The sequence below is a fragment of the Hydra vulgaris genome, chromosome 13 (assembly GCF_038396675.1).
Source record: "Hydra vulgaris chromosome 13, alternate assembly HydraT2T_AEP".
Lineage (NCBI taxonomy): Eukaryota > Metazoa > Cnidaria > Hydrozoa > Anthoathecata > Hydridae > Hydra > Hydra vulgaris.
Window position 1 is genome coordinate 22315199 of NC_088932.1, and position 64654 is coordinate 22379852.

At 28.2% G+C, this 64654-nt stretch overlaps 2 protein-coding genes across 4 annotated transcripts; both read right to left on the reverse strand.

The window, feature by feature from the left end:
• Window positions 1–24601: 24601 nt before the first annotated feature.
• LOC136071631 (endosomal/lysosomal proton channel TMEM175-like) lies at window positions 24602–26533 on the reverse strand. 2 transcript variants are annotated; one of them, XM_065815282.1, is made up of 2 exons: window positions 25836–26533; window positions 24602–25658 (listed from the first exon to the last, which is right to left on the reverse strand). In XM_065815282.1, exons 1-2 carry the CDS (start codon window positions 26320–26322, stop codon window positions 24709–24711), a joined length of 1437 nt encoding a protein of 478 aa, XP_065671354.1. In that variant the 5' UTR covers window positions 26323–26533; the 3' UTR covers window positions 24602–24708. The 2 variants fall into 2 exon arrangements, with proteins under 2 accessions (XP_065671354.1, XP_065671355.1); XM_065815283.1 differs by having other exon boundaries at window positions 24602–25214; window positions 25316–26532.
• A 1468-nt stretch (window positions 26534–28001) lies between these two features.
• Window positions 28002–46289, reverse strand: LOC124815485 (endosomal/lysosomal proton channel TMEM175-like). 2 transcript variants are annotated; one of them, XM_065815284.1, is made up of 2 exons: window positions 46153–46289; window positions 28002–29762 (listed from the first exon to the last, which is right to left on the reverse strand). In XM_065815284.1, exons 1-2 carry the CDS (start codon window positions 46209–46211, stop codon window positions 28169–28171), a joined length of 1653 nt encoding a protein of 550 aa, XP_065671356.1. In that variant the 5' UTR covers window positions 46212–46289; the 3' UTR covers window positions 28002–28168. The 2 variants fall into 2 exon arrangements, with proteins under 2 accessions (XP_065671356.1, XP_065671357.1); XM_065815285.1 differs by lacking the exon at window positions 46153–46289 and adding an exon at window positions 30193–30467.
• Window positions 46290–64654: the final 18365 nt, after the last annotated feature.

The following is a 64654-nucleotide window of genomic DNA, read 5'->3' on the forward strand; positions in this document are numbered from 1 at the left end:
AAAAAGAAAAAGAAAAAAGAAAAATGAAACAAAAACTTATCCGTCCTTTAACAAACAAACACACAAAAATTCGTTTATTGATTAATTTTTTATTGGTAATTTTGCACATTTGTATGGTGGCACATCGTTGCCTTAAGAAAAAAAAATTCCAGAAAAATTCTACGTGGCCTATTAATGCCAATGCCATACGGCTTTACTTGTTTGCAAATGCCGTGAAAAAAAATAGCGACTAACATGCTAAAACAACGCTTGGTTAAAAGACATATATGAGATGGAAACTACATACATGTTAAAAGACATACATGCGATGGAAAGCCTAAAATGCTACATAAAAAAAAATCTTTTAAGTAAAGAAATTTTAGACTTTATAAAAGTTAACTAAGCACCACGTGCACGCGGTGCGCACTACCTGGATATTGGATTTCAAAATCTATTTTATATGGAATCAATTTTTAAATTTTGAAATTGCCTAAGAATTCTTTTAAAATTTTAAAATTGTTAAATTTTAAAATCGTTTTAATTTTTGATGCATAACTCGATATCCATGGATATCGAGTTATGCATCAAAAATTAGAACGATTTTAAAATTTACTTGTACCAAGGGCTTTTGTTTAAGCAGCCGTGTTCTCAGAAGATCAAACCGCACTTGAAAACAGAAAACCTTGCTTTAAAAAGAAGAAAGCGAAGGACAGCTATGTATCAGAAAGTTTAAATGTATAGAGTTAATACATTAGAAAATCTTTTGAAAGTATATTTGATAAAAGATTAATTTACTGCATTACTAATACTATTTTAGTATTTTGTATTCTCATGTTTAAAAAAAAGAAGATAAAACGAACACATTTAGAGACTTCTATTGTATTTCACTAACTTATGTCTAATAAAGTTTTTTTTTAGCAAGAAGGAAAAAAAACTTAGTAACAAACCATATAAAATAATGTAAACTATATTGTATTTAATATATAATTCAATATTTAACTTCACTATTGTCTTTGAAGTCTTTCGATTAAAGGTATCATATACTTTATACAGGTAATAAGTCCCTCAAAAGATAAGCAAGAAACAAAATACATTAAACGATCAATAAAATTGCATTTTTAGCTATAAACACACTTTTAAGTCTTTCAAAAAAATTGAAATCTTCATCTGAGCCATGATTGTATGACATTTTTCTTTTATTGTTAAAGAAATAACCAAAATCTTTTATTAAAAGCACAGATGCTTCTGCAGCCTCTTCAATTTTTTGCCAGAAACCAGCATATTAAGGGCCTGCGTATCGTTTTTATTTTGAAACGATATTGTAACGATACGATAACTGGGTTTTGAAAAAATACCGACAACAATACGATTAGGGTCTTTGGAAATGCAAACGATAACATAACGATAAAATATCGTTATAAATCTATAATATCGTATGAATTTTCAACTTAAAAAAACCATATCGTTACTACACTGTTTTCCAAATTGACCGCGAGGTTGAAACTCTCCCCACTCCTGATTTTTTTACATTTAATCAGTCATATGAATTAGTAAGCACATTATATGTTGTCAAAAAATCTTAACTAAGTGCTAAATATGTATATTTTCAAAATTAAAACGCATAATTTTTGGCTTTTTTTCTTCCAAAGTTTTAATAAAGCCAGCCATTATGGTTGTCAAAATAACCCATTTATATTTATTTAAACCATGATATAAATACACTTGTATCACAAATGATATTAACGCTTGTTTAAATTAAAATTTACTACAGCAGATGTTTCTTTTACAGTTCATACAAGTTTTTTTAAATTTGTTACGAACATGTTCACCACATCGTTCTGCATAGTTACCTAGGCTAATATTATTGTGTTCTACTAAGAAGAGAAAGCGACACACTAAAATATGTATTTTCCATGAAACTGTCAAGTCATAGCCAAATACATCTTTTGTCTTTGAAAATGAACTTTTGAAATCTTCAATTTTAACAGAAACATCTGTACTCATTTTCAAACCAAGCGCAGCTGATTTCACTAATGAAAACTTACGCAAACAATTAATTATTGGCAAAATATTGATTGTTGCAGTTAAGGTAACATCCCTCTCCAAATTATCGAACAGGGACATAAATCTATTAGCATTGTTTCCATCTAAACCTACACCATGGTACCCTCTCATTAATATGTAATGTGTTTTCAACCAGCTTTGAAAAGCTGACCAAACATATAAAAGCAAAGTACAGAGTTTATCCACAACTCCCATCATAATGTGAAGCTCAGGATGAGGAACAATGAGTTCAAGAAAAAGTTTTTTGATCTTCTTTTAAGTAAACTATATGAGGATTTATTACATTTTTGTATTACTGCATTTTTAATCTTTTTTTTCCACCATATACATATTGATGATAACGAAAGTCAATGGAGCCCAACGTTCTTAGTTTCCCTGCTTCAAGGGAGCATTCTCCTTCATAATACAGACAGGCATATTTGCCCGAGTGACTTGAAAGTCCGAAAACACTGTTTGCGCACTTTAGATCAAATGCCATACTGAATTTCACTTCTTCAAGTTGAAAAGGTACCAATAATTTTCGAAAACATTAACAATAACTTTTAAGAAGTTTTGACCACCATCTTAAGATATTTAGAGTTTCCTGCCATTCAGTCATTTTAACATTAATGCTTGATTCTGCAGCACTTGTTAGATTCATGCGTAAAGTAGAACATAATTTTTTGGTTTTATTTTTAGACAGTTCTAATACATTTGATAGCTCCATAACAGTTTGGAATAAGATATGATTTTCTTTCTTTTCGACTTAATTTCATTCACTCCAACTGTAACAGAGAAGATTTCCAATTGTAGACATCTTGAACTGCTCTCCACTTACAATGCTTTCATGTTCCATTTTACACTTTAACAACCCTGATGCTACTTTTTCTGCATGTTTATCTCCAAGTGATTCACTAATATCTATGATATTCCTTACAGCTTTACTTTTGCAACAATCATGAGAAATTCCTCTATCTAAAATTAATAGTAAGAATTTTATAACAATTTTTGAAATAAGTAAAAACAATAAAAAATCTATTGAATCGAACTGTAAAATAACATAAAGAGAAAAAATGTTTTAACTAAACTTATTTTAATCTTATTCATAAATTATAAAATCATAAACAATCCATACTTAGATTTAAATTGATGAGTCTACAGATTTTTGCAGCTATATTTAAAGTTTTCGACTCTGGCTCAACATTTGTCTGGATACATACTTTTAATCTGAAAAGCAGCCGTAAATGGGTTATTTTAATTACCATAATGGCTGACTATTAAAACTTTTGAAGAAAAAAAGCCAAAAATTATGCGTTTTAATTTTGAAAATACATACTCAGCACTAGATTTTTCTGACAACATATATTGTGTTTACTAAGGGATATGATTGATTAAATGGAAAAAAATCAGGAGTGGGGAGAGTTTCACCCTGGTGGTTAATTTGGAGAACAGTGACTAGCTTTTTCAAACGAGAATAACCGATAAATACCAATATGAAACAATATGAAAAGATACATTGTTCTATTTCGTAATTTATTTAACTTAAGGAAATATACATTCATAAAAAAATTCCGAATTTTTGCTTCAGTCTAAAGTTCCAAACTAATCATTTTCTTAAACTACCAGATCAACCACATTTGGAGTACTGGCACGAGAGGTAGCAGGAGACGGTAAGGGAGGTCCTTCAAGGCAGCAGCTTCATAAGCTTGTTTTTCAGCAGAAGTGATTTCAACCATTTCTTGATCTTGACTTTACCATAGTTTTGCTGGATATACAGGAGTTTTTCTACTTGTTCTGGTTGCAACTTGGTTTGTTTGTAGGAGACAATAGCACCTCCAGCACTGAAAGCTCTTTCTGACGAAGCACTAGATGCAGGCACACAAAGCCATTTTCTTGCAGATTCTGCCAACGGAAACTTGTGCTTGTTGGTACTCCAGAAGTCCAAGACAACCAGTCCAGAGACTGCAGGTAGCTTGAGGTACATTTCCCATTTAATAATAATGGAAGACTGATCAGTTGTGGCAAAGGTAACTCTAAAGAGGATGTCACTAGCCAAATCAAAAAAAAAGTAGTCACCGGGCTAGAAACCTTGAGATCTTGTCTTTTCTAGTTGCCTGGCTTCCATCTCTTGTTTTTCCTGGATCCATTTTTGATGATTCTGAGATTTTGTAATAAGAGCGTCATAGGCCTCATCAAATCCACCAATCTTTTTTCAAAGCCTGACCCTTGTACAGAGGATTCAGCACGTTTGCGACTGAATAGTGCAAGTTGGTTGCTCCAGATTCTGAAAACCGGAAATCAATGGCTTTAACTAGTTTTCGGTAAAACATCTTAGCAGTAGGAGACAGGCCATCACAAATAGCTTTCAGAAGTCGGTATTTCAATCCATACAGATGAGAGATAACTCTGTGAATGGAGACTTTCTTGTCAGCAGAAAAGCTTTCCGAAATGTCGAAGATTTTCCTTAAAATTGGCAAAATTTTAACTCATTCTCACTGGGAATAGCGGGTGCAAGTTTGTTAGGGTCAGAACCTGCATTATCCAAACTTGCTTTTGGGGATGGTTGCCTTCATGTTGGAAGCTGAGTCATGACACAAACAACATAGCTGTGTCCGGCATATCCGGGAATCATTTCTAAAAATAAAAAAAAATTAATAAGTATAAATATTATACAAATTAAAATTTACATATAACAATTTAATACCTTTAGTTATAATATTATATTATAAAATTATAACTAAAGGCATAAAAATATTATATGTAACGGGTAATATCCCTAATATGTTAAACTGTATAAAAATTTGGTTCAACAAATCAACAAATACTACGTAATTAGCTTCCTTAGTAATAGTAAGTTAAAGTATTAGTGTAAGTACTATTATACTAAGTTAAAAAAACTTTTATAAAAGTTTACTTACTAATCCAGTCTGTTTGCAATAGCTTCTGCAGTATAGCTTCCAGAAAAGGGTGATACACCAATAACAAACATCCGGTGGTTGAAGTCTTCATAGATGAAGTGGAGGGTGATGGCTTGATACGCGTCATTATTCCGACTTTGCTACATGTCAGAAGAAATGGCAAATCCAGGACTTTTTGGCAACTCTTTCTCCAGAACTTGATCCACTGCTACTTTCACGTTTTTCAAAACTAATGTCAACCTAAAAGAAGAAAAAACAAATAAAAAACTGTTGTTTATACTAATTTATAGTTATTTAAAAAAACTAACAAAAAACAATTGGCTTCTTAGTAAGTTAGTACCTCCTTTTTAATTTTAAAAAATGATTTTAAAATTAAAAAGGAGGTACTAACTTACTAAGAAACAACAATAATGCAATAATGGCGTCATGGGACTTATGGCGTCATTTTCATTGCAATTAAGACTAAGGGGTATGGGATTTTAAGTTTGATTTAAAACTTATACAAATTATTTAAAGCTGTTTCCCTTTTAAACCAAATGAAACCATCCCAAAATTGTTTACTTAACCAAAAGTACAATAAATTATATACCTTACTTAAAACGTGAGTATCTTGTTGCAGCCTTGATCAGCATCTTTGGGTTGAAATAAGCAATCAGATCCTGGAAGCCTTCATGCTCAACAAGGCTAAATAGTAAGTTGCATCTAGCTAAGAACTTTGCAATTTCCAAATCACCTTGAAGTTGATCTCTGTCTTGTGGTTTGTATTTTAACCAAGCATCAATCTTTTTATTCTGATTGGCCTTAAATGGACTGCCCAGTTTTCTTGACTTTACTTTTCTGTCCATGACCAGAGGAACCTTGTCTCCATGATCTTTTTCATTGGAATCATCCTCGTCGTATATCTGTAAAGTTAAAAAAAAGTTGTAAAATTTTTACATTACAATGTACACGCTGTAAAGCGGATAAAGCCTGTAATACATTGTAGTATTTAAATTTTGAACATACTAAATATAGAAATAGTCAATTTAAAACTTTTTTCTCACAACTGTCGTGTTGTAGCTCATTAAAAGCAACATCAGCTTCTTCTCTGACTTGTCATGTTTAATCTGGGCAAATTCAACTGAACGCTTTCTAAAAAGATGGGATCTCATCCCAGAAATGTTATGATCTGCAACCTTGACAACTGCCGGACAGAGCTTGCACTTTGCTTTGATGACTCTTTCACCAGTTGCACTTTGAGTCACCTCTTCTTCAAAGAAGTTCCAGATTACCGTTCTTGGACGCGGCATGATGTTTACAATTAACTTATAAGATCAAACTTCTAAACTAAATAAGAAAAAGAATCTCTTACTTTATAAAAAAAAAATTAAATCTGGACAATAATTCTGTCCAACTAGTCACTTTGACTCCCTCTCGAAAACTAGCCTTTTCCCAAAAAATGACAATTTTTTTACTATAAAATTTCTATCAGGCATTTCAAATAACTGATATTTCAAATTTGACAACAATATCAAGTCATTAACATAATATTTCAAAAATTTATCTTTTCTTTTACTACTTTGAACAACCTGGAGCAATAATAATTTTTGCTATCAAAGTTTAACTATATTTCACTTAAAAAGTTTAATAACAAATTAAAAATAGACATTTCGTACATACTATTATATTGTAACAAATAAAATAAAACAAAGTTTATCATATCTTACCTTCAAAATTGATCATATCTTACCTTCAAAATTGATCATATCTTACCTTCAAAATTGATCATATCTTACCTTCAAAATTGATCATATCTTACCTTCAAAATTGATCATATCTTACCTTCAAAATTGATTAAATTTGATTATTTTTACAAAACTTTTGCTTTCTTTTTCAATGTTTTTTTGTGTGTTTTTTTTTTGTGGAATTATTTAGATTTTCCCTGAGACACCAAAGAGTCACTGTTTTCTTTTTGAACTTGATATTTTTTTCCCTATCTGACTGCGAATCATATAAACTACAATTCTTTTTTATATAGTTTTACAACCGCGTTATTTTGACACATTAAATACATTTAGATCTTGCCCAGTAAACACACAAACGTCTACTAAACGTCAAAACAACGTTTCAACAAAACGTTCAGATTTGGTCAATTATCCGTTTAGAATGAAATCCAGATTAACGTTTAGAACAAACGTCCATAAAACGTCTATATTCAAACGTATTTTAGACGTCTATAGGATTATTATACGTATATAAAGCGTTTAGATTTTGTCTAATTTACATTTAAATCTAGTCTAATTAACGTATATAAAGCGTTTAGATTTAGTCTAAGTAAACGTATATTAAACTTGTCTATTAGTTTCTTTGATTTAGTTAACGTAAATTTAATTTATTTAAGCTTTAAAACTAATATAAGTTAAAATTACGTTGTAACTTTTTAACTTTATATAAGTATATAGGTATAGAGCTATATAGGTCATGAAATTTATAAATAGGATATAGTTGTTAAAAGTAATAAAATTTATAAATAAGATATAGTTATAAAAGACCTGGTCTTATTATTTATATTTTTTATAACTATTATAATATGTTTATAAACTTTTATACCATACTACTTATACTATACTTTTATTTTATAAAACTATGTATAAAGTATAACCTTATATAAAAAATTTTTATATAGTGGGGGTTTAGAGAAAAAATGTTTGTGCACTGTGCTTGTTTATGTTTCGATAATTAAAAAAAATTAAATGATCAAGCTTTTGGCAGTGGAAATATTATATTAAAAAATTTCTATCAAATATTTTTTAAATATCATCTCAGGAGAAAATAAAAGTTTACATTAATATTAAGATTATTTATAAAATTAATATACTCATAAACAAATATTTTCGATCACTAGTTTATGTATTATCAAAAATCTTCCTAGAATACCGTCTACCACTTGTTTATCATGCACCTGTTTGTGCAACATCATCTTCTACATTCTTATCCTGATCGTCTTATTTCGTAACCTGATTTGTAACCGCAAAAAACTATTTTAATTAAAATAATTTTAATGTACATTCATAAAATAAAATTAGAATTACACAGAACAACTTTACATATAGAGGATTTTCTGAATGGAAGTTTCCAAAATTTCCTGCACCATCCATGTTTATTTTTGACAAAAATAAAAATTGGAAAATTTCGAAAGTCGCGCCATATCATATGCAGTGGCTTTTACCAGCTCTGTTCAACCAATTTTCTTTAGCAAATGTAACTAAATTAAGCGAATATGCATCTAAATTTAAAAAATTAAAAAATTTATTTATTAAACCTCTTAATTAATGCAAAGATGAATACCTACTGCTACACTATCCAACTAACGCTTACAAAATGAATTTAAACTGTTTATAAAACTTACGAAAAAAGTTCTTGCAGCAGGACTTTCATAACGAGAGACCAGCAACTCATATTTTCTAACTGTGTCAATGTTGCAATCAATAATTTCTAAAACATCTGAGTCCATTAAGTTGTTGGCATTTAGGAAGGTAGATTGTCGTGATAAGAGATTTTTAACTTTTTAGCTTCCGACACTCGTTTATTATTTATTAATCAGTCGTTTTGCTTTCAGTTGTTGTAAGGAAGTGAATCTTGTAAACGCATTTAAATTAATTATTTAGCCAATAAAAAGTAATTTTTTAATAATTTTTTTTATTTCGTTTTAATTATGCCTATTTAAACCGCGTGACTTAAGCTGTTATGTGAGTCTTCTGACCAATGGCTATATTGCTATATTATAATATAATAAACGTTTATTAAACGTCGATCAAACGTTCAGAATAACAACTTATATTAGTCAATATTGTAAACGTTTGATTGACGTTTAATAAACGTATAAATTAAAAAATTTAAAGCGTAGATTTTAAATCTTTAAATGTTTACGTTTAATTAAGGTCAATTAAAGGTTTACAATATTGACTAATGTAAGTCGATATTCTAAACGTTAAATCGACGTTTAGTAAACGTATATATAAAAAAGTTTGAAATATACATTTCAAATCAAGCGTCAATTTTTAGTCAATAATAGGTCGCTAAACGTTTTATCTATTTTTCGACCGATTTTGATTAAATATTGACCAATTCTAAACCAATCTGTGTTTACTGGGTGTATGCGTTAACACCTACATACATTAACACCGACACACATTATTACCCTACATACATTAACACGCTAATTGCATCTTGAAGACTTTTATTAATCAACAAAGTTTTCAGCTGACATCCTATTTAATGGGTCTGAAAGGATCAATTAATTAGATGTCAAACTTGCGCTTCCGCAGTGAAGCAAATTTTTTGCCAGCCAGGTTTGTTTTGCCAGCCTAAAATGACGCAATGATAAATCAAAGCAAAACAAAAATGAAGTATCGTCAGTTTAAATAAAATGGCTACCGGCATTAAAAACTTTATAATCTTACTTCACTTTTTCTTACGGAACTTTTGTCAAGTTAGACATCTAGATAATATATACAATTGGAAAGGATTAACTTGTAAAACCGGTAAAGATAGGCAAAAAGACGTCTTGACTCGACTTGAAGATTTATAATATATTTGAACTAAAATTTGGCATTTTTTAAAAAAATAATTGGGATATTGTAAAATATATCATTATTTTATATTTCATTATTCATCGGTATCTCTAGTTACTTTTATGTATTCCGAACACCGATAAAAAAAGCCGATATTATCGTTTCAATCGATAAATTTTCAGTCAGTTATCGATTCAAACGATAAGTTATCGTTTCATAGATAAATTCATATTATTTGATATCGTTATTGTTTCATATAGTTATCGTTTCAAAATATCGGTTCATACTAATATACCGATAACGATACGCAGACCCTTAGTCTCCTCATGTTACCGGCCACCTGAAGATGATTTATTAAAATTTTCAAATCATTTAAAACAAATTTTTATAAAAAATAACAGTGTAAAAAAAAAAAATTCTGTATTGGAGACATAATCATAGATTGTTTACAATATGATAAACATGCTAATAATAAACTTTTGACGAAATGTTACAACATTACATCTTCCCAATTATTAATAAACCATGGCCTACTTTATTTATACGGCCGGATATTTTGCATTTTGAAGAAAAAAATAGAAGGCCAGTTTTCTCGAAAAGTGTTTTTTAAAGAAGCAGCTTTGAAAGTTCAAAAAGATGGTTAACAAATGTTGCGTTGTAAATTGTTGTTCAAATTATCATAATTATGGTGAAGTATCTACAGTTGTATTTTCGTTTCCAAAAAATGAAGAGTTAAAAAAAAATTGGATTAAATTTGTAAATAGAAAAGATTGGACACCTGCTAATTCTTCCGTTATATGCATCAAACACTTTGAAAAAAAATATTTTCAGAAAGGTAACAGGAATCAACGTTTTAGATTAATAAAAAAACTAAAGCCTATTCCAACTATTTTTGATTGCACAAATTTGACTGAAGAAGGTTCATCACAACTTATAAAATCTTCTAATTCGTTAAGAAAATCACCAACTAAAAGATTATTTCAGCCAGATCAATATGAACAGTTTTTATTGAATGATTTGATTAGTAGCTTTGACGATATTACTGAAAGTCTTGCTCTAGATGGTTTTTCATTCATGAAGTATCATGATCATGTAATTTTTTATAAATTGAGTCATAGTACTTTATCTATTCCAGAAGTTACAGAGTGCATTCGTGTAAACAATGAGATGCATGTTAAATTATTTTACAAAGGTTCACCTCTGTCATTGCCTCAGTGGTTTCGTCAAGGAAGAGATTGTCGTTTATCTTGTAAAAGTATGCTTCATAATTTTTCTACCTACATTAAATCAAAAGCCGAACAATTTTCATCTGTATTGACTGAATTACAGCAAAATAAATATATGAAAAAACCTATTTATTCAGCCAATATTATAAAATATTCACTGATATTACGATATACTTCTATGCAGTCATACCAACTTTTGTGCGAAGAATTACCTTTACCATCATTATCATTACTTAAAAAAATAACTAGTGGAAATATTGATGCTCTAAGTTGTGTAAAACGTTTAAAATTAGAAAGTAAGATATCTCAAGGCATTTGCTTGATTTTTGATGAAATGTACTTGCAAAAATGTGAGGAGTATTTTGCTGGAGAGATGATTGGTAGTGATGAGTCTGGAGAAACGTATAAGGGAATAGTTTGTTTTATGATAGTTGGCCTGAAACAAAACATTCCATATGTGATTAAAACGTCTCCTGAAAAAAAAATCAATGCTGAATGGTTGAAAGAAGAAATTTTTTCGTAAAAGAAGAAATGTCTTCGTATTTTAACTGAATGTGAATTTAATGTTAGAGTTATTGTGTGTGACAACCATTCCTCTAATGTTTCTTGTTTTAAAAAAATTCTTTGTGCATCGAATCAACAAGCCGAAGATTTGTTTTTTATTGACAATCTAAAAAAAATTTACCTTTGTTTTGATGTTGTACATCTTATTAAAAACATCAGAAATAATTTGTTAAATTGCAAAAGATTTTTATTTCCAGATTTTAACTTTAATTGATTTAAAGATCCTATAATTGTATGTGGGGGAGAAATTAAATGGAGCACGTTCTATAATATTTATGAAAAAGACATCGCTCTTGATGCTGGCTTGCGTAAAGCACCAAAAATAACAATGAAAGTATTACATCTTGGCAATTTTAAACAAAATGTTTCTTTAGCACTTGCAATTTTTGATGAAACTACATCTGCAGCGATTCACTCATATTTTCCTGATCTTAAAAGTAGTGCAGATTTTCTTACATTATTTAACAAGTGGTGGGTTTTATCAAATTCTAAATGTCAATATTCAACATGTAATATTCTAGGTAATGCAGTCGTTTCTGGTGATAAAAAACCTGAATTTCTTAGGGAAATGGCACATTGGATAAAAGCTTCGCAATAAAAAAAAAAACCAAACTGTGAGAAGTTTACTTTAAGTGTTCAGACAGCTGCAGCACTAATAAGAACACTTAATAGTCATGCCTTATTGATCGAGGACTTACTTAATGATGGATATCACTTTGTTTTAACTGCAAGATTTCAAAGTGAACCATTAGAAAGGAGATTTGGACAATATAGACAAATGAGCGGTGGAAGATTTTTGGTGGGTTTAAAAGATGTCCTTATTTCTGAAAAAATATTAAAAATCAAAAGTATAGTCAAAGAAAATATTAACTTTGATGATAGTTTGAAAATGCCTCTTGAGTAAGAAAATAATTTAACAGATTTGAAAAACTTTCTTCTTGATATTGATAAAGCTGAGTGTACTCCAGAAATCATGACACTTGCACCAGAAAGTAGGGAAGTAGGTGCTCATATTGCTGGATATATAGCAAAGAAACTTAAAAAACGTTTTGGTACGTGTAAAGAATTTTTATGTTGTGTCAATATTGATGAAAGCAATCCTGATCATACTTATTTAACAATTATTTCTGGGGTGGTCTCACTATTCCTTCACCATCACTTTTGGATTATGTTTGCACATCCTTTGCTATGATTGACTACTCTTATAACAAAATAAAGAAATTTAGTTTACATGCACGACAAGCTTTAGAATATTTTTTAAACCACTTTTATGACTCTTTTCAGACTTTTTCTTCTCCCATGCATGAGAAAATTGGGATAAAACTTGCTGGAAGAACTGTTATCAACATTTTTCTTAATAATAAAAAAATTATCTCTACCAGTGAAGTAGCTGTTGATCATGTAAAATCTTTTAAAGAGAAAAAATTTGAGAATGTTTAATAAATTATTTATAATATAATTATTTTATTTTTTAATGAAAAAAAAAAAATATTTTAATATTTTGTATAACTGTTCTTATTTCTTACATTGTTTTTACTAATTCTAAATTTTAAAATAAAGACTCTTTTTATTTATTTATTTCTTAATAAATGTTCGTTTAATATCTAAAATTATGAATATATACAACTTTAGTGGACTTTTTAAATTTAGAAAGTAAAATAATTTTGAAAATGTTCAAAATGTATTAAGTTTTTGAAACATTACGATTTTAAAAACTGGCCTTCTATTTTTTTCTTCAAAATGCAAAATATCCGGCCGTATAAATAAAGTAGGCCATGAATAAACCAACCCGAGTATTAATTTTCTTCTTTCCATACTCTTTTTGGTTGATTTTTTATTTTTATTTTGAATCCGAAGTGTGTCTTTTTTGATTGAACCTATAATTGTTTTTGTTCCAAAAGACAATTTCATTTTATCAAAAAGTCGTACACGTCCAGATATACCATCATTAAAACTTATTATTGCAGATGCAACTCCAATTTCTACAGTGGTTTTTGAAACAAAAGTTTCTTTTGGACATCTTTTCCACACAATTTGATTCAGAGCCTCATTTGGGTTTTGAGTGGATCCATCTCTAAAGAGCGACTCAAAAGATCTTCACTACGTAAATCCTTAAAAATTGGATAGATTGCAGTTTTCACTGCAATTGGTAAATTAACTGATGGTTTGTACCGCTTGATATTTTTCAAGTAATTACACCAACTATCATTAGTAGCGGGGACAAAACTGGTGACGAACTCCAGGATCTTTAATACCTGTACAGTGCGACAATACTGCCAGTACTCCTTTTTTCATCATATACAAAGCAGTACTTTTTCCAACTTGAAAGAGAGTTTTGGTGAATAGCCATGCCAAAATAGTTCTGCATTTTGTTAACAATATTATCAGTTAATCTTTCCTTCCCGCTAAGTCCTTTGTCATCTGATAAGGTTTTACCTTTCATGCTAACACGAAGTTTGCGGAGCCGTGTGCCAAGTCTCTTTTGAACATGGCCAACACATTCAGATTTTATAGGTTCCAAATCTTCACCATATGGTTTTGATTCTTTAACTTTTTTAAAGGATTCAGTATCGCCATCGCCAATGTAATGGGAGTACCGAATATTATATTTTTCGATAGATAAAGAAAATATTTTAAAAACTTTTAAAACAAAATTTTAACCATACCCTAAAAAACCTTGTTTTTTTAAACAAAAAATAAAAAAAATACAATGACAATATATATTTTTGAAACCTATGATAAATTTTGAATACAAAACAGTTAAAAAAAAAAATTCTAATTTTTCGTGTTTTTTTACCAGCTTACCAATCGATAAGTTTTTTACCAGCTTACCAAACGATAAGTTATCGTTTCATAGATAAATTCATATTATTTGATATCGTTATTGTTTCATATAGTTATCGTTTCAAAATATCGGTTCATACTAATATACCGATAACGATACGCAGACCCTTAGTTTCCTCATGTTACCGGCCACCTGAAGATGATTTATTAAAATTTTCAAATCATTTAAAACAAATTTTTATAAAAAATAACAGTGTAAAAAAAAAAAATTCTGTATTGGAGACATAATCATAGATTGTTTACAATATGATAAACATGCTAATAATAAACTTTTGACGAAATGTTTCAACATTACATCTTCCCAACTATTAATAAACCAACCCGAGTAACTCCAACTTCAGTCACTGCAATAGACAATATATTAACTAATTCAATCTTTGATATTTCTCTGAAGCCAGGAACAATAAAGACAGATATATCTGATCATTTTCTTATTTTCTTCTCCTTAACACAAGGTGTGAAATCTATTAATAGTTGTAAAATTAAAACTTATAAAAAGAAAATCAATAAATTTGCTATTCAACAATATAAAGACTCATTGTCGGCAGGAGAGTGGGACAAAGTACACCATGAATGCAACCTTGGGCACACTAACTCTGCTTATGATAACTTTGAAAAAATTTTCCTAAAAAACTATAATATGCACTTCCCAATTAAAGTAAAATTAACAAAAGAAAAATATTTAAAATGTCCCTGGATTATCAAAGGTATTAAAAAATCCTTAAAAAAGAAACAAACATTTTATATTAAACACTTAAAAAATGGAAATGAGGCAAACCTAAATGTTTACAAACAGTATTCAAACTTGTTTGAAAATATAAAAAAATAAAAAAAATAAAAAAACGCAAAGAAAAACTATTACTCAAATAATATAAAAAACACAAATGATGATATTAAAAAAACTTGGGATATCATGAAAGAAATAGTTGGGATAAAAACCTGCAAAATAAATAGTTTACTTTCTCAGATTGTCATAGATATTAAAGAGTATGATTGTAATAATGCAATTTCAGAAAAATTTAACAGTTTTTTTATCAACATAGGCCCAAATCTAGCTTCAAAATTTTATTGTCTAAATGAATCATTTGAAACTTATCTAACTTGCGTTATCTTAAACTTGTGTTGTCTTAAACTTGTGCAGCCTTAAACTTGTGCTATCTTAAACTTGTGTTAACAACGAATAAATATCTAAAGAACTAAAAATTGAGGGAATCGAAAATGCATTAAACTCTCATAAAATAAACAAGTCTCCTGATATAGATGACATTTGCAGTAATATTGTTGTTAATGTATTTTCGGAGATTTTCGAAGTATTTAAATCATCAATTAAAACTGGAACTGTACCAGATAAAATAAAAGCAGCTAAAATTGTACTTATTTTTAAAGCCGGAGAAAGGTTTCTAATTAATAATTACAGACCAATCTCAATACTTCCAAACTTTCTAAAATACTTAAAACGAATACAAATCTAGAATAGATTATATGAATGCCTAATTGAACACAAATTCCTAAACAAAAAACAATTCAGCTTTTAAGCACAGCACTCAACAGAACATGCAAATTTATATTTAGTTAATAGCATAAGTGATTCTTATAAAAAAAGGCAATTTGTATCACGAACTTTTATAGACCTATCCAAAGCATTTGACACAATTAATCATGATATCTTACTAAAAAAGACTTTGATATCTTACTAAAAAATCTTAGATCGGTTTAAAAGTTATCTGTGCAACAGGCAATGATGTATTATTTCGAACGAAAATAAATGTTCAAATTCACTAAAAATAAAATGCGGAGTTTCTCAAGGTTCCATTCTTGGTCCTTTTATATTAACAATCTTCCACAATCCCTAAAAAACTTGATGCAATAATGTTTGCTGATGACACAAATTTGTTTTATTTATCAGCTTCAATTGAAAATCTCTTTGAATATGTGAACAATGAACTTAAGAATCTAAACATTTGATTTAAAGTCAATTTATCTTTAAATACAGAAAAAACAAATTACATCTTGTTTCATTTCAGCCAGCAAAAAAAAAACAACCAAGCATGCTACCGTCACTAAATATTGATAACATAAACATCGAAAGAACTGAAACCATTAAATTTCCTGGGATAATTGTTGACGAAAAGATTTCTTGGAAAACCCATATAAAAACAAGAAATACAAAAATTTTAAAAAATATCGGCATACTTTACAAAGTCAAACCTATACTTTCCCAGTAGAATCTAAAAATTTTTTACTTTTCTTATATACAAAGTTATCTAGCATATGCTAATATTGTCTGGGTAAATACAAATAAATTTAAACTCAAATCCCAATATATACACTAAAAACACGTATCAAGATTGATTTATAATAAAAATAAACTCAACTCATACCAATCTCTTACTTAATGCTTCAAATATCTATCAAACTAACGTCTACCAAAATATTTTATTTAAGCTCAAATATAAGCTCAAACTTGTCCCAACTCATTTTCAATTGTATACCGTGGCCTCTATTTATACAAAAAAATATCTCAAAATATAGAACTTACTAAATTGGATAATCTTATTGACCTGAAGAAAAGACAATAATATCTCATTATTAACAAAAATAATTTTATCGATATGTATTAAATCTAAAAGAACAATTAATATAATAAAATATAATAAGAACAGTTTAAATTAAAGAATAAATAAATAGTAATAAAAATATAAGGAAAAAAAAAACATAAAACAAATAAATAAATATAGTTAGCAACTATACATTGTAAAATATTACTGAACAGTAGACCTCAAAAAGTTAACGTGTGTTTCATAAATTTACTTCTTAAATTTTTTAGTTTATTTTGTATTTTAAAGGTTCTGAATGAGAAGACTTCTCTTAGTCTTCTGCAAGTTTCCTTACAACTACATTGTATTATTATAATATATTGATAAGTATTTTCAACGACAACCACAAGCAAGTCCCTAGTGGCTCTGTGCTGCGACGGACTTGCGTATATTTTTTAAATACATTGATTAATAGCCAGCTTATTTAACCAGTTGATTAACAGCATTTTTAATGCTTAGATATTGTAAATACGTGTGGTGGACATTTATATAAACTGGAGACATGTAAATTTTATTTGTTTTTGAAATATGTAATTATGATGGTTGTAAAAAAGAAAAAAAAAAAAAAAAAAAGAGAAAAGTTTTTTTTTACCTATTTGGCGTTATAAGGTTATAAGCATTGATTATCATTTTATAATGAATAACATTATTTAATTTTATCCAAATATTTATATTGTTAACTTCAGAGGTTTAAAAAGAAATGAAAAAAATTTAATTTGTTTTTGTAAGAAAGTTTACCTGACTTTTAGAGACCATCTTTAGGGATATAAATAAGTTTTCATTAAATTTTTTTGTTTTTATTAACAGACGATTAACACATATAAGAAATTAAAAAAAAAAAAAAATGAACCATCTTAGGTAACAAATGCTTTGAATAGAGGATCATTTAACAAAAAATCTTGACCCAGCTCATTTTGATGATCTATAAGTTTTGAATGCAGCTCTTTGATCATCTGATTTTTTTAAATATTTATCAACCGCATAAAGATCAACAATTTTTGTTCTTTAAAATTTAAAAATTATCTATTGCATACATGCTATCTATTGCATACATGCTATCTATTCAATACATGCTATCTTAAAATTTAAAAATTATCTACTGCATACATGCTATCTTAAAATTTAAAAATGATCTATTGCATACACGCTATCTTAAAATTTAAAAATTATCTATTGCATACATGCTATCTTAAAATTTAAAAATGATCTATTGCATACACGCTATCTTAAAATTTAAAAATTATCTACTGCATACATGCTATCTTAAAATTTAAAAATGATCTATTGCATACACGCTATCTTAAAATTTAAAAATTATCTATTGCATACATGCTATCTTAAAATTTAAAAATGATCTATTGCATACACGCTATCTTAAAATTTAAAAATTATCTATTGCATACATGCTATCTTAAAATTTAAAAATGATCTATTGCATACACGCTATCTTAAAATTTAAAAATTATCTATTGCATGTATGTATGTATATGTTTGTTTAAGCAAGCAGCTTTTTTCTTTTTTTAGCAGATAGTTGCACCTGTGTTATTACCTAATCAGGATTCTTCCTGATGAACCTACTGATGGAGAAACACTGTTTAGAAGAAAGAAAAAATTAGATAAATGTTTTTACTAATTTATTATTGCTCTGTTCTTTAAGAACATTGAGCACTCTGTTTGTGGAATACAGTAACATAATTTATATAACGGGTGATGCGGAAGTCATCGGACAAAATAAAAACGTCAATAACTTATTTATAAATAAAAAAACAAACTACTATTATATTTTTTTTAAATAAAGCATTTATCTTTTAATAAAAATATATTATTTTTTATATGAAAAAACACCACCATCTGCAATTGATCTCAATTTTGCTCTGACGCCTTTCATATGCGACTGTAAAAAGTTTAAATCAATTTCTTGTAGTTTTAGTTTAATGCGATCAATCAAAACTTGCTCTGTTGAAGCTTGCCAATCTCCCTCGTAAACCTTCTGTGCCAAATGTCCTCAAAAATGTTCAATTGGTCGTGTTTGAGGTACATTTGGGGGATTGGATTCTTTATCAACGTAATAGACATATTGGTCCATCCAATTTAGAGAATCTTTAGAATAATGAGAACTTGCTAAATCTGGCCAAAATAAATAAAGTCTCCATGATACTTGTGAATAAATGGAAGAAGTCGTTTTTCTAAACATTCATTAATATAGATTGATGAATTGATCGCTACAGCCTTTAAAGTGCGAAACAATGGCACGGACATACCACGGTCAGATATGGCTACCACATTATTGATTTTTTTGAAAATTTCTTTTTTCCTATAAAACGAACACTTTCTGGGCATGTCTTTTTGTTGTTTGTGTAGTATCCAGAATTTCCAGGCATGTTGTCCCCTGAAAAACAAAAGTATTTTTCGGCATCGATGACTAGAAGCGATTTTGTGTTATAGAGTTAGTTAACTAGTTTCCTGCTTCTTTTCTTTGCCTTTATTTGTTGTTCTATAGTGTATTTTGGAGTCTTTTCACGTTTTCTATATTTAATATTTTTTTTTTTTTAACTGACGACCAATTGTCGATTGATTAACACCGAATTTAATACCTATTTTTCTCTGACTGACCCCTTTTCAATTGTTGACAAGTCTCGCTTTCTTTTCTCTAGTCCAGGATGTTGGTCGACCAGGGTGCTTTCTATCAGAAAACGATTGAACAGTTTCAACTCTTTTTAGGTTATCATATATTGTACTTCGAGCAAATCTTTTCTTTTCAAAATAATTTACGATTTTTTTTTTTTTATATTAGGTTTATTTACAAAAAACATTTTTAGTCGCTTTCGAAAAGATTCTCGTTCAGCTGCATTTAACCTCATTTTAAATAATTGTGTTTCAAATAATAAAGTTTATATTTTATAGAACGTTTATGCCTACGCATAAAACCACAAAAACTAATTATTATGCTCAAATAATGAAATTAGGATTTGTCCGATAACTTCCGCATCACCCGTTTATATATATATATATATATATATATATATAATATATATATATATATATATATATATATATATATATATATATATATATATATATATATATATATATATATATATATATATATATATATAAATAGTGAATTTTTTTTTTTTGCGCTGTGTTGTTTTAATCTGCAACTATTGTACAAAGAATTTTTTGTTATACTTTGATTTTACTTCAATCAAACTGAAATAGCTGATTATTTAAAAAAATTATATTCAAGGTCCCTTCTGAAGACAGGGCATATATTCGTGACCAGAGAAACAAGATTGGACCAAAAAAAAAACACTAAGTTATTATTAGGAATAGTTATTATTAGGAATAATTAATAAATAATAATTAATAATTAATAAGTTATTATTAGGAATAATTAATCGTTCTGCAAAAACTTGGCGTTGACTTCAAATACTTAGATACCGTTGCTATAGATGCATTAATATTCCTTTCAACGAGAATATTTATCAACGATGCTAAAGTATGAGATGGATTATGCTCAATTAACAATCAAGATTTAAGTGTCTCGTTATAAGAGCTGCACCTTCCTTTTTTTACTAATGCAATTTCATCATCACCAAGTCCTTTAATGATTTTATCGGAAATAGAACTTGTCGCAAAGAATGATATTTCAACTTCTTCCGCAAATTCTTTTAACTTCATTTCTTTAAGAATTGACTTTCTTATGGTTCTTACAATATCCTTTGTAATAAGTGTTCTTTGTTTTCTTTCTTTATCATTTTCCATTTATTGATTAAAACAACAAAAATAAAGTTTGAATATATTTTAATTATAAGCATGATTAATTGTAAGGCATGTGTATCGCATTTAAATAGTTTTCTCTGGATAAAAAAAAGCATTTATTTAATATGGATATAGCAATTTTTCTATTTTTCATTGTACTTAATATAAATTTAAAATTAGAACGAACATTACAGGCCTGTAGCAACCGGGGGGCAGCAGGGGCATTAAAAGTTTACACCCCCCGCTTTTTGAAGGGGTTGAAAAATTCGCATGGTTATAACTTTTGTAATTTGCAATATTTTTCTACGAAATTTAAAGTCTGTCAAAAGCTTATATTTAGTTTACGATAGTAGAGTTGAAAATTTTACTACATCAGTGCCCTCACGTTTGGGGGAGGGGAGAGGGGGAGGGCGAACGTGAGGGCACTGATGTAGTAAAATTTCTAGCAACTCCAGTTTCTAAAAACTAGGTAGACAAATTTATATTTTAATGAACAGTTTGTTTATTTAAAGATGGGTTTTGCCATTTAATATGGACTGCTTCTTTAATTTTCAATTTGTTTTTGTTATGAGCAGTGTCCAAAATTTTAAAATAATTATAGTTACTTAGATTTTTACAATTAACAGATGAAATTAAATACTTATAAACATTAGATTGTTTGTCACTTGTAAGATGATAATGAACCCTTGTTGTTAAGTGTCTGGAGGTTTCTCCAATATAACTGGCATTACATCAAGCACAAGAAAATTCGTAAACAACATTGTATTTGAGCAGATTTGTCTTCAAATTTTGATTTTATATTTATATCCAGAGTTTTATATTGTAATTATATCTTTTAAAAATGTAGTATGTTAACAACTAAACATGTCAAAATTAAAAATTATCATGTTTTTCTTTAAAATATGTTCATATATATATATATATATGAATATATATATATATATATATATATATATATATATATATATATATATGTAAAATATGTTAGTGTATTTTTTTTTCTAATTTATATATATATATATATATTTTTAATTATATTTTATAATTTAATATTTTAGAAAACAATTTAAACAGGCAAATTAAGAAAAAAAGGATTTCACTATGTTTATATATTTATCGTAAATATTTATGTGAAAGTGTGCTTCGATGCCCTCCAAACTAGCACTTTCTCTAAATTAGGGCTTACAGCTAATAAAATCTTTGGTAAGAGACAAGAAATCAATAAAATACTTAAAATGTTTCATTTTCAAAATGTATTTATGGTACGTCGATCCAGAGCATGCCCCTTTCACATTTTATGATATTTATATATACAATTTTATACATGTTGTTGTATGTATAAAAAATTATAATATGATTTTAAAATACAGTATTTTTAAATAATTTAAAATATGATTAAAATATCTGTTCATTTGTAAATAATAAAACTGTTGTATATTGTATGTTTATATTTTTTTTCTCTAACTAAAAACGAAATGAAAAAGATTTTTAAAAAATCATTTAAATAATTCATTAGCTTTTATTAGTTAAATGCTTTTATAAATAAGCATTTAACAAGTCAGTAATTGCAATAAATTAAAATTAATTAATGAAATCTATTAAATTTAGGATTGCTCAGCAAGATTGTTTAAATTTAATTTAATTCCAACAATAATTTACATATTTTCAACAAATATGGTTTTATAGGGGAATTCAACCAATTTCTAACATATAAAATGTAATTTTTAAAAATATTTTTATGTAAAATTATTTCAAAAAAGTATAGGCTGCAGCTAAAGAATGGAGAATAAAATTAAGATCTAGTTATTGAGACCCTAATTATATTTCTAGGGTAAGTCATTTTCATTTTACAAATAAAAATGTGTATGCGTGTGTGTCTGCTTGCGAGTGTATGTGTGTGTAAATATGTGTGTGTGTGTGTGTGTGTGTGTATATGTGTGGGAGTGTATGTGTGTGTTGCGTGTGTGTGTTGTATTTGTTGATAAACATCAAAATGTATTACTTAAACAAATAAATTATTGAACATATGAATGAGGCAAATTTTTAGTTTGTAAAATCAATTTTTATAAGTATAAAAAGAAAGAGTTGCTGTAAAAAGACCATAAAACTTATGTTTTGTTGTACGGTTTTATTTTACCAGAATATTAATTCCTGAATTTATATCTGTTGTAAGAATACACGACTAGCCGACGAGGGAAGGAACGGTAGAGGGGGGGGGGGGAGAGTGAAATTACGCCATCCCTCCCTTATCATCCCGTAAAATTGCCTCTGGTTGAAATAGAGGTCTGTAGAAGTTTTAATTAAAAACTAATTAAAACGTCTCATTAAAAACTCGTATAAGAGTCTAAAAAACTTCTTAAAAACGTCTCTGTACTTACACCATTAAAAAGTCTCGTTAAGACGTCTATAAAAGGTGCATTCAACATTTTTTGTATTACATACCAAATTGACTAATAAACTTGAGCATAACCCGACTCAACACTTAAGTTAAATTTCAAGTTTTTAGATTTTTTTTTAATCTTGTTTAAATTGCTATCCTTTGAAAAAATTTTCTTGTATTTTAAATATTGCAATTTTTTTCACTTATACAGATTTCAGTATTTACTCTTGCTGATAAACCTTAGAAATTAATGTATCAAGCTGAATAAACTTAGAAGGAATTAGGTTGATTTTGATTGAAGATGTTAATTAGAAGAAATCTTTCTTTATTTAGGACGAGCAATAGAATGTCCCGTATTTTATATATCAATTTATCTACTATTAAGAGCATTAACAAATTAAAACAACTTGTAGCATCAAAGACAAATCATTTCATGAATGTTCGCAAAAATAGTTCAAATTATAGCTTTTAAAATAATCATAAAAAATAAAATAAACAATAAGCTGCAGCATAAAAAAGTTATTGGTTTATAAGCTTGAACAAGTTGAAGTTTTTTTGTTTAAAAATGCGTTGCTATGCATTGCTACGGAGTTCATTTGCCATGGCAAAAAAAACAGCACAATTTTACATACTTCGTATATACGTTTATTTATTAAAAAAAATAAATATCATAAATGTGTTCTATAAAAAATTTGGAATTAAAAAAATCAATTTTCAAAAAAAATGATTTTTTCGAAAAATTTTGAAATTAATGGGGATAAACCACTTTAAAAAAAATGTACCAAATCTCGGAAATGTTAAACAACATTAAACTAAATAAAATATTTTTTCCAAACATTAACACAATGCAAGAAAAAATAATTTCGAAATCAGAAGAGAAATTGTAAAAATGTGCAATCTTTGTTACCACTTTTTTACAAACAGAGTCGCCTTAAGTTAAATAAACACCAGATTTCATCATTTAAAGAGGAAGAATTTAAACTTGTTTAGAGCATCGATAAATATTTAGGCTGTTGTAATTGTAATTTGCAAAGTACTTAATTAACCTAGAAAAACTTACAATGTATACACTAGGGATGTGACTTTTTGATACCTCCAGTTTCCAATATAAAAATTGAACTTTGGTTTGAAAGTAACTAAAAAGTTATTGGTTTTAATTTTTGAAAAAGGTCACTCTCCGTGACCCTTGATTACACACTGGCTCCCATATATCAGTGAAGTTTTTTTTTCAAAAGTATATCAACCTGGCTCTCAAAAGAACCAGAATTTCATAGAGATTTCAGAAATAATAATAATAATTGCTTAAATTACAAAAAACATCAATTTTTCGCTAAAAATTGAAATGATTGTTTTTTATGACAATTTGTTTGCAATATTTTATAAAAAAATGTTTGAAATCACTATAAAATTCTGATTTTTTTGAGACCCAGGTTAATATACTTTTAAAGAAAAAAAAATTCACTAATATATGGGAGCCAGTGTGTAATCAAGGGTCATGGAGGGTTACTTTTTTCGAAAATTAAATAAAACCAATGACTTTTCAATTATATTCAAACCAAAGTTCATCTGTTTTTTATATTGGAAACTGGAGATACCAAAATTTACTAAAAAGTCACATCCCTAGTATACACTGTCAAAGTTAAATTAATTACCAATAATTTCACTCCCACTTTTAAAACTACTTCAGCTTACTATTATAATATATTTATAAAAAAAATTAAAATTAATAAAACTGCGTGGGAAAAAACTTTACTTCTTTTAATATGATATGTTTTATGAATCTTATTATTTTTAATGACGTAGTTTTCTAATTAAAGTTCTCGTTTCTAATGACGTAGTTATCTAATTAAAGTTCTCGTTCCTAATGACGTAATTATCAAGGTGTTCAGTGAAAAAAGACACTTGTCGCAAATTTATTTCTTTACTCGCGTAACTTTCTTTATATTCTTTAACAAGGTAATTTTGACGTAAAAAGTATGTTGCTATTTTACTGATGTAATTCATAAAAATGAATTTAAAAGCAAAAAATGAAAAAGATGCACCAAAGGAAGTTACGTATAATACATAAATTGCTGAAGAAGATGATCCGAAACTTCCTAAAAAGCAAAATATTGACCAAAATGGTAAATTTAAAACTTTAGCCAAAGTGTAAAAATGTTCACGTTTGTTTTTCTTGAAATGCTTAATTGAAGCCCATTCGTGAAAGTATTTCTCTCCGGTAAGCAAACCATATACAACAATAAAGAAGTTTGAAATACTTGAAAAAAAAATAATTCCAGCTGAATAACGGATAGCAATATTGGTTTCATTATCATCTTTATTTGCAATAATTAATACCATATTCCCAGCTAAAGGACAAAGGCAGCAAAATAAAAGAAATACTTTTTGAAGGTATAATATAATACTATTAACAGTTTTAAATAAATGAAGAACTGCATAGTTAACGTACCATAAGGCAGAAACTAAGCAGAATGAAGCAACATAGATAAAAAACTCTGAAGTCATGTTCCTCAACGCGTAGATAAGGCCATGTTTGTTAACGTCTACTTTCGAAGGGAATTTTTTTTCAGTAATATCAAGAATAAGTATACAAGCAACTATGGCAACAGCTGCATCACTCATTATTTCAACTCGTTCTTTTGGAATATTACCTTTACAAAAATGCTCCAAAAAAAGATTTCTTTCTGTTAGTTCCAACTTTTTCACTCGTCTCCGAACAAACCAATAAATTTTTCGGATTGTTGGTATAATAATCAACAATGCAATAAAAGCCCAAGACACACCATAGTGAACTAAAACAAATGCACCAGCAATTATTATTAAAAAAAAACTTACTAATGGTCTAAAAACCATTATAAGAGTTAGGTCATAAAGTTCAGACTTTGTCCAATTTTTTAAGTTAACATGGAGTAGATTTGGCGAATGTATGGCATACAAAACTAAAACGATATCTATTATTTGAAGTATACCTAAAATTACGCAAGTTGTTAAAAATGAAACCTTCTCGCGAGGATAATGTCCTTGCAATGCCAAAGAAAAAGGAAGAATAGAAGTTACCAGCATTTCAAATATTACCAACGTCAAAATAAAATCATCAACTCGTTTTATTACAATTGCTCGGTTGTTCATGTTTTCCCAAATTGTAAGAACAATTTGAAACCCCACAAAGTATTCAATCAATTCGCTGGAAATTGAGGCAATAAACTGAACCAAAGATTGTGTATTTTCTTGTAAATCTAAATTTTTTATAGGAACTACAAGAAATGTGGCACAAGCCGCCATCATAGCATCAAAATAAGCAAGCATTCTTTTTAATGACGTTATATCTCCTCGATGATAATCCTCTGGCAACTTTTTATCCACATGCTCGTCGTAGTACTTTTCTAAATGCTTATGATTGTTCTTAGTAATGACACTTTCATTTTGATTCAAAATTTTTTTTGCATGAAGATTCATATTATTTATGCAACTAAATATAAGTAGTCTAAATAAATTGATTACACACACACACACACACACACACACACACACACACACACACACACACACACACACACACACACACACACACACACACACACACACACACACACACACACACACACACACACACACACACGCACACACACACAAACAAACACACACACACAAACAAACATTTTCAATATATTTATATACACACATGTATATAAATATATTGAAAAAACGATTTACATAAGTTATATATATAAATATATTATAAAAAATATATATCATAATATAAATAAAAATTCATACAAAAACACACGCACACAGATTTATTAAATCTGTGTGCGTGTATTTTTATAATAACAGTTCAATAAATTATATAATATAATTTATTGAACTGTTATTAGAAATTTTGTTCTAGTTATGGCAACGAGTTTTTTACATTAAATCCCTAATGGTTACTTAATAGCTTTCTTAATTATAAAAAAAACAACCCAGTAAAATTAAAAAATTCAATTAAAATTTTTTTTTGTTTTTACATTGATAGTTTGAACGATTCGTTCAAAACATTTGTAGAATTAATATTGCCCTGGTAAAATAAACTGTTAAAAAAAGCTTTAAATTGATTGTGCATGTTCATTTTGAAGGATAAATTTTAAAATCTCTCAAAACGTAAAAAATAAGGCCTTTTACTAGAAAAACACAACCACAAGGGATTTATTTCCAAAGGGTGTTCCATAAATGTGTTCCGATTAAGGCACTTTAATTTCGGGAATTCTCCTCTATCTGAAATTTTTTGTATTAGAGTTAAATAACTTCCAAGTAAATTCTAAATTGAAAACTGTTTAAGCTACTTTCGTTACTTTACTTATGAGATTAAAATTTTTATTTTTTGAGATTCTTATTTATTTATATTTTATTTATTATATTTATTATATTAATATTTTTTGAAATTTAATTTTGAGATTAAAATTTTTTTGAATAATTAAAAATTAAAAGTAGTAACTACATTTAATTTGCCATGATTTAATTGACAGTTTAGTTTAAAAATAATTTAGTTTAATTAAAGTTTATTTAGATAATTCATTAGATGAAAATGGATTTATTATTTATTTTAACTATGGTTTTACAATACATTTTTTGGAGAAAAAATTTGATCTGAAAAACATTACAGTAAAACAAACAATGAAAAAAAGTCTCTGCTCATTTAAGCTAAAATATATAAAAAATATTTTAATGTGAGACTACAATCAGAGGCGATTCTAGAAATAAAATGTGAGTGGAGGGAGGAGGGGGGAGGGAAGAAGGAGGGAGGGGAGGAGGAAGGTGGAAGAACCTTCGAAAACCGCTGACTGCTTTTTTAAAAAATCTGCTGACCAATATATGCCAAATGCCGACTTCCTGAAAAAACAAACGCCTTCGTCCCCTACAATACCCTCCGCTTCTTAAAACTTCCCCTCGAAGTTGAAACGTATCTATATAAACATATAAATATGTTTATATATCATATAAACATACTTGAACATATCTAATAATTTGAAGGATTTTAAAAACGCTGAAACAACAAACTTTAAACTCTCAAATCATTCATCTACATATTAAAAAAAAAGTTTATTTCATGCCCTTTGGTCCACTAATTATTACACTATTGTGATGTAACACATGCAGCAAATAATTTTTTTGTATAATTTGTGTATTCAATATTTACAATATATAAATAAAAAAATGTTTTTACGTTACTAATTCCTCAAAGTATTCTGATTTTAAAAGTTATAATTTTTATAAGCTCTCATTTCTTTTGATGTAAGTTACGTCACGTTTCTTTTGATGTAAGTTACGTCACGTAACTACCAAGATGAGAAGAAGAAAAGGAATTAGTTTGCAAATCTTTCTCTTTGCTTGTATTTCCTGTTTTATTACCTTCGCTAAAAGAATCTTCACTTAAAAAATATGTTGGAAACTTACCCACGTGGTTCATCAGAATTATTTTTGAAGCAAAAAAAAAACATGGTGCTGCAGCAAATGTTGCATACAGTATGTAAACTGATGAAGTAGGAGATCCCAAACTTCCTAAAGCGCAAAATAAAGACCAAAAAGGCAAGTTGATTGCTTTAGCTAGCGAATAAAGCTGTTGACGTTTGTTTATTTTAAAATTTTTAATTGAAGCCCATTTGTGGAAGTATTTTTCTCCAGTGAGCAACCCGTACAAAAAAATAAAAAAGTTTGCAATACTTGAAAGAAAAATAATCATGGCTGAATAACGGATAGCAATGTTAGACTCATGATTGCGTTTAATTGCAAATCGCAATACAATGCTTCCTGCCAATGGGCAAAGACAACAAAACGAAAGAAATATTTTTTGAAAGAGTAACATAATAACGTTAACAGTTTTTATCAAATGTAAAACAGCATGGTTGACGTACCATAGAGCAGAAACCAAGCAAAATGAAGCAATATACGTAAAAAATTCAGAAGTCATATCAGTTAACTTGTTGCTAAGACCAAATTTGTTAACATCTTCTCTAGTGGGAAACCCTTCACCAGTTATCTCGAGTATAAGTATACAAGCAACAACGGCAACAGCTGCATCGCTCATAATTTCAACTCGTTCTTTAGGAACATTACCCTTAGAAAAATGCTCTAAAAATTGATTTTTTTCTGTTTCTTCAAAGTGTTTTATACGTCTACGAACAAACCAATAAAATTTGCGTATTAAGGGTACAATGATCAACAGTGCAATGAAAGCCCAAGACACACCATAGTGAACTAGAACGGAAGCACCAGCAATTATAAGCAAAAACAAGCTTACTAATGGTCTAAAAAGCATTATGAATGTTAATTCACGGAGTTCAAGCTTTGTCCAATTTTTTAAATCAACATGAAGTAGATTTGGTGAATGAATTGCATACAAAACTATTGAAACATCTATTACTTGAAGAATTCCCAACACAACGCACGTTGATAAAAATGAAACTTTCTCATGAGGGTAATGGCCTTGCAAAGCCAAAGAAAAAGGAAGAAACGAAGTTACCAATATTTCAAAAATGACAAATGCCAAAACATAATCATCTGCACGTTTTATTACAATTGCTCGAGTGTTCATGTTTTCCCAAACTGAAAGAACAATATGAAATCCAACAAAGTATTCAATAAGGTTGACGGAAATTAAATGAATAAAGTCAGAAAATAAATTGTTGTCTTCATGTTCAATGTTTTTTAATGGAATTGCAAGAAATGTTGCACAAGCTGCCATTACAGCATCAAAATAAGCTAGCATTCTATTTAATGACGTTACGTCTGCTCTGTGATGATTTTCTGGTAATGTTTCATTTATATGTTCTTCATAGTATTCTTCTAGATGTTTAATCCTTTCCCTTGTTTTTTTACTCTCGTTCAAATTTTCTTTTGATTTCAATTTCATATTATTACTACAATAAAAATAACTTCTTATAAAATAAATCTTATGAAAAAAAAAAAAAATTCTTATATTTAAAGGAACTTATCGTATTTTTATTTCTTGTAATTTTTGAGTTATAAGAAATTATTTAGAATAAATTTCGTTTAACTCTAAAGTTATAAGAAGTATAATATTTATATTCTATTTAATTTTTAACTGATTTGATATTTTTATGATTCACTTTGATATTAACACGAAACCATCTATACATTCCTTTCACATTTTTAAATAAATACTTACACGTATGTTTATACCGTAAAACCGCAAAGTTCGTTCACTTAAACTTTTAACATTTATATCTTAAATATAAGTTTACATTTTAAAATTTTTTTTAAATTTTGCATTTTATTGCTAATTTATTTTACAAAAACAAAAAGATACATTTAAAAAACTGAACTTACAATACTATCACATAAGTTCGGACACATAGAAAATACCATCTCATAAGTTCGGACACATAGAAAATACCATCTCATAAGTTCGGACACATAGAAAATACTATCTCATAAGTTCGGACACATAGAAAAATAGTTAGATAATTAGATTGATATATCAATAGTAAATTACTTATGTATACCAGTATGTAAACTTTGATTCTTAATTGCCCACTGCAAAATGTTTGATTCTTGTAACATATTTGCAAGGAAAACAGCTTGCAACTTGCTCTATGAATCATTAGTTGGGCAATGTGAGCGTAATGCAACCCAAAGGTTATATATATATATATATATATATATATATATATATATATATATATATATATATATATATATATATATATATATATATATATATATATATATATATATATATATCTACATTACCATCTCATAAGTTCAGTCACCATATACATTCCAATCAACACATATTACAAGTTTAACATCCCAATAACACATCGCAATATCACAAATTTAACATCAAAAATAAGAAAACTGGTTTTCTAATGTTATTTTTTTAATAAAATCATGAAACAAAATCGTTTAATGCGTTTTAAAAATATGCTTTTTTAAAATAATAACTTTGACAAAAACAATCTGTTAAAAAGTAAAGAATAAAAATTATTTTTAGCAAAAAAACTTATTTAGATGACGTGTAAATATTATGTTAAGGGGGTACCACAGAAATTTTTTTTTTTACCATTCAGACCGGTTCAATTAAATACTTTTGCGCTTTTTCACATCCTTGATCTTTACAATAACTGGAAGGGGCATCTCCAATACAAAAATACAGAGATTGCGCTTAAAGAACTTGTTTATGTTGTGCTTTTTAGGGCGTTTATACTTATTCAACCAACTGACATCTTTCAAAGATATTATTATATTCAAAAAGTTTTGAAAGTGTAAATTTAAGGAAAAAAAAACATTTAAAAACATCAACTGTTTAAAAAAATTTTGCTACAAAAATGCAGTTTTTAAATTATTTTGTTTTTGCTTACAATAGATTTGTTACCTTTTGCCTACAATAGATTTGTTACCTTGTCTCGATTACTAGTTTGAAACTAGTTTGCTAAGTAACTTTTATTTACACAGGTTACTTTGAAATACTTATTTTTCCGAGTTAACTTAAATATTGAGTTAATTTTTACAAATTACTGGATCAAATATTGTTGATTTTTTTTCAAAACTGTAATAGTAATACTCAACACTTTATTGAAAGTGTCTTTCTGAGTGATAATTCCGTACTAACAATTTTTTGGTCTATTGCTTCGCAAAATTTATTTATACTTTGTTGAAGTATGAAAAGACCACCTCTTACTTAAAAAAAACAACCCAGATGTATGTTAATAACTTTTAAACTAAAAGATTTACACAGCTGCATACATGTTAAACGATTTTTTGCTACTTTAGCAGCATAACATACACTAATCATGCCTAAAATCTTAAGATAAAAATGGTATAAATAAAAATTGTCTGGTTTCATTCAAATTTAAATATTGACTCCAAAAAAGTAAACTATTATTAATTCAGCAAAGTTTTATGCTGATACATATTGGTTTAGTTATTAATAAACCTTGATAGTGATTCTCGTGGAAATAAAACAGGATATTAGAGATAAGAGTATATATATATATATATATATATATATATATATATATATATATATATATATATATATATATACATATATAAAATAAAAATGGATATATAAATTTACTATATATTGCGTGAGGAATCTTTAGGTTGTGTTACGCAAATATGTTACAAGTCTCAAGCATTTTGCAGAGGCCAATTAAAAATCAAAGTTTAATATTGATATACATTACTAATATATACAGAGAGACTAATGTAACATTAGGATTTTATTGCATTATATACATATCTAAATCTATCTCTATATATATTATAAATATATACTAATAAATACATAGGTTGGAGCTTAGCAAACAACTTAAAGATAATCAGGAAAAGTAATTTAATCAACTAGGTATAACGTTTTACGACATAGGTTACTCGCTAATCCATATGTGACAGAAGTTGTGATATTTTAAACAGAAGTTATGGTATTTTAAATTTTACTGATTTTGAAGAATAAATTTACTTAATATTTGAAAATCAAAATTTTTGTATTCAATAGAGTTAACTTGGTGACTCTTAATAATACTAGAACTAAACTTGATCGTTTTATTCAATACTTTGCTTATTTTAAATTTCAATAGTATGCATAATTTGCATAATTTTAAAGTGACATAAATATTAGATGGAAAAAATAAATGCTTGTAAAAAATGAAATTTAATTTACAGAATAAACAGTTAAAAAAATCAAAAAAATCTATTGAATAAGTTTTCCAAGAGTGAAATTACGGTAACAATTAAAAAAAACAAAAACTTTATTAGATATTTCAATTTTTTTTACTATTTACTATTATTTAGATATTACTATTTTTTTACTTATTAGATATTTCAATTCTTATTTAGCATAAATGGAAAGAAGTTCAAGTTTAAAGTGTGCTCGGGTCAAAAGTTTTCATACCATGCTAAAAATAAACTTTACAAATTATTGATCTTAATAAGGCAGCTCAATTAGCATTAACTTGTAAATATGGTGAAGAACAACATAAAAGTATAAACAAAGTCCTTAGGCCGGGTGAATAAAAAAAAGCAATTGCATTTACTCATTAATCGGTTAGTTTTTACGTAAAAAAAAACTTCAGCAGTTTTACACAAATTTTTATTTACGTAAAGTTAGGTAATTTACTCAGTATTTGCTCAGCTTTACGTGAGTAAAAACTTAAGCAAAATTTCTGAAATTTTTATTCACGTAAAGCTGACCAACTACTGAATAAAAGCAATTGCTTTTTTTTATTCACCCGCCCTCTTATCTCGTCAATTTAAACTATGTTGTTTCACCAACTATGCGGCATGCAAAACGTAACCTGTCATAACTGGGGTTGAGCTTTTACCGAAAATTTACCGGTAAATCGGTAAAATTGTTTTACCGATTTACCGGTAAAATGATGTCGGTAAATTTCGGCAAATATTGTTTTTTTAATAACGTTGAAGGATGCTTGAAAATGTTTTAGAATGCTTGAAATGGCTCAACCAATAAATTAAAAATTTAATTAAAAATTTAATTTTCATTTTCCTGTCAACAAAGCTGTTGTTTGTTATGCTTGAAAATTGATTTTGTTGGTTTAGTTTTGTCTAAACACTTTAAGAAAAACGTTTTTACTTTCTTGTGACTTATTTATCAATCAATGTATTTTGGAAAACGATATTACATCCACGGTCATTTACAAATAGTTATAAAACTAATATTATGTAAATACCTATAAGTTGATATAAAAAAATATTTTTTAACACAAATAATAAAAAAAATGATGAACAATGAATTAATAATAATGATAACATTATAATCATAAAAAATAATATATTGAGTATAATATTTATAAAATTACACTAAATAAAACCAATTAACTAAAATAAACAGAAAGAATTAAATAGTTTTAAATACTTAACCATATATAAAAAGTAAAATAAAGAATAAGTATATCCGAGGAGATTTCTTAGATACAAAAAATTATAATAAACAACAAAAAAAAAAAAAAAAAAAAAAAATAAAGAAAAACTAGACTGAATATAAAAAATAAAAATAATAATAACACTAACAACTATAATCAATACTACTAGAATACAACCGTTACAATAATAATTCAAAAAACTTAAAATAAACACCTCACACTCTAATATAAAATAATTAAAATCTCCAACTAACAGATAAAAATAGATTAGGTGGGTAAAAATGTATAGGGAAAGTCAACAAACGAGAAAATCAGGAACATTAAAACACAATACAAACACACACACACTCACACACACAAACACACACACACACACACACACACTCACACAAAACAAAACATATATCATAATATTAAAAAACATAAAAATAGGGACAAAATCACAGAAAAAATAAAATTACACAACATTTAAACATAGAAATAAATTTTAAAAAGTATATATTTTTGTTACATCTTCGACTTTTCAAATTTATAAAAACGTTCCATATTTTTCTAAACTTTGTTTAGCGTTTAACTTCTTTTTTTTTTTTTCATACATTTTAATTTAAAGATATCTTTTTGTTGTATTTGATTGACATTTTTTTTTCTTTTTTTTTCTTTTGGCTTAATTTTGTTAATGCTTTCATTTATTCTTTAATATATATATTTTTTTCTTTTTTACTTCTAATAGTTTTTGTTTTTTTCTAAATGATTCTTTTTTCTTTCTTTTTCACCGTATCAAAAAAGCGACCGCCATTTGCGATGTCATTGCAAAGTCTTCATCATTCATATTTATTGTGGTCTTTATCACTAAATTTGATTTGCGTTTTGGCAAAATGTCGGACGCTTGGAAACACTACACCTTAAACAAAGGGAAAACAGTTACTTGCAAAATTTGTGGAAATACAAGTCAATACACAAGTTCCACAACTGGAATGTGGTATCACTTAGACAAGAAACATGGAATCAAAAAGGAAACACAGGAAAAAGTGACACCAAAAGCTGCATCACAATCAAAAAGGCCTAAGATTTCAACTTTTTTTCAAAAGCAATCAATTGAAGAAGTGATTTCAAGACTTACAGCACTGGATGGATTTAGTTTCAATGCCATTGTTAACAGCTCTTTCATTCGATCTGCAATGTCTGAAAAAGGTTATGATTTCCCAAAAAATCTCAAACAAGCAATCCAGTCAGTTAAAAAGTTTGCAACTGGCGTAAGGAATGACCTTAAAAACACTTTCAATTCTTTAGTGACAATGGGAAAACGCTTTTTAATTACACTGGATGAGTACACTTCTTTGAAAAATCGAAGGTACATGAGTATTAATATTCATCAAAAAAACAATCACTGGAATCTGGGCTTGACTCAAATTTCCGGATCTCTGCCGGCTGAAAAAGCTGCAGCTGTTGTCACTGAAAAAGTGGCAGAATTTGGGTTGAAACTAGACGACAGCATTGTCTGCTCAGTTACTGACGGAGCTTCCATGATGGTTAAGTTCGGAAAACTGGTTCCAACCGAGCATCAAACCCACGGAATGCACTGGCCGTTCAAGAAGTGCTGTACGAGAAGCTTTCTCAACAAATCCAACAAAACTCATTTGATGAAACAAGCGACGACGACGAAGTCTGCAGTGACTGCAGTGAATCTGAATGAACTGACACCGAAGTCAGTTTTCTTGGTGCCGCTATGGATGAAACATTCCAAAAGTGAAAGTTCACTTGCAGTCAGTCATCACAAAAGTCAGAAAAATTGTCAAATTATTTCGAAAATCGCCCGTCAAAAATGACGTTCTTTAAGAAGAAATTAAGAAAGTGCACGGAAAAGAGGTTTCACTTATCCTTGACTGCAGATCAAGATGGAACAGTCTGCTGTCAATGATTCAACAGATCCTCAAAGTCAAACATTTAATCAGAAAAGTATTGAGGGAAATTTCTCCACATTTGATTTGCAGTGATGATGAAGAAGACATTTTATCCGACATTGTTGCTGCTCTTGAACCAGTCAAATTAGCAGCAGAAGCACTTTGCCGACAAAATGCAACTCTTCTTACTGCTGAAGGAATTTTCAAGTTTCTTGTGAACAGGCTGAAACAACAAGATTCACCTCTTTGCATTGCAATGAAGAGTGCAATTTTGAGACGTTTTGAAGAGAGAAGGCAGAGCAATCTTGTAAGCTTGTACAGATATCTTTCCAATCCAGAATGCTTGTCCGACATTGAAGAGCATAAAGTTTTCAATATGCCTCCGAGGTCTGTACTTCAAAAGACCGCCAAAAACTTGCTGTCTAGGCTTTTTCCAACAAATCCAGATGACCTGGAGTTTATTCAAGAAGTGCATGGCTCAGAAACTCTTGACGAAAATCCACTTTCTCTTGAAGAGGAACTCGAGGAAGCAATTCAGCATTCGGCCAAAAAACAGCGACACAATTCAAACAATGAATTCAAGGCCATTTCAAAAGAAATGTTGGTCTATGAAGCGACCGGAAAGAAAACTGCAAACCCTGAACTTTTGTTCAATGCACTAGAAACCATCCCACCAACAAGTGTCGAATCTGAGCGAGCCTTTTCTGCCGCTGGATTATTTGTGACAAAAATTCGATGCAGAATGAGTGACGACTTACTTGATACACTTTGTTTTCTCAAAGCTCATTTTTTATCCAAAAATAAATCTCAAAACTAACATTAATGTGTTTTATTTACTTATTACTGCATTTTATGGTCTTCTGTTTATGCCTTTTTATTTTTTACCGATTTTACCGGTAAATTTTGATTTTTTTTACCGTTTTACCGGTAAATTTAAAAGTCGGTAAAAGCTCAACTCTAGTCATAACGTCATCTCAAAAATTTAAATTGCAAATAGGTGACGTTTTACAATCAATTTTTAGCTGTAAATCACAGTTGCATAATTGATTTTAAATTTTGATAAAGGTTTGTAAATTAAAACAGTTGTATAATTGACTTTTATTCATTGATAAGAAAGTTGTTTTTGATATAACTTGTATGCAACTTATGAAAACCTTAAACAAACAAGAAATCAAGTCAAAAAAGGTAAGTGAATAGTGTTTTAGTCCGAGGTTTGATGTCAGCCCTAGTCATATAATTGACATTGAGAAGGAGGGCAGCGTGAACTTCCTAGTTAAATGCTGCTTCTCTATGCTTTGTGACAAGACTGTTTGGTTTTCTTGGAACACTTTAACAATAACTAAAAAAAAAATCAAATAAAATTATACAATTGCTTAGCACTTGCATGAAGTATAAAAAAATGTGTTAAAATTTCCGTAAACCAATTCAACATTCGGAGTATATGATCCAAAAATATCTATGGATGATACCCCATGTATCATACATAAAAATTGATGTATTATATAATCCGAATATTGAACTTGTATAATGTTTAATGCATTGGTATCCCTCCGTTAATTATCATTTTAAAAGGTTGTTTAACAGATGTATTTCTAACGAGACTAATTAAAACATCAATTACAAACAATGGAAACACAAAGGTAATTTTTTACTTAACAACTTGTCTTTTCAAATTAATAGATATTTAAAACAGTATGTATTTAGTTACAAATTTGAACAAATTAAGCAGTTTATTTTGCACAGGTTGTTTCAAATTATCTTTATTGGTATAATCCATGATGTTGATGATGATTGATGGTGCATAAAGAACAAAGTATTATTATAAATTTTGTGAATTAAAATGCCGCAGAAAATTGGCAATTTTTTAAATGATTGCACTAATTATTAAAAAAGTTTTAAAATTTGTGCGTTTAATTGATTTTAGCATAGCATGTATGCAATTAATTGATTTAACCATAAAAGCAGAATGAAATCTTTTTGCAACCAATCATGGCATATCTCCATGTGGTAGTATAGGAGGCATACTTTTAAATGCCAAAAATGAACGTGTTCTCAGATTCCGTTAAAAATATGCAAGAATTAAGGGTTTTTTAAATACTTAAACTATGTATATTGCATTATAAAGCTATTGTAATGATGTATTTTTTAAAAGAAAAAACTCGTAAAGTTAAAAGTTGGATAGAAACCAGATATAAAAAACTGTGCGCAATTCAAAAGATCCAATTTATCATCTGATCACATCACTTACTACATGTAATAAAAAAATGAGTAAGCTTAGAACTCATTAAATTAAAACCTGAACTCGACAAGGCAAAAACTTTTCTTTCGGTCTAGCCAATGGTATGAATGATTGTTGTACGAATGATGTTATATTTAAGTTTATATTTATAGTTATATTTAAATTTAATTAACTATTGACTTGATTTAAATTGTTGAAAAAAATCTAAAACAATTTTTTAATGAAAAATTAAAATTAATTGATAAAGTTGTTGTTAGCGTTATTAAAAAGTTAACTTTTTTCCAAAGTATAAATAACGGAAATTCTGAAAAGAAAAACTATTTTTTTCTTCCCATACCCGTTGTCTGTAGAAATAAAGATTAGTGGAAACTCAAACATTAGCGTAAATAAACGCAAACTTTAAACCTGAGTTTGTTTACTCTTATGTGAAATAAAAATTACTTAAAAAAAGTTGCAATGATTAGAGATGGGTCAGGGTAAAAACATCAGTTTTTGTCATGTCTAATAACATCTGTCCAACAACATCTGTAAATACATTGAATTATAATAACATCTGTTCAAAAATATGTGAAATTTCATCTAATAAATCTGTGCAAAAATTAAGTGAATATTACCGATACAGTTACATCTTTTAAATTATCAAAGTGTAATAACATCTGTGCAACTACATTACAATTATCAAACAAAATAGTATTTGTAAAAAGTCAGTTTATAAATTGCAACTTGAGCAAATGCGATCTATTTCATTTTATTTCGACTATGCGATCTTATTCAAATCTTTAAACTAATATATCGATTTGATCAATCAAAATTTATTAACGTCTTTTCACGTGGTCACGATCTTATAATAAGGCGAGAGTTTGTTCCAAGCTATCTTCCAAGCAGGGATGCGGAGTCCCAAAAGGACTCCGGCTTTTTAACTTTATTATTTCATGGTCTCTGTTGTCCAGAAGCTCTAAACATGTTGGCTGATTAATGATCTGCTATTAGAAAAAAATTTGTGAGATTTAATGACTTGGAATTTATTGTTTTTAAGCCCAGAGTCCAGGAATCTCGGAGTCCTTGCCGCCATTCTACCTAAAGACTCCAGGTTCAAAAATTAATTTTTCTTCTTACCTATAATTCATGATTCTTTCCCCATTAGTAGCCCATAAGCTTTTTTTATATTTTTTAAGCTCCTGGATACCAAAAACTAGAAAGAAGTAATTTTTTTGTGACTTTCAAATCCGATGTCTTTTTTAGGATTCGCATTCCTACTTCCAAGACACAAAATACTGGAACGAACTACCCAAGCAAGTAACTTTCTACTCAACTGTAATTTCTTTCAAAATTAGACTAGAGCACTGGTTGGGGATAAAATTCGGAACGAATATTTATAAAACTGGTTGTTTATACTAGGGTGTTTTCCCTCCTATCTGTATGTATATATTGTATGTATATTTTAAGGCTGCAACTATAATAATAACAATAATGTTTCATATACGAGCTGCTTCCACGACTACTAAACTTTATTTAATAAAAATTTACAAAAGAAAACTTATCCTTGACTTCATTAAAAATAAGTGGAAGAACAACCATGAGGAAAACTTTGTAAGATAAAATTCGTCAACTAACTTCTATAGACGTTTCTTAATTTTGATTTAAAACTAATTAGTTACTTCTTGTTGCAAATTTTTTCATTTTATTCGGTATCTAAATTTAGTTTACAAAATTATTTGCAAAGTATTTTCTATCGGAGTAAAGTAAAAGTAAATGTTTACGCTAAATAAAACTTACTTTTTGTTTAAACGTATTTTTATTTAATTCAAATTTATCTTATCAAAATTTAAATTGCATAAATTTAATATAAAGTTGCACACACACACACACACAGACACACACACACACACACACACACACACACACACACACACACACACACACACACACACACACACACACACACACACACACACACACACACACACACACAAAATAAAAAATAAAAATAATAAAAAAATCGAAAACTGAACTGTTTATTAAACTTTTGTAAAAAATTATTTAAGAATAAATGGTTTAACATAAAATATTCAATTTTAGATCCCCTCCTCCCAATAGTTGTTGAGCAAAAGTTTACTATAAATGTGATTAATTATATGTTAAACGGCAACTGAACTATTAATTATAACCTAATCTAATTAACTTATAATTAATAGTGCAGTTGTAACATCTGGAAAAAATAATTAACTAATAATACATTATTTTAACCAGTTGTTGTTACATTTAGGACTTTTATGTTGTTTCGTATTGGATTTTTTCCAAATGTAATTACATCTGGAAAAAAAATTAACAAATAATGCATTACTTTTACCAGATATAGTTACGTAGAGGAATTTCTTCGAATGTAACTACATTTGGAGAAAATAATTCCAAGTGTTAACATTTGGAACATTTTTGTTAGAGAAAAATTACCAGATGCAGTTACATCTTCCTAAAGATGTTATTAGGGGTCGTTGAATTTTCAGATAATATTCAACAGATGTTGTTAGGGTAAAAAAAAGTACAGATGATCTTGGCCAAAAGTGTACAGATGATATTAGACTACTCTACAGATGTTGTTGGACAGATGTAGTAATCTTTTACCTTTGAGATTACTGAGTTTATACTAATTTACTATTCTACAAACAAAACTTATTTATTTGCATTTGAATAATCTACAGATATTATATAATTATCTACAGATACCATTTAATTATCTGCGGAATTATCTACAGATATTATATAATTATACAGATAATATATAATTATACAGACATTATATAAATCTTTACAGATTTTATAATTTTAAGTGTTTCAGTTACATGTAATCTGCTTTAAAAATGGTGTGCAAAAATTGATTTCTTTTAAGTCTCTGAATACTGAAATAACTGCTCAGGACAATTTATTTGTTAGATTCGTCAAAGATGCAAAATTTAAACAAAACAAATGATTTATGGTTAAAGCACCATATTTTATTGACAGCGAATTATTTATGTAATTAAAAAACATTTCAGAAATATTTATTCAAAATTTAAATTCATTATTCAAGCATTTTAAATATTTTTAAATTATAAAATATTTAAAATCTATATTTTTATGTAAGCGTTAAAGTTATGTATAGATATTGCACAACCCTACACCTTTTAAAAAAGCAGCCAAAAATATCAATCACTATAAACACGTGTTCAAACGTCTTGTATTTATTAAGACATTTTTAATCTGTTGGGATTTTTTTTTTTTTGTCAACAGATAATATTAATAATTCAAGTTTTAACAAATTACAAATTTAGCGGCAGGACTTCCAGAAGATCATGAAGATCTCATCATGAGGCTCTTTACAATGCTTTTTAGTAGGGGAGAGTGGGGAGATGTGGGACACGTAAATTTTTTTTGGGTAATTGCAATATCTTTTTTACTTGATGTATAAACTAAACCAAACAAGTTTTTACGTTTTAAGTTTTTTTTATTTACCTTTATTTAGGCACTTATTCAAACCCCTTAGTTTTCCAGCCAATTTTAACTAAGTATATAAAATTTTGCTTTTAGAGAAACCGTGCCATTGGGGTAAAGTGAGACAAGCGTGAGTAGAAGTGGGACAAATAAATTTAAAACAACATTTTAACACGAGTTATTAAGTAGAAACTGATAAAATCATAAAATCACCTAATCGACATAAAAATGTTTGAGAGCTTACACGAAACGAAATAATAAAATGGCAACGGGAAGAAGCGGGGCATAAATATTTCTTTTTTCTGTCCCACTTTACCCCTATGTAAACAATTTTTTAAGGTACATTTTAAAATTAGGGTTTCTAGCGCACGCAGGGAAATAAAGTAATTTTTACGAAACAGAGGGGAAGAAATTTAATTGTTTACATAAAATAACAGTATTTAAGCACTACTCCTAATTAGAAATTTCAGGCTGTCCCACTTCTACCCACTCTCCCCTATCGAGTATAATGTAATATAAATACGTAATATTACAATAAAGTTATAAAAATTTGTAAAACAACAAAAACGATAACAAAAAAGTTTAACAAAATTCAGTAACAAATAGGGTGGCTCTTTTACTTACTTTTTTTTTACTTTCACGAGTAAAATTTTTATCAAAAAGTAAATTACTTAAGTAACTTTTTAAAGTACGTTTTTAAAAACGTTTCGTGTAAATTTACATTTCCGTATAAGTAATTTATTTTTTTGAAACGACTTTTACTTTATAATGTAAGTTTTTTTACTTTCAAAAGTAAGTTATGTAAAAGAAGATTACACCACTAAGTAATTTACTTTTACTTGTAAAAGTAAGTCACATGAAAAAGCTGTTTACTTTTACATTTAAAAATTGTAAATTTCCTCTACGTAACTATATCTGGTAAAAGTAATGCATTATTTGTTAATTTTTTTTCCCTGTAAAGTTTGAAAATATCAATAATAGGTTTCCGCCCATGATTAAAACCCTCTCTAGTTGCGCTCTATGATAGTTTTAGCTTTAATAACTATACTCTGAATCAAACCGTCTCAAAAATATTCACTCTCTGGCCAACCATTCGAAAGGTCTGGAATATAGACAAAGCTAAAATGAGGCATTTAGCAGAAGGCGCATATACCCATGGGAGACTCAGAAAGGGTAAATTATTTGAAAAGAAAATAACTGGCATAATTGTTAGTTCTATTTTACAGGTTTTTTTGTGTAAATGTATTTATTATTTAAAAACTAAGAAGAGAAAGTTTAAATCTGTCCTGAATTATGGGGGCTATAACAACATGCCTTAAAGATTAAGAAGCTTCAAACTTTTTAAGAGGACGCTTTATTTTTGTAAAGAATTTTTGCCACTTTGATAGAAAAAAAGTTCACCTGCTCAAGAATATCCTTTGACTCTAAAAGACAAAAATATAATTTATATATATATATATATATATATATATATATATATATATATATATATATATATATATATATATATATATATATATAAAGCATAAAATATTAAAAGTATTAAAATGATAAACATTAAAAGCTTTTATATCTTTAAGAAGTGCGGCAGAGTGTGTAAGACGATTTATAAAGTTTATTACGCGAACTGCATGGTTCTGATTAAAAAGAGTTTTAAGTTTTGTCATTTGAGTGCTTCCCCATAAAATACTTGCATGGTTTATATGGCGGTTAACAAATGAATAGTACAACTGTGTCAACTGCCGTTTATTTAATATGCTTCTAGCTTTTTATAGAATACCGATGCATTTGGAAACTCTAGAATAGATAATGTTAATGTGATGTTTCCAAGTTAAATTTTCTTAAATATAGGTTCCTAGTAAGTTTTTTTTTTTCTTTATGATCACTTTGTCAGTGTAGAGTTCATGCAACAGTTGTGGTATTCTATGTTTTTTATAGAGTGGATAAAAAAGTGTCCATTTAGTTTTAGTTATGTTAAGAGATATTCTATTTATTTTGAACCAATCTGAAGTTTTTTTAAATTTATTTGTCATATTTTTCAAAAAAGAATATTAATATTTCGTTAACAAGAAGTAAATTTGTTTTGTCTGCGAAAGAGGTCCATCCTTGGACCTCTTCTCTTTGCCTTGTGAAACACCACACATTCTATTATTTAATACTTGAGACTTTAATACTTGGATTCTTTATTATAAGTATATTGGTTACAATTTGTAAGATTGCTTTTTAACCAACTGAGGGTGTTATCTTTTATTTCATATGATGATAATTTTTTTATTATTTTTTATTAGTATTTGATGGTTGACGGTATCAAAAGCTTTAGATAAGTCAATAAATAATCCCAATGTGAAGTGAGATTTTTTAAAAGATTCTGAGATTTTGCGCGTAAGTTGGAGAATAGCATGTTCTGTTGAATTATTTTTTTTTAAAACCAAATTGGTTTTTGCAGGAGATTTTGTTATTAATTAGATAGATGTAAATCCGATTAAACTTAACTTTTTCTGAAATTTTTGAAAAAACTGAAAGAACTGATATAGGGCGATAATTATTATGTCTGTATGATCTCCTATTTATTGGATAGTAATTTCAAAGGATAAAAAGGAATAACGAAGTAATACAGCAAAAACTTTTTCATGTGAAAAACTACAAAACTTGATCACTGAAAATATTTTACTATAATGGACAACCCAGCCGCAATGAACTTTACTGGACGAAAAGTGAAGCGGCTTTTTTTGTATACAAATTTAATCCGCCATTTGTAAAAAGAGCAAAAGATTATAGTTAATGTTGTGGAAGCCATTTCAAATTAGAGCAAAAGCGGCTTCACTTTTCAGATCGAAGCTAGACATCTAATATATAGAATACATTATTGTTCAGCCGGCACATCTAATTTCATTTTTGGAAAAAACTGTGTAGACACGTGTTTTTCATGACCAGGAGTAAATCAAAAACGTTTATTTCCCGGGCAGTTTTAATCGAATTTATCACGTGTTTTATGAGGTTTTAAAGTCAAATGTTGCGTACTTTTATCACAAGATTTATATTCTTTACGGAAATTTAATATAACATAATACTACCGTTCCATAATGATGGAATCTACCCTCATCTTTCTGATTGCACTGTATTCTTTGAGTGCTCAGGAATCATTGCATATTTGAAAGGTTGCCCGCCGTTTCCGTAAATCATTAATATTTTAACTAGCTTTTTATATATTTTTATATTTTAACTTTTTATTTTTACTTTGAACTATTACTCAATGCTGTTATAAATTGTTACATATGAGAGAAGTGCGTTAATAAAAAAGCTATATCTCAAAAAACAGCGACCAATTGCTTCTTATTTAACAAGCATATAGTAGTTGCTTTTTGTTTTGTTTTTGATAATTGGACATTCATTTTATTACTTTGCTACGTTGTTTTTAAATTATCATATATATTTCTTTTATATGAAAAGTTAAAAATATATAAATGAAAATAATAAAAAACTATACTTCGCATTAATTATTCATTATTTTCATTTTGGTTAGAATTATTATCAGTCTGATTTTAACTAAAAGCAGCCATTTTTTAAAACTAAAAACAAACAATTTCTATTGGTAGTGACGTAAAACATTTACTCCATAGCGGAAGCAATTGCTTAAGAGCAAAATCAAAATTTTATAGATGTATTTTTATCCAATTGCTTTTACCGTGACTATATGCTGTAAAAAATATAGTACCTTCATTAGTAAATGCTGCTTTCAAGAAAATAATTGGCATGGTTTTATTTTTTTTTGTAACAACAATTTACATATGTTACTTTTAACTTACTTAAAAAATATTTTTTTTTAAGTTATTGTTATAAAAAATATATGTATATATCTTTGAACAGTCGATACAAATATCTATTATTGCTTCAGTAATGTATCAGAACATAATACTTTTGTTGCTAGCACCTCAAAAAACATACTACATAATTTATATTACATAGTTTACACGACATACATATTACATAATTTATTTCAGCTTCTTTTAAAAATAGCATATTGCTCATAAATATACCGACACAAAAGTTTTAAATTACAATTAAGTTCAAAAATAACATCAAACAGGTGCTCCAAAATGTCTACATAATTATATTGATATATCTCCTGCAAATCTGTTATTACAGAGACGTTCTAGTTATTTCAAATATTTTGCCATTACTTACGAATTTATTTGTTTGCATATTTAATTTTTTACGAGTTCGTTCTTTGCCTCAGTTGCATTGAGTTTAGCTTTTACTTATACACAAAAGCATTGAGTTTAGCTTTTACTTATACACAAAAGCAATTGCTTGTGAGCATTTGCTTTTTTTTATACACCCGTCTTTTTATAATTCCCTTTTATAATTTCATTCATTTTTATGATTAATTATTAGATTAACGTTATCTCAAGTTACTATTTCTTTGACCTCAATGTTGTTATAAATGGTTATAACTGACATATAACTGATTGAAACAATAGATTAATACAAATTATCACTGAAAAGAAAAGAAAAACATTGAGTAAGAATGCAACTATAAGTAACAAGCAGTTAAAAAAAATAGCAAAAATCAATATCAAACAATGTTAATTTTTTTTTATATTGGTTTACACACTAATATTTAAAAAGTAAAAAATAAACTTTGTCTCTGTATATCGAGAAATCAGTTAAAGAGATATTTAAAACAATACAAAGAAAAGATCATGAAAACATTAGATATGAAAAATATCGGTTTCCTGTTTTGTTTAAAATACATAAACTTGAGTACAGCTTAGAAAAAAAAATTGTAACATACATTGCATGATGATAAACAACTTTATCATCATGGTGACAAGCAGCTTTATCTTTCCACATCCTTTTTTTTTAAGATCTGTTGTTTTATACTTAGTATATATTTCATTCCTTCTCATTATTTCTATCATACATTCAATCGTAAGTTGTTAGCATTACAAACTTACAATAACATAAAAATAAATAAATAATAATGCTATTTATAGTTAATGTTTTTAAAACTAAATTGTTGAGCACAAATGACTTTACAATAGCAAAATTTACTATTAATTAGAGAATATATTGCGGTTACACACTTCAAATTCGTGATTATTCAAACATATATATTTTTAGTTTCATATATATATTCATTTTTTTTTTCATACATATATATATATATATATATATTTAAAAAATATGTATATATAATTCATATATATATATTTTTTAGTTAAAAGTCATAAAAATGTTTGATCAGGTGTAAATATTTAATCAATAAAAGCAATGAAAGCAAAAGCATAAAAACCTTTATATAATTTATGCATCCATAAATTAATTACTTGTTAAATTTCAGTTTTAATTTTTAAAATAGAAACATTTTTTTTCTTTGGAAACTTATTTTTTGTGGTATCCTATAAGTGGTATTTTTTGTGGTATCCTATAAATAGGTAGTTAATTATTTATTTAACAAGTTTTTTTTTATAACTTCTTCGTATTCTTTTTATTTTTTTCACTTAGTTTAAATTTTTGGATAAGATTTAAAATTTTTTTAGTACTCAAAATCTGATTCCCCTAATATACATTTTTAACTTTTTCTTTTTTCTTTTTTTTTTTTATATTTCTGCTTCTTTTTTTTTATGTACAAAACAAAAGTAATTAAAACTTTTTAAATGTTTCATTAAACTGTTTAAGTTATGTAGCATGGATATGTTGAAACAGCTAAACGCTTTTTTCGTTTTTAATGTTTTGCAAAATGTTTTATTGGGGAGGGGTTGATTTTGTAACAAATAGTACGAACATAAGCGTGGGGGATGGGTGGGGTGTTGCGTACAAGAGGGAACTGGGGGGTCCTTGATCAGTGGATTTTCTGCTAAAGTACTCAATGGATGGATTTATAAACGATATTAATTATAAAATTTGTAACAAACCATCTTTTATTGTCGGTTAAAGATACCATAAACTGTAGAGAATAAAACTTTGGGTCAGTGTATCATTTAACAAAATGCTTACTCGACGTTGCTAACTAAAAAATTATATGTTTTAACCAGTTATAAATTTTCTGCTTTTTAATGGAGTATTGGCAGTAAAATTGTAGCATTAAAAAAGCATGAAAACCACTATTATTATTGGATTACAACATGTAGTTTATTTGTTAATTCTTATTGCAAACTGAAAACTTATGCAGGTAGTGAATAATTAGGATAACATAAACATACTGACAAAGTATTATTGTTTCATTACTAATAGTTTTGTGATAACGCAATCCTTTCAAAACGTTCGCCACCATGCCCCGTTTTCCCCTACAATTATTGTAATACAATAAGCAGTGAGGGAAAACCTATATTGTGATTTCGCAGATTTTTTTTACCTGAAAAGAAGTTGTAGGCTTGAAATTTCTAATGCTAATTTATTTTAATTTTAAATTTTTTTAATTTTTAATTTTCTTGTTTTAATTTATATTTCCACATTTTTTAGTTTATATTTCCGCATAACCCTGTAGTAATCAAGGAACAAATCAGATCAAACTCGCTTTTATAGAGTTATATAAAGTTTTTAACTAGGACAACGCGTGAAAGCCCGCCAGGAAAAAAGGAGTAATTTATTGTATGAGAAAAAGGTAATTGTGTAATTTTAATATCGTTCGAAAAGATGTTTATGTTTATAGAAGGTAATAAAAAAAGTAAGTTCACTTTACTATTACAAGCAACTGTAAACTTCTGAGGGATGGAGAAACATTGATACACTTGAGTAAACTCAAGTTACAAAGTTTACCCAGATGTATTAATGTTTCTCCATCCCTCAGGAGTGTACAACCTTATTTGTTCTAAATAGTGCGCTGATGTATATCAATAATATTTGGAAAAGCTTCGTTAATGGGTAAAGACGGTAATAAATTAGCTATATCGAACGAAACTTGAACTTTCTTGGGATTTGTTTTCCATTGCATGGCTTCATTAACAAAAATATTTGAATTAATAAGTATAGTTTTGTTTTTATTCAATGTTGGTTGAATAGTATTAACAAGGTATTCTGACGTTACTCGGGATTAAGCAACAACTGGACTACTCAATCTATGTTCAAAGTTTGTGCCACTAATGCATCAGAAAACATCTTAAATGAAAACTAATATTGAAATGTGTGCTCTACGACTTAAAAAACTGGATAAATTAACATGGGCAGAATCTCTAAGACAAAACGTTTCTAAAACTTTGACAAATTCATTTAAAATAAGACGGGTTATTTTATTAGATAAAGTTAAGAGGGTAACTCTAATGTAGAAGAGTTACAAAATAAAAGTTTTAGTGAGATGATTTAATAATCTTTTTAACCACCTAAAGATGAACAAAGATAAACTGAATTCAAGATATGATAAAAGATCAAGTAGTGATCAAGTTTAGAGATTTCTCGGAAACAAGCTACTATGTTAAAAATTTATGCAAGCAATTGAGAATAATTTTCTTTTAATTATATTCATCATTGTCAAACCCACTGCATGCGATGAGCATTAAAGTTGCTAAAAGTACATAAAATGGCTTAATTTTTCCAGAAATAACATTAAAAAGGTTTGACAGTGATGATAACTTTTTGTTGTTGGGTTATATATATCACAATTGTTTAACATTTGTAGGTGCTTTCATATTTTAAATAAAAAGAGATTTTGACTTAATGACATAGTGCACCACGCCTTTGTAAAATACCTACAATATTTTCCTCAATCCTGCTATGTGACCTCAAAAATCACACCAGAGACGCTAATAGAAGCTTCTTTCATTCGTAACATGACACTGATATTTTAAAGCTTTAACTAGAATCGACATTGCTAAAAACTACCTCAGAAATTAATAAAATTACTACAAGCCTGTCTTAAAATTATAAAATTGAATTTAAGAGCTATACACATATCAGGAGATAAAAGAAAGCTATTCAACAGAGATTACCTGTTAGCTACTGAAGCCTTTGTTCAATAGACCTTTAAAAACTAAAGGCTAAATGCAAGTAACATCTGTAGATGATGAGAATTTGTTTTTAGGCACTGTTTACAGTCTTTAATCAACAAATAGCCCGAAGGCAGCGGATATTCTAACTCAAAGTAAACTTTGCATATAAAAGCTAAACTGAAAATGGCAGCAAGACACACGGCAGTTTCAAGTTGATACTTTTTGGAACTTTATTCTGAGCATGCGCAGTCAACAACTGCTAAACATGATAAAATATCTTGTTTTTTCTAATATTTTTTTCTGAAGCTTAACTATTCTAACTTTTTTTTATGTTTGATATTTCAAATTTCTTTTAAACCGTACCCAGGAAAAAAAGTTCTATAGAATTTCTATAAACTTTTGGAACATATGGCCTATATAAATTATATAGAAATGCTATAAAATTTCTATAGAATGTCTATTAATTTCTATAGAAATTGCTATAAAACTTTTTTTCTATAAAATAAAAAGTAGAAAAAAAAGTTCTATTGGAATTTCTATAGAAATTAACAGAGATTCTATAGAAATTCTATAGAATTCTATAAAATTTCTATAGACCATATGTTCCAAAAGTTTATAGAAATTCTATAAAACTTTTTTTCCTGGGTAGCGATTTGTTTCAGAGTTAACTGATACAACCGTGTGTTATAATTTTATTGTTGCAATTTAATGTAATTAATATTGATCCTGTATGAAATCCACCCTTAAAGTTATGTATATGCAAGTTATGCAACAACATTATGTACAAGCCACTAATACTACATGAGTGTCAACATTCGTTTTGCTCAGTGTGTTTGTTTAAGGAGATTGAAGGAAAGTTGAAACAGAAGCTTCATTTGTGAACAACATATTCTGCTAAATACAATTTTAAATTCTGTTAATGTAATCCTTGAGATTGCGATCGCGTTACAAAACGAGTTACCATCTTTGTAGGGAGAAACATTGAATTAAACGCGTTATTAGTGCGTTTTGTTTTAGGTTTAAACCCGGCGTTAAAATATTGAAAACACTGAAAAATTAGTGAAAACTTTTAAAAATCACAAATTTTTGTGCATTTTTGATCGATATCATGTCGTTATATGAATACTGTGATAAACTAGATTTTAAGGCGTTATAAAAGGTATATAAAAGTGTCGGAAGTACTTGGTATAAAGCAGTCCCCATACAAGTTTGCTGCTGACGAACGGAAAGATGATCCAGCAGAGTGGCCTCCTATACAGTACCATGATCTGTATAATTATTTAATTAAGAGTCCAAATATTTTTTATCCAGGAGCAATGGAAAATTATAAGGCGTTTGAAGCATATAAGTACTTTGTATCTGGTTGGGTACGGCCTTTATATCACATTGTTTTAAATTTTGGTCATGTTCTTTTAAAAGGCGAAGTAAAGCCCTCCTACAAAACCAACAATTCTCCTTATAGTGTATGGTTGCTTTTAAAAAAATGGATTAGTAGTTTCTAGCTATTGTAATTGCATGGTACGGTTAGTAAATGTGATATACTTAAATATTTCTATTTACAGTTTGAAAGCTATAACTATTTATCTTTAAGCTCTATTAAAGCAGTGCTGTTTTAATAGAGCATATATCTGTTTTTAATATTTAATAGAGCATATATCTGTTTTTAATATTTAATAGAGCATATATCTGTTTTTAATATTTAATAGAGCATATATCTGTTTTTAATATTTAATAGAGCATATATCTAAGATATCATAACAAACTCTTTTAGAATTCAATTGGATATTGAAAAAGAATTCTACTAAAATTCTACTTAAAATTTTAGTAGAATTCTTTTACAACATCTAGTAGAATTCTTCAAGAGTTTGTTATAATATATTAGAATTCTACAAGAATTCTACTGTTCTAGAACTAAAACAATAATCAGTTAAACTTTTAATGGTTTTTTGTGCAAGTTCTAATATTTATCTGCAGTTTTTAATACAATTTTTTAGACTCGCTGAAACATGCTTACATATGGCTGCAATTCTTTTCAAAATGGAAGCAGCTGTCCAATTAGGATTAATTTCTAAAACCGGCACTGATGTACCATGTCAATGCAACCAAATATTTACTCGTGGTGTAAAATCTGCTCCAATCTCAGGAATAAATTTCTATAGTGATAAGATTAAGTGCAAGCTACAACTTAAGATGCGAGAACCTGTTGTTGCAGTAAATGTTTTAGCACAACTTTTATAAATCTTAATTATATATCTTAAAAATATATATATTTTTAAGATATATAATTAAGATTTATATTGTTTATTTATATTGTAAAGATTGGTATTGTTTTTTAATAGGCATTAGCAGAAGATCAAAATCATTTTTTGAAGTCTCTTGAACAAAGTTATTCATAAATTGCTATACTGTCAGTGTTTAAAGGTTTTCAAACGCCATTTTTAAGTTAAAATGTTAATCAATTGACCTAATGACTTCCACAAACTTTAAGAATCTTTTATCAACATTCATACTTTAATCTATGTGAGTTAATTTAACACTTCACTATAGAAGCTAACAATCTTGCCAAGTCACTGAGTATAACAGCTGAAGAAGTAAATTACCTCGAAGAAGCAACCAAAGTTCAGTCAGCCTGTGTATTGTGGCATGAGCATAGTAGTGGAAGAATAATTGGCTCCTTTGTGTATGATGTTATGCAAGCATTTCTTAAAGCTCCATCAAAATCTTTAGTTTTAAAGATAAAAAAATCAAACTTCTCTTCAATAAATACTTTTTTCTTATTATGTGGAAAAGAAAAGGAAGAAATTGCTCTAGCGGAGTATATAAATATTTGCTCGGTAGATGGTTATGTACCTAAATCAATTTGTTTATCTCCTACAATGGTTCATAATTTTGAAGTCTTATATACTGGCTTGTATGTTTGTCAACAAAAACCGTGGTTTGGGAGTCTCACCAGATGGCTTTGCTTTTTGTTCATGTTGTGGTTATGCTGCCATAGAAGTTAAATGCCCTTACAGTTTGAAAGAAAAAGGGTTATCAGGTGCTATAAACAGTAAGAGGTTTTACATAAAAACATAAAATTCAAAATATTATTTGGATTCATCCGATCATTATTTTGCACAAATTTAATGTAAAATTTTTATTTTGGAGGTAAACTATTGTGATTTGATTGTTTGGATACCAACAGAATTTGTGTGTAGAATTGAAAAGAATCTAGATTTTATTGAAAACATAATAGTAAAAAGTTACAGTTTCTGGAAAGAAGTAATCCTCCCTGAAATAATGACACATGGGATAGAAAATGCTAAACCTATTTTGAATCAAGAAAAGTTTAAACTTTGTTATTGCATCTGTAACAATAAACAACTGAACAGTTCAACTGAAAATAATTAAGAGATGGTGAGTTGTGATCTGATCAGCGATTTCATCTAATCTAATCAGCGGTTTCATTTAAAATGTTTAAAACTTAAAAGACTTCCAACTTCAAAAGTTTGGTATTGCAAATAATGCCAAAATGATATTAAAAGTAAAGTTATATCTTTTTCTATATTGAAAACAAATTATATAACTAAAGAAGGTTTTTATAATCCTAATAATTTATTTCAGGAAGTAACCAATTCATGTGCGATGTGATGGTGCATTCTAAGAAAAGAAATCAAGATTTATGCTAAGATGCTGCACTACTAATAAAATACGGTTATTTTCATAGCCACATTTTATTAAAAACATGCAGGGCAGCCCAAAACATGCAAAAATAGGCAAAAAAAGGGATTTTGAAACTAAATGTCTAAGTTAGGACACTTACAAGCATTATGCAAACTCCAAATTTAGGCATGCTCCTGCTTATATAAAAATGTTTGCAAAAAGTTGCAGTTGTTCGAGACTAGGAACAAGAATACCCCAAATGTGAGGGTAATGACTTAACAAACTTTATTTTTCGCTGTATAATTCTAAATTTAGATTCATTGATTAGTGATTAATTTTTTTTTTTTTTTTACTTTCAATAAAAGTTTTGACCAATTTACAACCCCCTCATTTTGGGGAGAGTGGAAACTTTTCATAACATTCAAACACTTAAAGACTTTTTTTTTATTACTTGAAGTTTAAAACCCATTGATGAATATAGGTTTAGTATAAGATAGTAAAAAAATTACTTTATTAACTGATTGACCTCATATTTGATCAAACATTTTCAGGTACTTGTGTTACCAGACTCCAAATTTTTTTACCTGAACTTCTAGAGTCTCCATGAAGCTTAAAAATTAGCAGATTCAAAAAAGTGATTTCTTGGTGGGGGGCTATAGATAGATAGATCTGGGTACCTCAGTTTATGAGGCCTCTAATTTAATAAACAAATAAATCTCCAATTTTGGTAAAAGATTTTGACAATTAATTACTACCCCTTCAATCTAAAATCTTTTATTAAATATCTAACCCCTCCTAACTATTGACGCCATCTCCCAAAACAAAAAATATATGAAAAAAGAAGAGAAAAAAACAACAAAAAACCAAAAATTAAAATAGAGTAGAGTACTCAATGAATAAGAAATAAATTAAAAAAAAAATCTATGCGAATTTAAACATATCTCCGCTCATCAAAATAGTTACAACCCTCTAAAGCTATTCAATCACCCTTTAATTAGGTAGGTGACATCGTCAAAGGAGAGGGAGTCAAAACCAGAGGTTTCCCATAATTCCTGATTTTAAAAATTATATAAATACCCTTTCCAAAAGAAAGTCCGTAACATTTTAAGATTTTCAAAAACTCTATAATATATGAAGACCACAATGGAAAAAACGGCAGAGTCACATTTTTATAATTTTTCAGTTATGGCCCTTGGGTAATAAAGCATTGAAAAATGCTTCTTTTAAGCCAAGTTTCAAATGAAAAAACCGACATAGTGTATGGTAAAATGGAATAAGAAAATATGGTATACAATGGAAAAAACAGCAGTGTCCACCAGTGACAAGGAAAGAAAAGGCAGGGTCCATATAATAACGTTATATGTGACTCTGCCGTTTTGACTTCCATTGTGATCTTCATATATTTAATTATTTCATAATTATTATTTGCTACACTTAATGGCTTTTTTATTTTAAATTAATATTTTTTGAGCACGTAAACACCTATGCCTCCGCCTTTTTTATTGCTTCCTCGTGGTTGGCTAATTAGTTTGCAATTTGCCAAACTATAATTAGAATTCAACTCTAGAGGACATTCTGAATCATGCCAAGTCTCTGACAGAGATATGACGTCGAACGTGTAATTTATAATAGATAGAAATTCTTTAAACTTTTCAAAATTTTGCCGCATGCTTCTTATGTTTAAGTGTAATATAGAAAGTAAATTTAAATCTTTTTTGATTTTAAATTCATAAGGATCAAAATAGGGTGTTAATAGGGTGTTTTTATTAAGCTCATTTGAGTTCCAGTACACAAGCTCATTTGAGTAACCAGTACACAAAGAATCTATACTAAAACAAAATGGCTGACTACGATGCTACACCTATTGTTACAGACAAGCCAAAAAAGAGAAAGAAAAATGGCAGTAAGAAAGACATAGCAAAGAAACAGAGGTTGTCATCTCATGTAACTGGCCCTGACTGTAAATGTATAAGACTTAAATGCTTTCAAACGGTCAAAGAAGAGAATAGAGCCTTGTTCCTCGAGTCATTCAATGCATTACCAACAAAGGATGCTCAGGTGAGTTCTTCTTTTAAGTTTTAAATTAAACTCTTTAAATATAGTTCTAGACTATTTTTTTATTTATAATACTAGCTCTAGATTTAGGTCTAGACCTAGATTCATAATTTTAATGCACCTGTTGTTCCGCCATGAACATGTTGATTAAATAAGACAAAGAGTTTCTCATTCTCATTTTCATTCAAATTTAGTTAGGTCTAGAATAGCTAGACCTGTACATCTGAATCATAGCCATGGTAGACATCTGGTTGTATTACTGTGCTATGATACCCAAGGCTGGTATTGTATGTTTAATAGGCATTTTTAACTTAGTTTTTTAGTGGGATGGACCCAATATCACAGTTCATTGTTCTATTTGAACGCAGCATACCAACAAGCCTAGACGTCTATCTAATAAAAAAAAACTTCTTTATAAAATCGATAATTCCATTATGTTCAACTATCTACAGACAATTCTTGATAAAATCGATCATTCTATTATGTTCAACTTTCTGAGTAGGTCCTAGCACAAAGCAGTGAAATTTATTAATTCTAACAAAGTAGGTAGGCTTATATATTTTTAAATTTTATAAAAATGCTTGTGTTTCCAAAGATGTGTGACCGGTTGCGTTAATAATCTTATATTGCTTCTTTTTACAGGATTCCTATCTTGCTTCACTGATCACAGTCGCGGAGATTAGCCGAAAAAGACCTCGAAAGGAAGAGCCTAAAAGTGCAAACAGTCACAGCTATCACTATAAAGTATTCCTGAAGAGTACAGATGATGTTGACCCAGATTCATTTGCCTATGTTTGCTTTCAAGCCTTCATCTCCATCTTTGGAATTAAGAAAGGGAGACTTGAGACTATCAAGAGAAGTCTTGCTACTACAGGTAATTTATATTATTAGCAATAGTTTTTGTTTCAGTTTGTGGAATAAAAAAGCTATTTTTTCTTATCATAGTTAATGTAAAAAAATGCACATTTTTCTATAATCCTTTCTTGTCTATATATTAATATTTTTCAATATTTAAAAAGAAATGTTGAAATTCATAAAGAGTGCTGTTATTCTCTGAACATGTATTTTTATAACTTTTTTTTAATTTTTTTTACTCACCCCAGGCCTGCCTCCTGTTGATGGACGAGGAAAGCATCGCAGTCATCACAAAATATCTGATGAACTGCGGCAGAGAATAAGAGACCACATCTCTTCGTTTAGGGGTCGGCAGTCTCATTACTCACAAGAGAAGACGAGACGGCTGTAACTGCCAGAAGAACTCAGCATCTCCAAGATGTTTGATTTATATCAAGAGAAGTGGCCAGGAGACAGTTTAGTGTATGAGTCATACAGGCTTATATTCAACAACGATTTTAACATTGGCTTTGGGTACCCAAGAACCGACACTTGCTCAGCCTGCGACCAGTTCTTGGCAAAAATAGAAATTGCTACAAAGACTCTTGAATCAGACCCAACAAATGAAGTCCTCATAAGGGACCTGAAGCAGTTAAAATTTCAAAAAGATCTCCACCAGCGAAAGACTGACACATTCTACCGGAGAAAAAGAGACGCTAAGCGAAGGGCCAAGATTACACCTCATCTTGAGGCCTTTACGTTTGACTACCAAAAAAATGTCAACCTACCCAACAAGTCCACCAATGACTTTTACTACAACAGAAAGCTCACATACCAATCATTTAACATTCACCAACTATCAACTGATGATGTTTTTCTTTACTGCTATGATGAGACTGTCGCTAGGAAAGATTCAAATGAGGTAGCTTCTTTCCTGTATGACCACATCACAACCAAGGTCAGCGAAGAGGTTACTCACCTTGAACTATTCTGCGATTCCTGCTCAGGACAGAATAAGAACTTTACCCTGATTCGGTTTTTAGATTATATGGTGCACCATAGAAAAAGGTTTACCTCAGTGACAGTGACATTCCCTGAGCGCGGACATTCTTATATGGAGTGTGACAGGGACATGGGTCCAGTAAATACAAAGTCTAGTGCTAGTGTTCCAGAAGACTGGATAAAAATATTTAGTGAAGCACGAAAACATCCTACACCATTTAACGTGACTGATGTTATACAGGATCTGGTAAAATACTTCTCCGGCTTTCTAAGACCATTGTATAAGAAAGGCTGCCCGTTCCCCACGCGCCCCATTCGGGAAATGGTTTTTAACTAGGATGAAGGTCCAGGGACCGTTTGTCACAGAGACTCATGGAACGGTATTTTCTTGAAAACAAACATCATTGTTCCAACGAGAAAAAACAATTTTTCAGTATGCACAGCAGTGCCAGTAGCTTTGTATGAAGACAGACTGGCTATATCAGCTGCAAAGTACAAAGACCTCCAAGTCCTCAAAAAATTTACCACCAATGAGGCATTCTATGATGCTCTGCCGTATGACGATAAAGTTGAAGATGAGGGTCAAGACCAGTGAATGTTCATGCATTTTTTATTTTTTTATTTGTTTAAAATAAAAAAATTTTAAAATTTAATGGTTTTATATAGTTATTTCTTATGTGTTACAATAGAAAAACAGGCAAAGTCCTAATAAACGGAAAAAACAGCAGAGTCCAATCTGAACACATTTTGAAAAAACAAAATTTTCCATGAGCTAACATGATTTTCAGAATATTTATTTGTTAAAATTTGATGCTTAAATGGATGACCTTCCCTTAAAATTAAAACAATTGACAGTTTCTCACATAATTTGTAATAAAAAGGTTTCAAACCTTTAATTTAGGTTTTCTCAAAATGTGAAAAATGTGACTCTGCTGTTTTTTCCATTGTGCTCTTTATATATATTTAAAAAGCATAATTTAAGTTCATGCAATAAAATTTTAATAATATGTGGCTGTGAAAATAGCCCTTTTTTTAAAATTGCGATTAATTTCTCAGCAAGATTCTTGGTTTATGATCAATGATATTCATCGGTAACTAAATAATTAAAAATAAAGATAATTATTCTTTGTTGTTTCTAGGTGTAGTTTTAGATAAAAATGTAACGTGGAAAGAGCACATAGGTGTAATCCATAAAAAAATCTCAAAAAATATAGGCCTCTTATATAAAGCCAAACAGTTGTTAAACCAAACTTGTTTGAAATTTATTTATTTTTCTTTTATTCATTGCTATCTAAGTTACGCTAACGTTGCTTGGTACAGCATTAATGTATCTAAAAATAAAAAGCTTTTAATCAAACAAAAACACGCTGTAAAAATTATTGGAAATGTGGATCGCTTCTTGCTCACTAAATTTCTTTTTAATAAATTCAAAATACTTAACGTACTTCAACTTAATGTATATCATGTTCTTATATTTATGTTCAAAGTAGGTAATAAAATGGCACCCATTTTATTTAACTCATTTTTTGAAAAAAATAAATCATTTATATCCAACAAGATTTTCAAATAACAATTATATTCAACTAAAAGCATATTATTCTGCTACTAAGTTCTTGATCGCAATCAGAGGACCTAAATTATGGAACACGTTATTGGATGAGTTAAAATAAAAAATAAACTTTTGATAATTGACAACGAACTAGAATTCTTCTGAAACTTTTAAATAGGAGTAATCACTTGTTTTATATACTTGTTATTTACTTTATTTTTGATCATATTTATTTTTGATTTCAATCTGAATCTTTACCTTTCTTTGATGTTCATGTTTTATCTCATTTTTATTTATTTTTAAATTCGAAATCTTAATAAATAAAAGTTTGAAAAAAAATAAATTTATATATATATAAAAAGTATTTTTTATATTTGCATTTATATATGTATTTTATGGATATATTACATTGTGATAACGGTAATACTTTTTTTTTTTGTTATTTATATTCTTGTTTTGAAGGGTTTGGCGATAAGACTGAATTTGTCTTCTTCTTGCCCCAGCCGTGTATATACATTTAGTAAAAGTCTAATTTTGTAAAAAAATTCTTTATGGCGAAATACATACATACATACATACATACATACATACATACATACATACATACATACATACATACATACATACATACATACATACATACATACATACATACATACATACATACATACAACATACATACATACATACATACATACATACATACATACATACATACATACATACATACATACATACATACATACATACATACATACATACATACATACATACATACATACATACATACATACATACATACATACATACATACATACATACATACATACATACATACATACATACATACATACATACATACATACATACATACATACATACATACATACATACATACATACATACATACATACATACATACATACATACATACATACATACATACATACATACATACATACATACATACATACATACATACATACATACATACATACATACATACATACATACATACATACATACATACATACATACATACATACATACATACATACATACATACATACATACATACATACATACATACATACATACATACATACATACATACATACATACATACATACATACATACATACATACATACATACATACATACATACATACATACATACATACATACATACATACATACATACATACATACATACATACATACATACATACATACATACATACATACATACATACATACATACATACATACATACATACATACATACATACATACATACATACATACATACATACATACATACATACATACATACATACATACATACATACATACATACATACATACATACATACATACATACATACATACATACATACATACATACATACATACATACATACATTAGGTTTTATTATTATGACAATTTAATATAATAAAATAAAACTTTTAAAACAAGTCTTATTGAATTTTCAATCATTTTTTTTTTTAATTGATTAACTTTAAGAATTTTAAAAACAAGATTTACATAAACTGAAATAATAATTAAAACGACTTTTATAGTATTTAAAATAATAGTTACAAATACATACATTAATTAAATATTATACTTTTTCCCAAATTAGTAAGAGCACCACAAACCATGACAACTTTAACACAGCTTGCTTAAATCAAACATAATGCTTCCTCTTTTATATTTTTTACAGTTAAAATTGGCAAAACACCTTTTAAGATAGTATACCGATTTTTTATGAGTCCAATTACTCTCTCAATTAAAATTCTAACGGATACTATTTTCCTAGATGTTTCAACGTCATCTGCAGAGAGTTGTAGATTATTCTTTGTGAACGCTGGAATTAAAAGCTCAGAATTAGAGTTTTCAGCATAATCATCTTGTAGGGTAAAACCTCTATCAGCTAAAATTTGATCAACCGAACAATGGTATTTCAAAGATGTAAAATTTGATTCACGAACAATCTGATTATCTGAATCTCTTCCACCCCAATATAACATCGAGCTTTTGCCAAAAGTGCCCCAGGTGATTCAATATATATCTCCAAACAGTCAATAACACAAGTTAATCTAGGAAACTTTGACTTAAATATTAGTGGGATTGTATCAAAAATATGCTTCCGGCACTCCATTCTAATTTAAAAAAATAATTTCTCTGCTATCACATCTAACCACTTCCAAAAGTTTTTTATAGCTGAAGTTTTGCAAATCTTACATTGAGCTAACTTTAATATTATTAAAGTAATATTATTGCGCAACTTAACAATAGTTAATATTGTTTGGTCCTCCATATTTTCTTTGCTTGTTAGTTGATCATTTTCATAACCTTTGCAAAGATAGTCCATTAAATGTATGAAAACTTAAATATTAAGACCAGTCAACATAATACAATTTTGAAGGTTTGCTCTCAAGGCCCGGAAGGAACAGGAAGAAATGTAACTTGATTGTTGTCTGTCATTTAACATTTTAATTTCAGCTCGTAGACTATCCATTTCAGCATGAATACTTACACGCTCACTCTCCATTAATTGAGATTTTACAAAATTAGTTGAACATGACGAGGAAACAAGTGGTATTTCATTAACTTCCATTGAGGAGCATTTTGATGTTCAATCCACTGAAAGGGAAGAAATAACTTTCTGCTTTTTATTAGACGAATATCGTATTTCAGGTTTATTGAAAGCTGAAAATAATGTAGGAATGTAATCTGGATCATATATATATATATATATATATATATATATATATATATATATATATATATATATATATATATATATATATATATATATATATATATACATACATATATATATATATATATATATATATATATATATATATATATATATATATATACATATATATATATATATATATATATATATATATATATATATATATATATATATATATATATACATATGCATATATATATATAAGTTGTTTCAAACATACCAGAAGTAAAATGTTTCGAACAGACATAGTGAAATTTTGACTTTGGTGACCATAGCTTGTTTTTAACAATATTCCCTTCTTTGCCAATATCATTATGACTGCTTACTTCAATCCAAAGTTTACGATGTAATTGATCTTTTGGTATCAAATAATATTTTAGCTCTATAGAAGTTTTAGTATTGCTTGAACATTCAAAAGCACAGCAATTCTTAGGCATTTTTAAAAACTTGACTCAAATACGTTTTGCTCAGTGTTTTTTTTATTTTAGAGCCGTCATAAGCGCAGAAGAAATGATTAGTATGAAAACTCATATAGGAATCACATATTCTAACATGGCGATACTTGCAAGGTAAAATAACTTAAATTCAAGCTTTGAATTGAACCAAATGAAATTGTGAATAAATAAAGGTTTTTAAAAACAAAATATTTCAAATTTTGTTTTAGATGGCTCAAATCAAAAGATATAAAATCTTTTCATCAAACAAAAAGCAAAGAAAAGTTGCTTAATCCTGATCTGTAGATGATTGGGTACTTGTAATGCATCATTTAACTTTCTTTAAAAAGATTCCATTGATTATTTGAAATAAAAAATGCTCCTTGGGGGTACATTGAAGATCTTCCATCACATATTATAAACAATCTGAACCTACTAAAAAAGTAAACTTAACATTATATATATATGAATGTTATCATTATTTATGAACGTTATCATTATTTGTGTTATCATTATTGTTGTTACTTAACTACATTTATTTACTTTCTAAAATTCATTTGAAATCTATTTGAAATTAAATAGAGAAAATTTGCTACAGCATTCCAATATATAAAATAATGAAGTACACATTAAAATTGGTGGTAATTATGGTGGTGGATTATTTAAAATGTGCTATCAAGTTGTGAATGTTGATAAGCCAAAAGCCAAGAGAAACTCAAATATTTTTAGTATTTCTGAAGCAAATGACTACAAACGAAACCTTATTGTGGGTCTCTCAAGGTTCACGCAACAAGTTAATCAATTGCAGTCACTTGAAAGAAGGTTGTTTTTAATCATAAAGTTTCTAATGTGATACCAAATGACAGAAAACTCAATTTTGAAATGTATTATTTTTAGTGAAAAAAAAAAACGTGTTTTTCTATTTGGAGATTACAAACTTTTATGTTCAACATATTGAATCACTGGTGCAAATGGTACGAATCAATTAAGTTACAAAGTTGTGCAACAAAACACACAGAATTTTAAAGTTAGTGTAGTTTTATTTTAAATTATTTAGTTTTATTTATGACCTTTTTTTATACTAATTATATTATCAAAATGATATTGCCATATTTGGTTGACATGCTTGCTTATTTTGTCTTATTTTGACATGCTTGCTTATTTTGTCGTAACTCATGCAGAGATAGAAAAGCCCATATCTCAACAAAAACACAATTTTTCCAATCGTACACTGGAAACACTTGATGCAGATTTTTAAAAACTTGTTCTAAAAGGTCAAACACCAAAATTAACAAAGTATTGTAACAATGTCATTGACTCACCACTTGTCAATACTCCTTTGACACAAGTATAACATTTTTCTACTATATTACATTTTTATTTATATATATCATTATTTATGTATATACTTTTTATTATTTTTTATTGAACTTAGGTGTGCATTCCATACTTGTGAATCTCATTGGGAATTTATCCTAAATTTTTTAATATGCTGGAAGATGGCTGTCATCTCATAGATGTTAAAATTGAAGCAAAAATGCGTGAAAAAAATCCAAAACTTTTGAAAAATCTCATGGACCACTTGTGAATAAACTTGAAATTTTTATGTGGTCTTAATGTTCAATACAAGCTTATCATGGAAAATGTTTTATTGGGATCCATGTTCATAAAATGTTGCAAGTTTTTTCATCCATATTTCTGCATACTTTTAAACATGAATTATATAAATATTTTCTAAAATACATAAGTTCATAAATACATAAAGGTATTTTAAACATTAATTTTGTAAATGTGCCCTAAAATTATCTTTATTCATTAGATAAACAGCGTCCTAGATCATTGCAATTCAATACCTAAGATAGTAAGCAATCTTGGATTTATTGATACAGATGCTCATAATGAGGCAATGGTCTTGAATGAAAAATTTGTTATTTTGTTCTGCAAATATGCAACATGCTACAACTTTATGAATTCAAGTGAAATTATTAATAAGAATCCATTATCAGATTCAAGTGAAATTACATTTTTTTTAATTTATTGTCTTGCATTACAGTACTCTTACAGTACTATTAAAAATTACTCTTATTTAAATTACTCTTGTAAGGGTTAGCGTAGTTATTATTTTCTTTGTTTTCTATGTTCTTTTATTTATTTACTTTTTTGGAATTAGAAAGAGCTATGGAAGAATTAATGAGTTACTTTCATAAAACATGGCCTAACGAGTCCATTACGCCAAAAATGCATTTGTTGGAGAGTCATTGTGTGGATTTTATAAGATATTGGGGTTTGGGTCTCGATATTTATGGGGAGCAAGGTATAGAAAGCATGTATGCTGAGTTTAATAGTATGAACAGCACCTTTTGCCATATGAAAGGAGCGCAGCGACTAAAAAGTATTCTGTCTGAACATTACATCAAAAACTCCCCAGAAGCATTGAAAATCAGACCAACCATTAAAAAAAAAAGCTTAGTGAAGTTTTTCAGATGAATTGTGTAAACAAAATATAACATTACAACTTAATTTCAATTTTTTTTGTAAAAGATTGTTATAATATATATTATATATTGTATATTTCCTGACAAAATACATAAAAATAGTTATAAAAAAATATATATATATATAAAATAACCGATTCTTCAAAGTTTGATAAACTCTTTAAATACCTTAACACTTTCTCTTAAACACTTCAGATTTTCTCAAAAAATTTATTAAAGTTCTTATTTATGAAGAATTACTGACTTCCTTGAACTTCATACCAAAAAAATAGGCAAAGTTCTAGATCTTGTAAAAGTTTGAACAACAGAATACTAAAAACATCAAAATTTTCTAAATTCGACCAAAGTATCATATCACAAACATTTAAAAAAGCTTTAACTGTAATTAAATCTTTTTTCAACACAAAAGATTATTGGAAACGAAGTTGAGTTTGTCTACGAAAGATAAATTTGATACAATAGTTTAAGAAGACTAGAAACTTTTTTTTAAGAGTCCTAATGCACCATTTGAAAAAATTCTGGAAAAAAACTGCTAATCCACACTTTTCTATTAGCTTCTCATTAACCACACGCAAGATTACTTGCGTTA

Excerpts from the sequence above, each read along its gene's own strand:
- LOC124815485 (XM_065815284.1), bottom strand. The coding sequence starts at position 46,211 with ATGTGGAAAGATAAAGCTGCTTGTCACCATGATGATAAAGTTGTTTAT. Across the intron at positions 29,763-46,152 it reads GTTGTTTATCATCATGCAAT|TAATAATATGAAATTGAAAT; the intron begins GTATGTTACAAT and ends TTTTTATTGTAG.
- LOC136071631 (XM_065815282.1), bottom strand. The coding sequence starts at position 26,322 with ATGAATCTTCATGCAAAAAAAATTTTGAATCAAAATGAAAGTGTCATT. Across the intron at positions 25,659-25,835 it reads AACAACTTGCGTAATTTTAG|TTCACTATGGTGTGTCTTGG; the intron begins GTATACTTCAAA and ends CATTTGTTTTAG.